Below are 60,948 nucleotides of genomic sequence, written 5' to 3'. Positions count from 1 at the left end.
GACCTTCTTTTAGGTTTCTGAAACTAAGAAAAACAACAACTAAATAAAGTATTTTAATGTACCAGAAGTAAAATACAACAAGCTGTATTTTTTGTCCAGATGTACTATTTCACCAAAATGTTTTTATTTTCTTATTATCAGGGGAGGAGGTTGGAATTATCTAAGGGAGAGACAGAGAAATAAGGGCCAGAGAATACTTATGGATTATTTGTCTATCAAATATTTATAAATGAACCTTTGCATATTTAAGCATGCTGAAGAAAGCTAAGTATTGGAATATTTTATAACTGGCATGGAATAGTAGTGAAGAAAGAATGTTGTGATTTCCTAAAATTTTAAGAGTTTTTAACCTTCCCTTTGCTTGTTTACATAAAATCCTTACATTCTGAAATAATATAAAAATTTATAAAATCCATCCTCCATCCAAGCCTAGCTCTCTAAAGGAGCCAGCCGAAAATTTTTTCCGTCCAGTGCTTCATTTCTGTCCAGTCTAAATTTATAGTATAATATTGTTTTGTTTGTAGTAATTATCAATTCCATACACATTTAATAATGAAAACAGTTTTCCTTACTTGGTCAATGGAAGATTGAGTAAAAATATTGTTCTTGCCATATTTGATCCTGTACATTACATAACTGACTTTTTGAACTTTAGTTACTGAGTCATGGCTTGAGTTTGACTGTGTTTTTAATGAGGTGGTAAAGTCACTCCATTTACCTTATTTGAAGCTCAGTTTTCTTAGTATAATTCAGCTTAAATATAAGCAGGACAGCCTGAAAAGCTAATGTGAAATTCAGAATTGGGATAAATATCCTAATATCTCTATGAAAAATTCATAGGCAGTATGGGATGAAGATGCTTTGCTTCTAAGAATACTTATTCTTGGGCTTTTAGAGGGTTTCCTTTTTATCCCCCCAGGGTGGGGCATTGTGGCTGGAGAAGTGCAATTACAGAGATGTGGATAAGGATGGAGAGAGGAGGTTTTGGAATATCCCACAAAGTCAATGTGACTCTTACACAGAGTGTTTAGTAGATGATGCATCATAATCAGGAAGTGTCTTAATATCTCCTACTCTGTGCCCACCTGCTAGAAATGGTGGTAGACCTTTAAGACAACATACCATTGTTATAAACTCAAAAGGACCAGCAATGTAATATAAATTCATTAATGTAGACCTTGTTACCTAATAATTTGTGATATGTTGGATACAAACTGGATATGTTTATCTTTATACTGCCAAGGGTGGACAGAGGAGGGGGGAAGACTTACTAAGTAAAAGAAATAAATGAGCTTACTCAGAATTATTGATAAACATTTTCAAAACATATCACATATGTAGAATCTACTAAGTTATGAATTAATTCTTTTGGGTTAGATAAAGCCATTCTGGTAGTGCCGCTTTTTAGCAGCACCATATGTTAGCCAGGCTTTTTAATACTGTAATATACCTGAGGGGGACCCTGAATTTATTCCAAATATACCATAACTCATGCTCTTTATTATTCAGTTGGCTTTGTCCCTAGTTATCTAGTTCTTGCAATTGTTTTTGGTAAAATAGACTTTAGAGTTTTAAATGTTAAATACCCAAGGGGTTAAGTAATAATCAACAAGCAGAAGAGCTCAGAAGAACCCTGGTGGGGTCATATATCTACCCCTGGTTTCCATGACTAGAGTGACTGACCAGGTTAAGCTCCATTTCACCTGTGCTGCTTCTTTCTTGTTCAAATAATACCAGATACTTAAAAAGTGTATCCAAGAATTTCAGGTGTGATTTTCCAAGAGCATACTTTGGTGTCTTAGTCTTTGCTCTTCTCTAAGCGTGCTATTTATTTTTAGTCTTATGTTGATTAATTACAAAATAAAGTTATGAATTCAGGACGTACTAGCATAAAACCATATTTAACAAAAAAATATAAACCTACTTTTGAGACACACCAATTGGGAAAAATGTCAAAATAGTATTAAAATGATCCTTTCATGCTTGTTGAAAAGAAAATTCAGATATGGATTTGCTTTAGTAGACCAGTCATTTATTAGGGTATTAAGTAGTATCATGTAAAATAGTATTTACTTTTGTTATTCTTGCTTTAAGTAGCAGTACTCTGTATTAAAAGCACTGACAACAGGCCAACTATTAAACATTAAATCCCCATCCTAAGCTCTGTGGATATGTACTTTAAACATTATGCATAACTACTTTTTTAAAGAAACGCACACCTGTGCTGTGTCTGAAAACAAACTACCTGTGGTTACTATAGCATAACATGGAAGAAGTTAGAAATAAGCCTACCGTGTCTGCCATAGGACTTTGAGATGTTTGGTTAACGCAGCTGGTGCTTCTCCATAACCAAACCTTGGAATACAGTGGAGAAAGTCAATTGCAAGGTCCAACAATAGCATCACTTAGACAGGTTGTGCCAATTATACCTTGTTTCACAGGCTGGAAATGCCCAAGAAAGTCATTTGATACGGAAAAGCCTAACATTAAAACAACCAAATAAAATCCCACTTGAGTTTGATGTGATAAGTATATTACATTTGACTTCCAAATACACCTCTACTCTCAGCAGCAAGATTTCCCATCTCTTTGAACAGATTCAATACTTTTGTAGTTAGAATGAAGTAGAATGAATATTACATTAAAAATTAAGAATATTGGGGAGCTTTGTGAAGAAGACAGGTTAAATTCTATAGCTAGAATGCATTATATCTAAAATTGAAGGACTACAAATTTCATTAAACCTCTGTTATTAGGGAAATGAACTGTTGCAAAATGCCAAATGTACTACCCTGATTGTAAATGCTTAGATATATATGGCTCAAAAATAATACAGAAATTATATATAACTACAATATAATTACTATTATAAATATTAAAAGAAGGCTTAAGAAGATAGCAAGAGTTGAAAATAAAGTGGATAAATCCTTTAGATTTACTTATAAGCACTTCCAATGTTTCAGTCAGGGTGTCATTGAGTTAACATGCAATTTCATGCACCTAGAAAAATGGCAGAATTACTGAATGTAATACAGTGAGAAAAAAGGGCCAGTCAGATAGATGGACACATACCTATTCGTGACGAAAGGTTAAGTGGTGGCTATATGGGCATTTAGAATGGTCATTCATAAATCCTTGTCAGTCAGTGGCAGCAGCTAATCAAACAACAAAGCAGATTTACTGAAAATGAGAATTTGGCCTGGTGCATTTTAACATCCATAAAGTCTCCCAAAGCTGAAGTAAAAATGAAGGGAGCTTTGGTACCCACGGCAGAAAAATTCCTTTTAGAATAGGGCAACCATCTTTTTATTGTAGTGAAAGAAAGTCTCATGCGTCAAGGTGTAGAGACTTTAAAGTGTCCCTCAGTGAATAAATCAGCAGTGTATTTAGAATGCAGCCCAGAAAAATAAAACCTCAGTTTTATTCGTATATGGAAGATTTTTCCTATATAAATGGCAAGTAATTGCAAGAAAGAGAATTAGAAAGAAAGAAAAGACTGTGAAAAAGAACTTGTCAGGTACTGGCCCTTCAATATTACAGAAAGAACTTTGTGACGTCATTACCACCTATTCATCCACAAATTAGGATGCATTAGCATTATCTCAGCTCCTTCCCCAGCAAACTAACACAAAGAAAAACTAAACATGCTTAAGCTACAGCACTACAAATACTTCTCTATTGGCTCTCATTTCTATAGGGAGAAATGGACTTCAGTTAGTCATTATGAATTATGGTATGTTATATAGTATTGCCTCTTTGAAGATTCTTTTAACCTGTGGAAAGTAGAAAGAAAACCTATACATGTTGACTTTATACATTACTGCATTGACACAGCATTTTTAACCACTAGGAATAATGCATCTTAAGATTCATCTGCCTTGTATTATTAAACTTTCTTGGTACATTGATATCCAATAGTTGCAGGACTTAGGCTGGCTAAGAACTTTACACTGATTCTCTCTCAAAGCCAAAAGATGTCCCCCACTACAGATGAATCCTGGTCCATGGTGCTTTCCCTCAGTGGTTGGTTTTATTGTGAGTCCAGCTCTCCTCTCTAATAGGTCCCATGTCTCTTGGAGAGCCCCGGCTCCAACACCCCACATCCCACCCACCCAACCCTGTCTTATATTTCCATACCCATTTGCACATTCTGGATCTAGATTCTCCTATTTTTAGAAGAGTCATACAAATGGCGTCATCACAGCAGAGGAATGGCGCAGTCCTTGGATAGCAGCATAGGGCCCCTGCTGAAAGTAGTGATGATACCGGGGCATGTGGAATGAGGGGAATGTTGGGCCACTCCCTTGCATGGAGCTGGCAATGGCCGATGGGGTTAGAGGCATCCCAAGTCGGCTATATGGTGGCAGAGAGCCCTGTATAGGGTGAGGAATGGGTGTCGCTATGGATGCTGTGCTGGTGCCAAGAGCAGTCAGGGACTGTGGGTGCTGAAATCCAGGAAAACTGGATGAAGATGATACCCAGGAACTGAGAGACAAATTATCAGATGTTGTAAAGGCTGATCCTGAAAGGAAAAAAAAAGTCTCATTAGACTGGAAACTCTACTCCAGTGTGCAAATCAAGAATTACATTACCTGAACAAATACAGCATGCTAACACATATATATGGAATCTTAAAAAAAAAAAAGGTTCTGGAGAACCTAGGGACAGGACAGGAATAAAGACGCAGACGTAGAGAATGGACTTGAGGACACGGGGAGGGGGAAGGGTAAGCTGGGACGAAGTGAGAGAGTGGCATGGACATATATACACTACCAAATGTAAAATAGACAGCTAGTAGGAAGTAGCCGCATAGCACAGGGAGATCAGCTCATGCTTTGTGACCACCTAGAGAGGTGGGATAGGGAGGGTGGGAGGGAGACACAAGAGGGAGGAGATATGGGGATATATGTATATGTAAAGCTGATTCACTTTGTTATACAGCAGAAACTAACACAACATTGTAAAGCAATTATACTCCAATAAAGATGTTTAAAAAAAAAAGAATTACATTATCTGTAAGGGTCAATTTTATTTTTAAAATTATGTAATAGATCTATAATTTAAAAGAGAGACAGGTCAATCATGAGGCATATCTAGCTTTCCACACAAGAATATATCATTTATACCATATATGGAAAAGAGAATTTACTGACTTAATGGATGGCCTGCATACTCCCTGAGAGTGGCCAAAACACTAGCAACCTGCCTGAAGGTAATGACCTGATTCCCTTTAAAGGACTTCCAAATAGCTGATATCCATCCTAACCTCTGTAGTATCCCTATAAGTAAGGCTGGACAGACAAGCCTCAACAAAGCTACCTGGTTTCCAAAGCCACTATGAAAACCCACAAGACTTTTTCTTTTTTTTTCTTTAGCTTCTGTAACTCTTTTCTTTTGGAAATAATGAGAACATTTACTATGTTGATTACATTTAAGACAGATACACAAAATCCAAACACATTTTAATATGCCAGCTCTACTCAGCATAGCTGAGTTATGTGGAAACAAAAGCACTGTCAAAAATAAAGCATAAATACTTAGAAATTACTCTGAAAAGAAATGCATGATACTTATTTGAAATTTTTCACACGACTCTATTGAAATAGAGATGTAAGGAAAGATTTTAATAATTGGAGACACATGCCATATTTTTGGATGAAAAATAAAAATTTTTTAAAAGTCATTTATTCCCAAATTAATTTATTGGTTGAGTGTAAAGCCAATGAAATGCCAATGTTTTTTCCCTCTTCAACTCGATTCTCAAAATTATCGGGACAAATAATGACAGAATTTAAAAATTTTTTAAATTATAACAAGGATAGATTTTCCCTACCAGATATAAAAATACGTTATCATGTTACAAAAACAAAATAATGCATTTATGAAAATAGCATAGTACTGAGCAAGATGAGAAGCCACATCAATAGAAAAGAACAAATTGTCACAATATAAAATAAAATATATATGTATACTGTATCATATATTTAGTATATAATAATATACTAAGTAATAATGGTAATATACATCATTACAAACTATCAGGAATGACAGCTTAGCGTCCATAATATTTTATTAGATATTTGACAAGTTGCAAGAGTAAGTTTTTCTTATATCACAGTATCCAGAAGTTTAAACAAAATTTGACACTGAATTTTCCAGTTGTATAATTACTAGTAGCTCATCTGGACTTAGCTATGAGGCATCATATGTTCTGACTGCTTATGCTATTCCATATCATGGACATAAAAATATGACAGAGGACTCTCCCCATGTGAACATCCCTGTGCCTGGGCACCCCCCTCTGGTTTCTTTTCTCTGGCCTCCCAGATGCAGAGGGCTCCTCTATGAACATCTGCAGCAAAGGAACTTTATAGTATTCCCCTACTCTCACCACCTGGGCCACCGTCTCTACGCAGTGTGTTCACTAGGAGAATCTTCTTTTTAAAAGTGTTTTCCATTCTAGTCATTGATCCTAATAAGATATTCCTGATATAAGTAAAACAGATATATTCCCTGATTTTCAGACTGTCAAACTGAGGTTGAGAAAGACTAAGGGGCCACCCCCAAAGTCCAAATAGCTCTTTGGTAGTAGATCACAGACAAATAACTCCTGGGCCCTGACTCAGAGGCTCAATGTCCTTTTACTGGAAAACAAACTACAGGAAGGCTTTAGGCAGCATAATCACTTAAGATGCAAAGACAAAATAATGATCAGCCTCAGGCTGTCCCTTCCTGAAGAGGCTTCTGAAATACTCTGGGACAGTCTCTTCCCTGAGGGCTAGGAGTCTCATCACCTCCCTGTCCAGCAGTTGCATAGCCCAGAAGCAGTCTTACCTCGATTTTGTGTTGTCTGAACCTCATCCCCCAGCACATCCTCTTCTCCTCCATAGGTACGGATGGGTGAGCGGGCATAGGAATGCTTTTGAATCAGGCTCTCCACACTTTCCCTAGATTAGAGAGTGACACATCCTGAGTAAACTAAAAAGCTAAGTACTCAGAGAAGAAGAGGAGTCTTAAAGATGATTTACCAGTCAGTAAAACCATTTTATCAGCCAAAAGACCACCACTTCAGTAAAGAATCCGCCTTCCAATGCAGGGGCTGCAGTTTCTATCCCTGGTCGGGGAACTAACTAAGATCCCACATTCCGCAGGGCAACTAAGCCCACATGCCACAACTACTGAGCTCACTCACGCGTCTCAACTAGAGAGCCCGCGTGCCGCAAACTACAGAGCCCATGCGCCACAACTAGAGAAGAGAAAACCCACAGGCCACACGTTTCTAATATTCTAGAAAACTAGAGAGAAGCCCGAGCACTATAACGAAGAGCCCGCACATCGCAATTAAGACCCGACACAGCCCAATAAATAAATTAATTAATTTAAAAAATATTTTAAAAAAATACCACCACTTCAGGGAAAGATAACATTCAAAACATGTACGTTTATTTCATTGTAGATGCCTCAGAAACATGACCTCAGGCATATAAATACAAGAAACCTAACTGGACAGGATAAGGACAATTCCCTGAAATTCTACAAAATTAGGGTCAAAGGTGAACAAGGAGCTATAAAACCTGACCATAGGAATATGGAATTTAATGATGTGAAAAAATGACTGGTGAATTTACTACAAACAGCTGCAATCCTGTGACTTCATTAGCTAATGAATACAAAACAAATACTCACCTGATAAGGAACTGCACTGATTGAACATCTGATAAAATACTGGCCCAAAGTTCAGAATATCATTAGTCATAAAAAAGACTCAATGTTCACTAATAAACCTAGTAAGTGCATAGAGTATATGACAATATGGGTAGTATGGATAATGGCCACTTTGAGATTCTTGTTGCTTTAAGACTGAAAATTATGGAAAACCTATGAAGGACACATAAAGGGCCACTAGGGAATTTAAGCCCTCAAATAAATTGGTGCATTGTCTTTGTAGATGGTCTTTCTCTTGCAATATAGTCTAAAAACTAAAGAGTGTTGTTAACTTTAAAAACAAAAATTATTTTGGTATTTGCCAGTTCAGCCTGCTGCCATTAAGAGAGAAAAACACCGGATAAGAGGTTTTTTAAAAAAATTAATTAATTTTTTTGGCTGCATTGGGTCTTTGTTGCTGTGCACAGGCTTTCTCTGGTTGCGGTGAACAGGGGCTACTCTTTGTTGTGGTACATGGGCTTCTCATTGCGGCGGCTTCTCTTGTTGCGGAGCACAGGCTGTAGGCACACAGGCTTCAGTAGTTGTTGCATGTGGCCTTCAGTAGTTGTGGTACGTGGGCTCAGTAGTTGTGGCTCGCCGGCTCTAGAGCGCAGGCTCAGTAGTTGTGGCGCACAGGCTTAGTTGCTCCACGGCATGGGATCTTCCCAGACCAGGGCTTGAACCCGTGTCCCCTGCATTGGCAGGTGGATTCTTAACCACTGTGCCACCTGGGAAGCCCCCAGCTAGAGTTTAGCCAAATGATTTCTTTGCCAAAAATGGAAGTTGGTAACAGATTAGCTTATACAGTATACATCTCCAAGAATAGCTGTGGCCTAAAGACCAACACCAAATTAACCACCAAAGGACGAAAAAAGGATTTTTAAAAAGTGTGTTGAATAAAGGACAAACCGAACACCAAATTTCATCTTGAGAGGATAAGGAAAGCAAATAAAATGTCATAATAACTTTTCAAAATGTAATACTTGTTAACATTTCACAGAGATATACAGACTTTACCTGTGAAAAAATACTAATAGTGAATTTGGTGTTCTAGAAAGCTTGTATACTCATACAGATTAAAGCATTGTGTCATATAGCATGCAAATGAAGACTTAAAGGTATGCCTAAAAGAAAAATTAATTCTAACAACTATTCAAGTTATATCTTTACTCCTAAAAGGTTTTAAAATAAGCATACAGTACCACCTCATGTAGCCAAAATCACTGGGATCAGGCAAAATCCAGATCCAGTGGATTAACATGTAGGTGTTTAAAAAAATGAGGCCATTCCATATTTATTGATATGGAATGATCACCAAGACATATTAAGTGAAAAAAGTTAAGTACAGAACAGTGTATAAAGTTTGCTACCATTTGTGAATTTAAAACAAGAAATATGTATGTTTGTATATGCACAGTATTTCCAGAATGTTCCAATTTCCAGAACAGGAAGCTGCGTAGAATAGGTTGTCTCTGTAGTGTGGAACTAGGGACCTACTGGAGCAATGATTCCCAAATTTGTCCCAAATACACTTGAGTTACCTAAAACTCTTAAAAAACAACAACTATATTGAGGTAAAATTAATATACAGTAAGTGGCATATATTTAAATTGTACAGTTTGATTGATTTGGGCTTACGTGACCAGTGACACCACCACCACAAGTGAGATAATAAATGTATGTAACACCTCCAGAAGTTTCCTCGTGCCCATCATGCTCCCTGGTCTCCACCCCAACATACTTTTCCAAGGAAAACACTAGTATGATTTCTGTTCCTACACATTAGTTTGTGTCTTCTAAAATTTTATAAAAACGAAATCATACCTTATGTGTATCTTTTTATCTGGCTCAATTACTTTGAGATTCACATATTAATAGTTCATTCTTTCTTATTCTGAGTAGCATTCTATTGTATGGACATACTATAGTCTACCTGTTTATCTGCTGATGGACATGTGCGTTGTTTCTAGTTTTTAACTGTTACACATGACGCTGCTGCATATATTAATATGTATTTTTAAATATACATGATTTCTGTTCTTTTGGGAAAATGCCTAGGAGTGGAATGGCTGGATCGTATGGTCGGTATATGTGTAATTTTTTAAGAAACTGCCAACCTATTTTCCAAAGCAGTTGTATCATTTATTTTAGTATTCCCACTCAGCAGTGTATGAGAGTTCCATTCCTCCACATTCTCACCAACACTTGGTGTGATCAGTCTTTTTAATTGTAGCTATTCTAATACACAGGTACTAGTATGTCATCATAGTTTTAATTTGTTTCCATAATGACTAAGATGTTGCTCATCTTTTTATGTGCTTATTTGCTTCTATGTATCAACTGTGGTAAAACTGTTCAAATATTTTGTTCATTTTAAAAATTAGGTTGTTTCCTTATTATTGAGTTTTGAGATTTCAATATATATTTGGGATGCTTGTCCTTATAGGATGTATGACTTGCAAATATTTTCTCCCAGGCTGTGGCTTGTCTTTTCATCTTTAACAGTGTCTTTTAAACAGCAGAAGTTTTTAATTTTTATAAAGTCCAATTTATTGTTTGCAATTTTATGGATGCTTTTGCTATACTATCCGAGAATCTTTGCCTAAACCAAGACCATAAAAGTTTCTCTTGGGCTTCCCTGGTGGCGCAGTGGTTGGGAGTCTGCCTGCCGATGCAGGGGACATGGGTTCGTGCCCTGGTCTGGGAAGATCCCACATGCCACGGAGCGACTAGGCCCGTGAGCCATGGCCACTGAGCCTGCGCGTCCGGAGCCTGTGCTCCGCAACGGGAGAAGCCACAACAGTGAGAGGCCCGCGTACCACAAAAAAAAAAAAAAATGTTTCTCTTAATTTTTTTTTCTAGAAGTTCTTATAGTTTTAGGTTTCACATAATGATATATAATTTGCCTTGAGCTAATTTTGTATAAGCATGAGGTATGGATGGATGTTCATTTTTTGCTTATTGATAGCCAACTATTCCAGCACTATTCGTTGAAGAGATGACCCCGTCTCCACTGAATTACCACTGCATCTTTGTCAAAAAAAACTTCTTCCTCTTTTTGCCTTCTTTTAGGTTATATTTTATAATTCCATTTCATCTCCTTTGTTGGTTTGTTTATTATTTATAACTTTTGGTTTTTTAGTGCTTGATTTAGTGTTCACAGTAAATATCTTTAACACGTCACAATCTGCTTGGCAAGTGATAGTTACCACTTTAAGTATAAGACTCACAATAACATTACTTTTATTTCTCTCTTCTAACCTTTGTACCGTTCTTGTCAGACATTTTACTTTTACAGAAACGCCACACTACACTGTTATTTTTTTGTCTAAACAGTGAATTATGTTTTAAAAGATTTGAATAATATGAAAAAAATCGATCTACTTATTCTTGTAGTTACCATTCCCACTGTCCTTCATTCCTTTGCGTAGATCTAGGTTGACATCTGATATAATTCTCCTTCTACCTGAAGGACTTCCTTTAACGTATCTGTAGTGCAATTTTGTGTGTCTGAAAAAAGTCTTCATTTTGCTTTTTTTTTTTTTTCTTTTTTGTAATACATGGGCCACTCACTGTTGTGGCCTCTCCCGTTGCGGAGCACAGGCTCCGGATGCGCAGGCTCAGCGGCCATGGCTTACAGGCCCAGCCGCTCTGCGGCATGTGGGATCTTCCCGGACTGGGGCACGAACCTGTGTCCCCTGCATCGGCAGGCGGACTCTCAACCACTGTGCCACCAGGGAAGCCCGCTTTTTTTTTTTTTTTTTTAACATTTTTGCTGGGTATAAATTTCTAGGTGAGCAGACTTTTTTCTTTCTGCACTTTTAGAAATGTTGCTCCACTGTCTCCTCATTTACTTTGTTTCTGACAAGAAATCTGCTGTCATCCTTGTCTTATCTACTATGTCTTTAATTCCCTGGTTGCTTTCAATATTTTCTACACTGGTTTTGAGCAATTTGATTATGATGTGCCTTGGTGTTATTTCTTAATGCTTCTTGAACTTCAGTTTGTTGGCCCTCTTTGGATTGTGTGTTTTTAGCTGTCATTAAATTTGGAAAATTTTTGAACATTATTTCTTCAAATATAGTTCTTCCTTCATCTCCCCATCCACCTTTTAGGGGCTCCAGTTCTCCAGTTACACATATATTAGACTATATTATATTATATATATTAGACTATATTATATTAGACTATATTATATTATTATTAGACTATATTAGTTTCCCCACAACTCACTGATACTCTTTATTTTTTAAAATTTAAAAAAATTTCTCTTTGCTCTCTGTTTTATTTTGGATAGTTTCTATTGCTGTGTCTTAAAGTTCTCTAATTATTTCATCTGCAACATCTAATCTGCCATTAGTCCCATCCAGTGTATCTTTCATTTTATACATTATAGTTTTCATCTTTAGAATTTTGACAAGGTCCTAATGTATAGCACAGGGAACTAGATTCAATATCCTGTGATAAACCATAATAGAATTTTGATTTGGATCACTTGGGCCTCTTCCGTGTCTCTACTTAATTTTTGGCTATTTGGAATACAGTTATAATAACTGTTTTAATGTCTTTGTCTGCTAATTGTAATATTTGTGTCAGTTCTGGGTTATTTTCAATTGGTTAATTTATGGGTTATATTTTTCTACTTTGCATTTCTGGTAATTTTTAATTGGATGTCAGATGTGAATTTTATCTTGGTGGTTGCTGGATATTTCTGTATTCTTATAAATATTCTTGAGCTTTGTTCTAGGATATAGTTAAGCTACTTGGAAATAAGTGATCGTTTGGGGTCTTGCTTTCAAGATACGTTAGGTAGGACTGGAATACTGTTTAGTCTAGGACTAATTTTGTTCTCACTATTAAAGCAAAACCCATCTGAGTATTCTATCAAATGCCCTGCAAATTGCAAGATTTTCCAGTCCATCTAGTTAGAACAGGCGTTATTTTTATCACTGTATGGACACTAGGTACTGTTGCCTCCAGTCTTATCAGGTGCTCCCTTCCCCGCAACCTCTGGTAGTTTCCTCACACATGTGCTAGTCAGCTCCCAGCTGAACACTCAAGAGGGACCCCCCTGTAGGACTTTGGCGTTCTCTTCTCCTGTGGTCTGTCCTGTGGATTCTCACTGTTTGCTCTCATTGAACTCTCAGCTCTGAGTGCTCAACTCAGGGAGTCTGCCAGGCTCAGCCTATATTCTCTCTCCCTGTGCCATGGCCTACTCTCTCAGACTATAAGCTGGGTCCATCATAGGGCTCACCTCATTTGTTTCCCATCTTTCAGGGATTACTGTCTTTTTTTGCCTTGTGTCCAGTATCATTTAAAAAAGCATTGTTTCATATATTTTGTGTGTTTCTTAGTTATTTAAGGCAAGAGGTTATATTTGGTCCTTGTTGCTTTACCTTTACCTGAAGCAAAGTCTGTCCTGAGGCTCTTCTAAAAATTCCAAAACCAGGTCATACCCACAGATCAAGTAAATCGCAATCTATGGGGTGGGACACAGGCTTCAGTAATTGTAAAGCTCCCCAGGTGGTTCTAGTGGAGGAGAAGGTGTGTGATGGATACTTTTCTCCATATATGCCTCTGTACCATTTGAACTTTGGACATGTTTATTCAAAATTAATTACAAATCATAAACTATCATAAGAAATGGTAACCTACCAATGGACAAAAGAGAAGAACTGCTGGTCTAACGCTGATACTTGGGGAACTTATAATGAATCGATAAAACTTGTCATTATCATGCTGATTTTTATATCAATATAGTAAATGCATTGGAGGCAATGTGGTATATTGGAAATTTCATGGGCTTTAAAGTCACTCATCAAATGGATGAATGGATAGATGAGTATATGGACCACCTAAAACCATTTTCACATTCTAGTTTTGTTACTTCCTTAACCTCTCTTCATCTGTAAATTGGGAAGTCATTCATTCATCCCCCCCAAAATTATTTAGCACCTTTTATGAACAAGGCACTATTCTAGGAATTATGGAGACAGCAGTAAGCAAAACGTAAAAATCCCTGCCTAATGGGAGAGAGGGCTGGGGGAGAAGGAGAAGATGATAAGAAAAATATGTAGAAAAATGTGTAGCATATTAGATGATGATGATAGTGCTATGGAAAAATAAAAGTAAAGCAAATAATAGTGATAAGAACTATAACTATGAGAATTAAATGAGGTAAGGCATTTGAATTGCTCAAAAGTGGCACATAGGAGGTACGCAGTAAATATTAGTGCCCTATAAAAGTATATCTAAAGCAGGTAAAAATTCTATTCTTTTAGATTATATTTTTTTCCAGTTTATTTCACCCATATGAATAATCCTAATTCAGAATAACGTGATCCAAACAGGAGGATTTTTCTCAGTGATTGAATGTAAAAGTCAGCAGAAAACTTGAAAAGTATGTTATTTGCATTTCTATTATAAAATTATACCTATCATAAAATATAACATTAAGCTTTAATGAGTCCATATCACCTGTTTAAAACTGTAACCTATTTTTAAAGATCCCGTGAACTTGTTGAATCCCTTGAGTTGGACTTGTTGACATGAAAATATTTTATCATTTACTAAGAGGCACCAGTAAATGAAGAAATGAACAGAAAGGGTAACTTGGCATAACATGGACCCTAACTAATCAATTTGCTAACTGCCATATATTTTAAGTTTTATATGCCCACACTCTGGTAATGTTGGACCCCTGTAGCCTTAACAGCTGAGTCACTTACTCAAGGACTTAATTCACTGTAATATTAGAGCATGACTGTCTTTTTGGGTAACTTGGGTCATTAAGAAAAACGTCAATTGAGATGAGTAACCTTTAATAAAATGACAACTATTACATACATTCAAGCTGATGTCCTTTTAGTCTAAGCCATGTGTCATACTGTTAATATTTAAAATGAACTTAGAAAAGAATTAGGTGGTTATTTTCACATGAGGAAAGAACTTGTTTCAGATACCCTAGAAAATATTTTCTCTTTGTAAAGTCATAAAGGAGTGACCATCAATGAGCTGAAATTATGGATGGTATATTTCTAAGGTGTATTCTGTTGCCCATCCTAGGCACATAGACTGCTCTATCCAAGCATTTGAGTTCAAAAGCAGAGTGTAGTATCTGCCGCTCTAAAAATGCCCTTATATAAAATCATTTAAACATTTTTCACATATACACAAGAAAAATTGTTTAAATAACACAATGAATCACTGCCTTGTGAAATATTTTGCTTTTCTATACAAAGTACATTATATTTATTTTGTCCTTGGAAGATCACTGGTATCATTACTTATTCTTGTCTCTAAGAGGGAGAAAAAAGGGATTTATTGAAGTGATTTATTTTTGTCAGGCCTGGAAGGGAACTGAAAGCAATGGCAGTTCTTATATAAAGGATGGCATAATTAAATTATTGCCTTTTAAGTGATTGAAAACAGTGGTGCAAATCAGGGCCGTCTCTTCGAAGATGTTACGAAGAATAGACAGCTCATGTTGTTTACTTTATGTCTAATCCCTGTTTCCAGCAGAATGAAAAGTGCAAAGAATTTATTTAGCCTGGAAGACTACTGTGAGGATTTCTGGAATACTGTGCTCTGAAAAATAAGGGATAACTCACCTAATGGGTTAAGTGACTTATGTATTACAAGCTAGGACAGTACCTTGTAATGCTCAGTTCTGTTACATCCCAAAGTAAGAGACAATAGTTACTTTGGATTTTAATAGATAAGTAAAATGGGTACCATTATTGAAGGTTGGCCTTTCTAATATCTAACACTAAATTATTTTTCTAGGCAAAAAGCATACATTATTAGGTATCTTTAAGAGATCTCTTCTGACTAATGTGTAACCATCAATTCCAAGACTAATATACATGTAAGAGACACAATCATAGCCAGAAGGTGGGCAAAATACAGGGTAGCTGCAATGATTATGTTGATTCTGCAAAAATGTTCAGAACTATTGGAAGTCATCTGAACTATCTGTTGAAACTCTAGATAAGCAAAACCAACATACTCTATCAGTATTGAACTGATTACCCTTCCTCTATCTCTGAAACTAGAGTACAAATTTCTTAATGATCAAAAAGCAAAACCTTCCCTTTTCCTTCACATTCTCCTTTGCACCATTGCTTCACCCAATATATTCCTCTTTAAATGCACTTACTAGATGGATGGCAATCATGTGTTTGCATGACCACCGTTACCACTACACTGTTGGCCTTTGAACGAGGGAGAGAACAATGCTTTCTTTATCTAGGCAGTGGTTCTCAAACTTTAGTGTATTATAGACTGAGTGTTTGTGTCCCCCAAATTCATGTTGAAATCTTAATCTCCAATGTAATGATTTTAGGATGTGAGGCCTTTGGTAGACCGTTAGGTTTTAAGTGTGGAGCCCTCATAAATGGGATTAGTACCCTTATAAGAGAAAGGAGAGCTTGCTTTAGCTTTCTGTTCTTCAGCCATGTGAGGACACAGTGAGAAGACAGCTATCTGTGAACCACAGGCAGGTCCTCACCAAAAACTGAATCTGCCAGCACCTTGATCTTAGACTCACCAGCTTCCAAAACTGTGAGAAATAAATGTCTGTTGTTTAAGCTACTCACAGTCTATGGCATTTTTGTTATAGCAGCCCAACAGACTAAGACAGTGTTCATCAGAATTACCTGGAGGGCTGGTCAAAACGCAGATTTTTGGACCCCACCCTAGAGTTTCTAATTTAGTAAGTCTGAAGTATGGCTCAAGAATATTATTTCTAGCGTGTTTCCAGGTAACGCTGATGCTACTGACCTGGAGGCCACACTCGGAGAACCGCTGCCCTAGTGTAGTGGTTACTGGAACCTGCTTAGCTCGAATCCTAGCCCTGCCACTTGCCAGTTGTGTGCCTTTGGTCAAATTACTTCACTACTCTTTGTCTTAGTTTTCTCATCTGCAAAATGAGGGATATTAATATGACCTAGCTTTTAGGGTTATTATTAAGATTTAATGAGTTAAATACATATAGAGAGTTTATGTTTGTACTTGGCATATAATAAGTGCTCAATAAATGTTTATAGGTAACAAAATTAAATCACTGTTATTATTGAGTATCAAAATCATGTGTTCCTAAAGCTGGTTACATAATCATAATCATTTTAGATGAAATTGAGACTTCCAGTCGCTATAACTTGCTATGCTTCATTTAAACCATCCTACAATATACATGTCAGAGAGAAAATTAAATAAAAAGTAAATATTATTTCAATTTACATTCTAACTTTCTCTCTTTCTAAATACAGACCCGGTAAAAAGCTGCATTCAGGGAGAAAATGACAGATCCATTAAAATCAAATCTAATTTACAGGAAACAAAATATTTAAAGTTGTCCGTGCTCATGAGTTTGCTCATGTTTACATCATATTTTACTAGTAGGCCTTTGTAAACAACTCCTTGTCACAATATTTTTCTAAAGATTTATGCAGATAATGTTATAAATTACTGGAAGACAATATATCAATATTTGTTGCTTCCACAAAGTACTTAATAAATGAAAGCTTTAGATAATACAATTGGAGTTGTATTATAAATCATTAATTTTAATTTGAGAACAGAAATATATTATGCAATACATTTTGGAAAAACAAAATAATCTTTTTAAAAGCTTTTAGATTTTAGCTTATTTTTATTTATGTGACTTAATCCTACTAATTTTTCTTTTCAATAGTAATACACATTTCTGGTTTTATATCATTATTAGCAACTTAAATAAGTAAACTGTACCACTGTGGAAAAAAAAAAAAAAACTAGTTTCTTAAGTCTAACTGTTGTGACTAGAACAAAGGTCTCATGCAAAGTACAGATTATTCAGCCTCTAAAAATAAACTTTAGTAAATTGTGAGGCAGGGAACAAATATCGTTTAGACACAGATAGAAAGAAAGACACAAGCAAGAAAAAAAGGAGGACAACTTATGACCATAAGTCAGTTGTGAATAACTCTGCTGCTCTATCAAACCCGCTGATTTGTTTGAGACTGTTTTGTAATATAAATGTTTCCTCTTAGAAGCTGTGAATAAATGAGTAACGTTTTAAATGCAGGAACATAGCTTGCTAGTTAAAAGAATTTTGTGGTAACTACTTATATAATTTGAAAAGAAAAATTTAGTTCTGTTGAAAGTCATCCCTTCCTTTCTGTGGTTGTTGTTACCAGACTATTTTAATTTATTAAATTAATAGATTGTATTTAAAAGCAGACTTTAATCTGGTTACCAAACAAAATAACTTCCACTTTATGCATACAGTCTCTTATACTAACTCTGCCTTCATTGGAGATGATAAAAAGATGTTTCTTTACTAAGAAGCTGTGCGATCAGATTCCTTATCTGTGTCTGGGCTTTGCTTTCTCCTATAAAATGAGGGTGTGGTAGGGAAATGGTGGGCTGGATTAGATGATCTCTAAGATCCATTATGGCTCTAACAATTTATGAGTCTATAGATATATAAACAGAAGTAAAAATTAAAAAGAGTCATTTTGAAAAAGTCCAGTACTAGTTGCAAAGAACCCTGAGTTCTAACCCCAAATCTTCTACTAACTAATTGTGTGATCTGGCAGATTACTCTCTGGGCCCTACTTGCCTCATTGGTATAATGACAAAACTGGTTGGCTCCCCAAATCACTCCAGCCTTAAAATAAATGAAGCAGAGACCATTGTTACTAGCTTTTGCCATTTGCTTTCTTTAGTATTTTTACTTTCGAATAGCCTGCCTCTCACTGGTGGTGGCTGCCTTTAACATCCAGGGTTTTTTGTTTGTTTTTTTTTTAGCTGACTTCATTGAAATTATGTTTCACTTTTACTTTATTACAGACACTGCATAATCTACTTTATAAGAGTCTCCGGAATACTCAAGTATAGTTGTATTTATGAAAGATTAAGGGAATTAGCAAACTAAGTTATGAGCCATAACCATTTCACTATTCACTAGGCTGTAGTTTAATCCATTTATTTTCTCAGGCAATACAATGCTCCCCCATATATATATATATATATATATATATATATATATATATATATATATATTCTGCTTTGCATAAATCAGTTATACTGGTTTTCTTCTAAAGATAGAATATAAGGAGGGATATGTGAACTTATGTTGTCGGCTATTTGGGTAACAACTATTAGGTTGGACTAATCAGTTCATGACACGCATGACTTCTTCAGGAGCCCTGAATGTCAGAATTTTCTTTTTCCCAAAGCTAGCCAGAATGCTTAGAAGAAAGCCCAGATACCAGCAGCAGGTATCCTAAATAGGGGAAGGTGAAGATGAGGAGGAGAGATGAACTAAGTACACAAAAGTATACTGCAGAAAGTCTTATTCTGGACCACATTTTAAGGAAAAAAGTGACTAATATGTTCAGAATTCAAAGGTAGAGGAGGATTTTTTAAAGAAATGGCTCTACTATAGGACATCTGGAGAGAGCACTGAGCAGGACTTCCATTCAGCTTCCCACTGAGTCCACCAAAATGATGCAAGTGCCAGCTGTCTGGATGGGACCCATGATGTAGAGAAGGAAAATCCACATAATCCTTACATTTCATTTCACCATGATTTTCCACTTCTCTGCCTCTAAGGTCATCAGCAGAGCTTCTGACAATTTAAAATTTATTCCGTTGGCAAGCTCACTAGAAGTTAGTGTAGGGAGGGTCTTGGATTGTACTCCAAGGACTCCTCATTCTAAGAAAGCATGAGGTACAAGAGGAACAAATGCATAATGTTTCAGAAGACTGATGCCACCTTTCTGTCCCTTCACATCATCTATGAGTGAAAGAAATAAGAAGGCAACATGTCCAGATAATCCTCTGGGAACTGGGCATCCCCTTCTGCCCTTTGATCAAGGACAATAAGAACAAAGGAAAAAGAATGAAATCTTTTGATCATTCCAGAAAAAAGGCTGTCACTTACATGGGAAAGAATATTAGATTGTCATCAGAGTTTGACAGCCATAGTTTATTCCAGGAGACACTGAAGTAACAACATATCTAAAATATGGCAGGAAAGAAAATGTGATGGAAGGATTGTGTATACCAAGTCCAACTGACTTTCACAAATGGAGGCCACAGACTTTCATGTTCATGCAAAAGACAAGGAATTTTGGTCCCACTATAGCCTTTCTTGAGGAACCAAGTAGAAAATGAACTTCAGACAACCAAAACATGGGAGAGATACTGACATAAGATGCATCAGGGACATTAAATATATATTTACTTATAGAACTAAGACTAAACCATGGTTATAAGAAAGGATACAGTATTCTCCGACAAGGTAGATGAGATACAGTTCTCAAAAATGGGGGGGAGAATGGGGAAAGAACATGGTAAGTAGAATAAAGTTGTTGATTATATATGTTTATTAACTGGGATTAAAAGGATGTTACTTCAAATCAGATGCTGAAAAAGAGGGAAAGTAGGGGGGAAGAAAAAAGAAGTTACTAGTTAATTTCAATATTGCTTCTAGGAGGGGACTTAAAAGAAAATTAGAGGGAGAGTAGGAGTTCTTAACAGATATTAGTGTAAAGGAAAACAGAACAAGAGTATGAATCTTGCTAGTTACCAAAAAAAAGTATTAAAAAAAAGGTTGCTAATAAAATAGACCACATAGTAAAAGATTATTTATATAAAATACTTGTATATCTATTTAAATATAACAAAACAATATGCCACAACTGAGCCCAAACATATTACTATATACATTACATGTATATTATATACTTACATAGTACAGATATATATATGTAATAAAATACTAATGTACATTGTTACATAAAAAACAAGGTGAAAATGTATAGAGTGTTAAAATTTAAGAAAAAGAAACATATATAAACATGTATCTGCTTATATTAAAAAACATAATATATTATATTAAAAAACAAGGATAAACAATGCTTTTTCTTTTTTTTTAATGGTTACCGATAGGAGAGGGAAGAAATAGGATGGAGGAGATGTAGAATTTTGACTGTCTTTGAATAAGTCATGTTCTGTAGATTTGTCTTGAAACCATGTAAATCATGTATTAAATAACCATATAAGAAAATTATACTTTTTTAAATTCCCAAAAATAAAAAATACAATAAAACAAATGAACCTAAATGTGTATCATTAGGTTAGTGGTATGAACAAAAAACAAAACAAAACTTAAAAAAAAACACAACACTGTAGTATCAACAGAATCTACACTAAGGACAAAAAGAACCACAAAGATTTTTAACTATTTTTAGTTGGCACATTGGTGGAGATATGCTGACATACATATTCTGAGATTGCTGTGCTTCTCTATGCTGTGAGATAAAGCAAAAAAGGAGCAATGACAGAATATTCTGTCATTCCTGGTGTTACTGAGAACTAGAGGCTCAGCATGAGAGAAAAGAAGTACAGATAAAAGGTCAGAGAGGTTAAGTAAAAACTTTATCATCCTGAATTGAAATAGAAAGTATCAGTATGAACTTAAGTAGGATTTTACCTTTAAAGTACATGTGGGTGTGCACACACATATCCTTCAAACTGAGGACAGAGACTATCTCTGGGGAGGGGGATTCTGAGAAGTGGAGGCTCACATTTGACTTATTTAAAGTTTGAGTACTGGATTCTTACACATTTTAAATATCATATTTTTCCATTTTAAAATGCAAATTTGGGAAATACTAGTAAAAGTGTTTTAATTCTTTAACAATAAACTGGATGATGTTTTTGGAGTCTTTCTAACACCAGCTTTCCCAAATACCTTTTATACTGTTCTCTAAAGGCCCTGAAAGTTTTCTCTGAAAGAGGAAAAAAAATTACAACCTAGTTTTCAGTTATTCATTATAATTGAGGCACAAGATTAGACGATGGATAAAAATAACATAGATAATTGAAATTTACAGAGAATCTTAAGTATGCATCTCTGAAGTTATTACTCTGTCATCCTACTCTGTCATCTTCTGGCTTGAACTACAGGTGCTAAAATGACCCTAAGGCATGTCTCAAAAACTACCATTGTAAAGATAGGGAGGATAAGGTGTTGGCAGAGATCAGATCTCACCAGCTTTGTCAATTAGCATCACCATACGGGCCTCAAAATGAAATTCTGAGTTTCTTCATTTTAAATACCATCCTAAGGAGGTAAAATTTCTGGGTAGAAGTTTTCCTTGCTGCCAACATTTCCACAGCCCCTTCAAGCTCTAAGCCTGTGATCAGCAAACTTACTCTGTAAAGGCCTGGTAGAAAATAGTTTAAGCTTTGCAGGCCTTAGGATCTCTGTCAGATATACTCAGCTCTGTCACTGTAGCATGAAAGCAGCCACATACAATACATAAATTGAAAAATGTGACTGTCCTGCAATAAGACTTTATAGACAATATATTTTAATTTTATATTATTTTTGCATGTCACAAAATGTTATTTTTATAACTTTTTCAACCATTTAAAATGTAAAGACCATTCTTAGCTTGTGGGCTATACCAAACAGGTGGCAGACAGCAGGGTTTGCCAACCCCTGCTCCACGCTATTTGCCTGATTAGAGATGGGCCCCACTCACCCCACACTGCTCTTTATGAAAACATTACTGCCTCAGAAATTCCAGAAGCCAGCTTAGAGCTGTGTTAGAACCAACACTGCTTGCTTTCTAGCACCAGAAGTCATTATTTAAGACCTAGGAATTATCCATAAACTGAACCTCTTTAGCAAACCTGCCAAAATACTTGCTGCTCCATGGCTTGATGCAGGTAAAACTATAAATTTCCAGAATAGCAGATTTGCAACTTTGTTTCCTGAAGTTTTCTTCTTCATCTAAACTAATAGTGTTTGAGCTCTGAGCAAGAAGGCCTGATTCCCTCTGGGCTTGTGTCCAAATTTCATGTGTTTGAAAGTTTTGTTCAATCCCAGGGAGTTTTAAACATATTTTATAGAGACTCTGAGTGTGAAGGGAGAGTGCCAACTGCATACTTTGACATTTTAGCCACAGGAAAGGAGTGAGGGAAGCATCAAACAGCGTGCGGTTCATCGCTGTACAGGGAGGAAAGCTACTTGGGGGAATGGGGAAGAAATGAAAAGCTCTCTGTCAGAGCTTCACCTAAACCCCACCTTGGAGCAGCGGAGATTAATGATAATGGCAGATCTTTGAGCAGTTGATGAGAAGCAGATTCTTACATGGCTGGAGGCCATGAGGAAGGGATCCCACAGCAGCACCCTCTCAGCTAGCACACTGTGGTCTTGGTACATTGAAGGGTGCGGGGCTAATGACCACCACCGGCTCTGGAGGAGGGCCATGAGGTTGCTTTGCTGGGCATGGTGAGGGAACAGCTGATTTCCAGCTGCTGAGGCAGACAAGGTAATATAATCAATGCAAAGGTAAAACTCCCTTTTCCAAGGCTATCTCCACCTACCTGCAACAACTTCCTAACCCAAATAGAATAATTTTATTTCCAAATTGGCACACTCACAGTAAGTTTAAATTATTACCCCTTCTTCAGTCTGCACCTGCAAGATTAAACAAAGAGCCACATGATTTTATTCACAATTAATCTCAGCTCCTAACGCTAAACAGACATCCCATTCTATACACGAGCTAGAGAAAGATAATTGGAATTACAAAACACTCAGCAATTCAAAAGAAGAAAACTAATTTTTAAAAATGGAACAAGTGATCTCTTTTGAAACAGACTTGTTCCAAGAAACAAATGTTTTAAGTCTCTAATTTGTAGTTTCAAGTTTTTAGTGAGATTTAAGAAGACCCTATACTAATAAAGCAGGGACTAGCAGGAATGAAAAGGAAACAATCTGAAAATGTAAAAGTATACTTGAAAGTGACAAAATAATAATTACCACATTTTAAAAGAACACAATAAGGACAGCAAACAGAATACCGGATGCTGTAGAAAACAGAATCAACGAATTAGAAGACATATAGGAAATTCTTCCAATATCAGAGTAAACAGTTAAAGAAATAAAAATTATTAAACAAAAGATGAAAGAAGTAGGGAATAGATTCAGGAGTTGTAACATTTATATAATAGGAATTTTAGTAGGTCTGAATAGAGCAGAACAATTAGAAGCAAAAAGAATAAGGAAGAGGAGGAAAAAAAAAGAACAAGAAAATTTTCCTGAGATAAGTAACGACTTGAGTTTTCAATTGGAAGGGCTCAGTTACATTGTAAATACGAATGAAAAAAATTTACAACTGAACAAATACTGGTACAATTTCTGAATTTCAAAGGAAACTTTCTAAAAGCATTTTTATCAGATAGGAAGAAAAGGTAATTTTCCAACGAAGGAAAGAGAGTGAATTTAGCATCAGCTTTTACCCTATCTACAGTATTTAAAAACTAGATGACAAAGGAAGGTTGAAAGAGTTCTGAGGAGAAAGACAGTGACGCTAGTCAGGTTATAATAATGGCAACAGATCCTCTCAGATATGTATGAACTGATAAAGAGGGTCACCCATATATCCTTCCTCAACCAATTACTCAACATTTTTCAACAACTGAGAATAAAGTCAGAACACAATTCCAGTAATCAGAGTATAACAGAAGAAATGAGCGTTAAACAATGAAATGAGTGTGACTAGAATTAAATTTAAATGATTGTGGTTGATGTATTTGTGATCCTTACATTAACATTAAGAAAAAGAATTGAAAAAGAAGATAAAGAAGATGCATGAATAAACTGGATTTTAAATCCCAGTTTTTTAAATCAATGCTATAGGTTGAGGGAGGGGCAGTACAAGGAAAAAATCACATACTAAATATCTCCTATTTTACAAGAAAAGAAAATGTATAGTTTCATTCCTAACAATAACAGAGAAATATCAATTTTACAATTATGTCTTTCAGAATTTAAAAGCATAATTATATTAAAAAGAAATATAATGAACATTAGAGAAAGGACTTTGGTTTCAAACTAACCTGGTATAAGGCTCAGCTGTCACAAATTACCGTATGTGAATTTGAATAAAGTATTAATCTCTTTAAGCTTCATCTTAATAGGGATGATAGTCATTCTTTATTAGAGAATTATTTTGAAGTGTAGCTGAAATAAAATGTGTCAACTGCATAGCTCACTGGCTGACATGTGGTGGCTGTGGAATGTTAACTGTAATTAAAGCGGGGTGGGGTGGGGGGTGGTGCTGGGACTTGATAAATTTAACAAAAGACAGGAAGAGAAAATAAGGGGTAAAACAAATAGTTGAATTAAACAGAGAGCAGAAACAGGTAGAAAGAAACAATACCAAATATATCAGTGGTCATGATACTTGGAGATAGATTAAATTTTTCAACTAAAACACAAAGACCTTCAGACAAAGTTTTAAAAATACAGATACTCTGTATGACATCTTTAAAGACACATCATTATTTACTCAACAAATATTTGAGTGTTTACTCTATCCCAGGCACTATTCTAGGCTCTGGGGATATAGTAGGAAGCAATAGACAAGGCATTGGACCAGATATTGGGGGCTGCATAACCTAGGCAGAGGGTAAGTAAGTATAAAGGCCCTAACTGGGGCTAAGATGGGTCTGGGCATGTTCAAAGGAAAGTGAGCAAGACAAAGGTAGGTAAGTTCAGAGAGGTAACTGGGAGGGCTGGAATCAGATTCTATGGGACCTTTCAGGCCTTGTCTGGACTTTGGATTTTACTGTGAATGGGAAGATGAGTCACTCTGAGCAAGAGTGATGTGATCTGACTTCCTTTCTTGATAAGATCATTCTGATTGGTGAACTGAAAATGGACTTAAGAACAGTAAGAGTGGGAGTAGAAAGATCAATTAGGAAATTAATGTAATAATTCAGGAAAGAGATGATATTGTCCTAGATAAGAGTGGTAGCAGTGAGAATGGTAAGAAGTAGTTGGACTCCTCTGGATATAGTTAGAATGATTAGTTGCCTGCATGTGGAAAGAGAAAGAGGGGTCAGCAAGGGTGACACCCAGTCTTTTGGCTGGAGCAACGAGAGGGATGCAGCTGAGAAGGGAACTGTAAGAGGAGAGCAGGTGTAGAAGAGTGTAGTTGGGCATCCTGTTGTAGATGTGAGGTACCCTTAGCAGAGATGGAAAAGTAAAAGAAATAGCCAGCCAGAGCTTCGACTCTAGAGAGGCCAGAACCAGAGATGTAAATTTGATAGTAGTCAGCATATAATGGCATTTAAAGGCATGAAACTGGTGATATCACCTAGGAAGGGGATGCGAACTGAGAAGAGAAGAGGTCCAAGGACTAAGGCCTGGAACACATTACTGTTTACAGATGGAGGACAAGGGGAAGAACCAACAAGGGGATGGAGAAAGAATGGCCAATGGAGTAGAATAAAAACCAGAGATTGTGAGAGATCTTGGAAGCAAAGAGGAAAAAGGGAGAGAATAAACAACAGTGTCAAACCCTGGTAATAGGTGAAGTAAGATAGGACTGAGAATTGACCATTGTGGTTAGCAATGGAGAGTTCACTGGTGACCGGGACAGAGGTGGACTGGTGGGGTAGTGTGGGTGAAACTCTAAATGACAGGGTAGAAGAGACAAAGGGAAGAGAGGAACTGAGAAGAGAATACACACAACTCTTTTTAAGGAGCTTTACTATAAGAAGGAGTCGAAAACTGGGAAAATCAGTAACTCAAGAGACACATGGCATCAAGAGAAGGTTGTTTTTTACTTAATGAAAGAAATGTCAAGATATTTGTTTGATTATGCAAGAGAAAGAGGGGTCTACTGCTGTAGGGACAAAGATTTTTAAAAATTGGAAGGCAAATAAAAGCAAAAAATGTTAAGATATACCAATATAAGATGAGACAAAGTAGAACTCAAGACAGGCATTAAATGGGATAGAAGTAAATGATCATTTGACTGATAAATTATGGAACAAACTAAGAAAGGAGTTAAAGAAGTATTCCTCAAAAGAATAGTGCACCCAGATGAATTTATGGGCAAGACTGTAAAGTATCACTTCTTTGGATTTAAACGGATCAAACAATAAAAAGAAGGAAGATATTTCAGTTTATTCAAACCAACTAGCAGAAACCTGATACCAAAGACTGACAGAGAAGTAAAGAAGAAACAAAGTATATCTCTGTTATGAAGACTGATACAAAGAGTCTTAAATAAAATATGAGTAAGTTAAATCCAGCAATATATTACAAGAAAAACATAAAATCCAGATAGGATGTATTCCAGAAATACAAGGATGGCTCAACATAGTATGACTAGAATTAATCATATTGTTATTTAAAAGTAAAAAAATAATTTAAATTGTCTCAGTGGATGTTAAAAGAGCATTTAATATAAATTCAGTTAACATTCAGGATAGCAAAATATTCTTAATTTAGGCATACCTCAATATGATAAAGCATATCAATCTGAAACCAACAGCCAGTGAAAACCATATATAATGATAAAACATGAGGTGTTACTAAATAAGTCAAGGACAAGAGAAAAATGCTAACTATCATCACTTTTTAATAGTATTCCGGAAATTTTAGTCAGTGTAATAAAACAAGAAAGACATTGTTAAAGGCGTAAATCCTAGAAACAAAATGATAAAATGATCATTTTTGCAAATGATATAGAAATCTAAGTGGATAACTCAAGAGAATAAAAGGAAAAATTGTTAAAACTAATTTTTTTAAGTTCAATAAAATGGCAGGATGCCAAAGACATATAGGAATCAATAGCTTTTTACAGACTAGACCGATTTCTAATTAAAAATTCTAGTACATTCTAGACAAAAGAAAGGTAACGTGAACCACGTATGTAATTTTTAATAGTCTAGTCACATTTTGAAAAAGCAAGTGAAATTAATTTTAGTATTTTATTTAACCCAGTATGTCTCCAAAATATTATTTCAACATGTAATCAATATCCTAAAACTATTGTTGAGATACTTTCAGTCTTTTATTTCATACTAAACCCTAAAAATCAGTGTTTGGGTTTTTTTGTTGCTTGTTTTTTTGTTTTTGTTTTGTTTTTTGGTGCCTATGGTATTTCTTAATATGGAATAGCCACATTTCAGGTCCTCACTAGCCATCTGTGGCCAGTGGCTATTGAACTGGACAATGTAGCTTTGTGCCTAAGAAACTGTGTAGGACTTATAAACTTGAAAATACCAAAACTTCTAAAGAACATAAGAAGAGGTTTCAGTAAAAAGACAAACATATGACATACTCCTAGAAGTCTCAATACTGTAAAGATATCATTTTTCTCCCCCAAATTATTATATAAATTCAACACAAGCCCAGTCAAAATTCCAATGACGTTTTTTGGGAAGACTGGACAAAATTCCAGAGACTGGAAGCATAAATGTCAAAGAATGTCAAGAAAATTTGAAAATGACAAGTAAAAAAAGATCTGGAGTTTGTCATATCAGATATCTATACCTATCATCAAATATTTATATATTATACCAATTTACCAAAATTATAACAATACAATACTGGCAGATCAATAAAGAGACTAAAAACAACTATAGGTAAGAATTTAGTATATGATAAAGGGGAAATTTTTTAAAAGTGGGAAGGAATATATTAGTAAATATATAGTTTTGGGGCCACTTATAAAAAATATACAATAACATCTATTTTATATTTTATACAAAATCAATACTGCATGAGTTAAGTATTTAAATAAAAACCTAGAAAGCAATAAAATGATAGAAAATCTGTAGTTGAATATTTACCTATTTATGTTTTTTTGGACTAGAGAATCTTTTTAAGATAGAAATCATAAAGAGAACAATACATTTGGTGATGAAATATTCTGTTTATCAAAAACATAAGTAAAAAGCTAATTTCAAACGGATAAAATAATTCCAATATATATTAACAATAAAAATATTAATACATAAGAACAGCTTTTATAGATGAATAAGAGAAAAGATGAACAATCCAAAAGAAGAAAACAATGGGCGAAGGACATAAATAGGTCAATTTACAAAAGAGAAATGCAGAGTTTCACCTATCAAATTGGCAAAGATAACAAGATGATGATCATATTTCACAAACGTGCAAAGAAATGGACACTCTTGATCATGACATGGACAATCTTTCTTGAAGGAAACTTGGCAGTATATATGAAAAGCCTTTAAAACATGCATATCTTTCCATTTATATGAGGTACCTAAACTAGGCAAATTCATTGAGACAGAAAGTAGAATAGACTTTACCAGGGGCTGTGGAGAGGAGGAGTAGAGAGTTACTGTTTAATGGGTACAGATTTATTTGTTTGGGATGTTGGAAACATTCTGGAAATGGATATGGTGATGGTTGTATAACATTGTGAGTGTACTTAATGCCACTGAATTATACACTTAAAAATGCATATTTTACCACAATTTTAAAAAATTCCATTGCATGACTATAAAAATTTATTAAACCATTCTCCTATTGTTGAACATTCAGGTTTTCCCCAAAATTTAACAATTAAAAATAACATTATGGTTAAAATAATGTGTATCCTTTTACACAGCATTTTTATTTGTTAGTATTTATCCTATAGTAATAATGAGTAACATGTGTAAAGATATACATTTTACTTCCTGGCACTGTTTGTCATAACAAAGAGTGGGAAACCTAAGTAACTAACATTATAGGATTGGTCAAATTATTGTACACAATGGAAAATTAGACAGCCATTAAAAAGTATACTACAGACATATACCTATTGATATTAAGGGAAAATGATTAAAAATAGTGTGTGTGGTAAACTTCAAAGGAAGTTAATGTTCATATGTGCATAGGAAAGTATCTGGAAGAATATATAAGTTTTGTCAGTGGTTATCTCTGAGTGAATGGGATTTTGTTACTTTTTTTATGCTCTTTTTCTTGCTTGTCAGTATTTTTCTGCAATAAGCATGAACTCCAATTGTAAAAAACAAAGCAAACAAGCAAACAAAAAAACTTAACAGAAGAAACTTAATTTTGAACATTTAAATATCTTCATAGTCATTTCTGCTTTCTCCGAAGTAATACCATGCCTTCACTTACTATACAAAGTGCCCCTTCCCTCCCCACAAAAGAAAAACCAACTGATAGAGTGTCTGTAAGTTATTTATTATATGGCACCAGCAGATAATTCTTTCCCTGAACTAAATAACTATAAATTAGATTATATTAAGAAATCCCTTTGAGCTTTTGATTTGCTTCTTGGCTGTCCATTGTAGGTATATGTGCAAAGCATCTAATGAAAACACTTTCTACTTTTGGTAATGAGTTGCCTTTTATAAATGAGGGAGATGCTGTCCCTGGAGAAGGCTGCACATGAAGTATGTAAGACATTCAGGTATCTGAATGGAACCTCATAAAATGAGAGCAAGAAAACCAGAATGCCCTTTAGAGTATCCTCAAAGTTTGTGCAGATGTAGAAAGAATAATACTGTGAGTTTAGAGGTATAAGGCAAACAGATCCAATCCTAAAGGCATTTTTGTTTGGGTGTCCCACACAGTAGCTGTAAATCTAGAACAGGAAACTTGAAATCATTAAGGTCACATATTTATAACATCATATTCAATTAGGTTAGAAAAGTGCAATTTCTGTCATCATGTCCTAAAAAGATGTGTTTTTCTCTCAGATCTCTTATTAAAAAAAGCTCTCTATATTGTTACAAATAGGGCTGTTTTCAGTCAGTTACAAGGAGCAATTCAATTACTAGATGGTTTAGTGCAGTAACTGACTCCAGACTAATTTAATTTCTTTAGGTCTCCAAAGATCAATTGATCTGACTTGTCCCATCCCCAAAGGCTGCTTAGAAAAAATTCAGACTGAAACACCTGGAAATGAAATCCAAAACCTTGGCCAATTTCACACTACTTAGGTCATCTTGCAAACTTGCAGCTAGTTACATAAGATGCTCTCTTGGCCCTCAGACCATTGAAAGCTTCTTAGCTTCATGTACATGTGAGTGTTCCCCACATCAGGATGTTTATTAAATAAGTGGAAAATGTGGCTGCGTGTGTTATCAAATCCGTCTCTCTAAAGGGTAGTGAGTCTGGGTACTTGTCTCTCATGAGCACAAGTGCAACAAAAGGGGCTATTTTTACTCTAGGAGTAGTTTATTAAGACTATTAAAAGTAGCTTAGATGGGGTAAAACTATGCTCATCTAATAAAATATAATTATTTTACATTTTGAGATTTAGAAGTGCTTTCATAAATGTCATCTTACATGGTTCTCATAATAAACCTTTGAAGTAAGCAGGGTTATTTTCTCCATTTTTCTAGATGAGGAAACAGACTCAGGGGTTAGGTGACTTCTCTAGGATCACTCAGGCAGGAAAAGGCAGAGCTGGGGCTCTAACCCATGACTTTGTCTCTATATACCATGCTCATCCACTGATTTGAGACAGAAGATATGATGCCCACTGTAAAAACACATCACTTACTTCCCGACTGAGCCACTGTTTTCATTCTTGCCTGACCCCTGACTAGAACGGAGAAAAAGTTCACATATTAAAATCCCATTTGCATAAACCCAGTCTGAATCAGTACCTCTGGCACTCCAGAAATAGGAGATAAAAAAGGCCACACCTAAATGCAAGTAGCCTTTGTAAATGGACTCCTTTGTCACCCACGCTGCTGATACCACTTTCTCACTGACTTGGGTCTTATGACCTATTTGCACGCCTATGTCCCACCTAATTGGAGAGTTATCTCCTTGCTATCTCTCTGCATTTTGCAATGGATTTTTCAACAAGCTCAAGTTTCCTTCCCTGATCTCTCAATACCCCACAGTCACTTGTCAAGCACTCCAACTAATTAATCTTTTCTACTCAGATGCCACAGTTCTACCCAACTTTCAGTCTCTCCTGCTGGATACTTTGTCTCCTCACTGAGCTTCTATATCTGTTCCCACAAGTCAAAACCACACGCCTATGCGCTGCCATTTGGGAAGGATGAGGGAAGGATAAGACAGATGTTGCTAAAACACGTAATCATCCTTTAATTTGAGTTTCCAGGACAGGTCAGAGAGAAGTGCTGAGGTCAGATGTGACCATGTGGTAGGTAACAAAGAGTGTGGCAGAAACACGTAGCAGTCGGTAGGGAAATCACACAAAGATTTGGAGATAAAGCTAGGGTACCCCACCTGTCAAAAGATTCCAGGCCACGTAAAAGATCAGATACAGAAGATGAGTAAGAGCTGATGATCTAATGTGTGAAATGGTGACTATAGTTGATAACATTGTATTATATAATTCAAATTTGTAAAGAGAGTGGAACTTAAATGTGCTCACCAAAAACAAAACAGAATAAGTACAGAAAGTTACATAGTATGTTTAAGGGATACAAATAATCTTCTCCTTGAAAAAAACATTTTTTGACATTAATTTTGGGCGAACTATGCACCTCAATATAGTCATTACTCATCACGTAGACAGTCTCACACCGTGTGAACCATTTTAATTAAATAAAAAGTGGGGTAAATTACGGCACATGATTGTCACTTGCCTTCTTAAAGGTCCTGAGATCTGATAGCTTTCCTATTAAGTATAAGCAGTCTATGCTGTAGGTAAAATATACCCCTTGATTTAAATGGCCTCTCCTTGTTTCAAAATTCCAAACTACCTTTATAGTCTTTATGTTAACAAATATATCCACTTCAGAAGGGAAAGGCTATTAAGAATCTATTTCTCTGTGGATTGCCACTCAAGACATGAAGCTTAATATCATGTAGAGGACTGTGTCTTTGATAACAAAGAAGCCCCGTTGAAAAAATGTCCTGTCCAAAGAAACCACTTCACTCAGAAATTGAGTGTAGAATAGATCCAGCTGCTGCAGCTGTCAAAGCTTAAGCAGTTGCATATCTACAGGGTTTATAACTGGAAGGGAAGGTGGGGCAGAGAACTGGAGACTATACTGAGTATTGGAGACTCTATACAGTGAGGTTATGGCTCTTTGGTGTTGAAAGGAGTGTGCTCTTACAAACTAGTGCTTCTCTTTATCTTATCTAGGCAAAAAAGTAAACAGAAAATTCTCATTACCTCTCAATGTCAGTGAGCCTGGAGGAGTCCCGGAATCCTTTGGCAAAAGGATTACTATCTATTTTCAGCTTGGTTATCTGGAAAGGGAAGAAAGTGTAACAAAACTGTATCATTTCCATGGTCAAGGAAATAAAATCAGAAATAAAAAGTTTGTTCATTTTCCATCATGGCACCCCAAGAATATCTTAATGTCTCTCAGTATTGTGATAGAGGTTAAAATTGCTAAGGAAGTTCACAAGAGGCCTAAATTGGGTGGAATGGTCAGAGAAGGCCTCAGAGAGAAGGAAGTAGTTGAGGACAGACTGGTCCTAAAACAGGCTGGAAGTCAATGGATAGAGACAGTTTGAAATGGGGGCCTTTTACAAACAGTGTGGCTGCCGTGTGAAGTATTTAATAAGAGAGTAGTGAAAGGCTAGAGCTCGACTGGGGAATAGGGAAGCTGTCTAGAAGGCCAGCATTGGTGAGTAATGGGGAATAAAAACAAGAACGTTACCTCATGCTGACTTGGCAGCCTCATTTGTTAATACCATGGGTACCGATATATACCATAATGGATACCACAATAGTAACTTCATGTTCAATACTATATGAAATACCTGACATAAATACATGATATAAAGCTTTCAGCATATAAATTTACCCCTGTTCCCCTTTCCATCTGACTAAATAAGAATCAAATTAGTGGGTCTCTTATTATCCTCCCATATAATGTTACTTACAGACTGTATGCTTATATGGAAAAAAAAATTTCCTAATAAGAATCATAGTCTGAAGTATTAAGTGTCTATGTTGTGCTAGTCATAATTTTCGCAATATTAATGCAGAAAGATCCATTAAAATATATGCACTGCACCTTCACGGAAAAATGTTAGGTTACAAAGAAAATAAATAAATAAAACATTGATTAAAAGATGTTCTACTTGCAAAATTTCTGAGTGTTAAGAGCTAAAAGGAATGGAGGAGAATTATTGGAATTAGAACGACAGACACCTTTAAAGAGAGTCATAGCTCATTTGTGTCAAAATGAGAACCCACATTCATCTTTGGAAAGAGAGACACACACAGAATAGTCTTAACCTGGAAAAAAAGTTATAGATTGAGGGCGGCATGCCTTCCTCTTTCAAAGTAAGGAATAAACACAATCAAAAATATATCTATTTTGAGATATATAATAGTTTGAAATACTATTTTGCCAATAAGCAACTTTCCCTTTGATCAGAGTGTATCTACTTTTCATTTTAAACTATTAACATCTAAAGAATTGTTTTTTTCATTACAAAAGACAGTCTTTTTTTTTTACTTTTCAAGTTTTCTTAATGTGAGCTAACCAATGTACAAGCTGCAAAAAGCTATTTACCTCACTTAAAATAGAACTTCCCACACTATCCTTACCAGAGAGACTGAACTTCTCTATCATTAACACTGGCAAGTTGTAAGATTGATTCTTTGATATTAGTTTTTAAGGACACTTGACAGTGCCTCAGAAATGCTCATTATTGTCCCATGCACATTCACTCTACAGTAGCCAAAAATAAAATTGCTAATTTCCTTTTCAGCTTAGTTAATGGACAATGGTAAACAGTGAAGGAAATAAGCTAGATAAGTAAGAAACCTGTTCTTAATGGACAGCAACAGGTCTTTGTGTGCATAGAAAGAAATATACAGGAACCACTGAGGTTGCCCCTAAAGTGTGGCCATCAAGAGTTTGTAGAGAACATTCTCTCACACTCAGCCACCCCTTTAATTAAGGGCATGGATTTCTAAAGGGTGAAAGCCATTCTTCTAGCCATTCTTTCAGACTAGGATTTAGTATTAAAGGTCAGTTTTCAGGGCAAAGATAAAAAGTTTTATTTGTTTGAAATAAATTACAAACATTTTCTAAAGCCCAAGCAGTCAATATATTCTAGAATTGTAAAACACCAACAAGATTTTTAAATCCTCAAAAATGGGATTTCTTTATCTTTTTCTACTGAATAATTATAAATGAAAATACTTTAGATTTCTAAAGTGCTTTATAGTTCATGAAAACACTTTCACAATAATTTATCAACAGAAATGAGATCACATGGTCCCTAAAATTCCATGGAGCAGGCAGAGGCATACATAGAACTGGAAGTGGTTTAAGTGCCACTAAAGAAGCTGGCACCACGTCCCCTGCAGTGTTAGGTGATGTTAAGTGTGAACCAAACCCAGATAAAAGCTTCAAACTGAAACTGTAAGATACAGCAATAAAGTTAAGTCTTCAAGTTCAATTCTTACAAGCTCATTTATAAAAAGTGAATGGATTTGCCAATGGATAAAATTTTCTGGAGACAAAGGCAAATAATATCTGATGGAGAAATTTTGAACGAAGTCCTTTTGCAGCCATCCCTCTAAAATATGAACCATATCAGGAATTCCCTGGTGGTCCAGTGGTTAGGACTTGGCGCTTTCACTGCCGGGTCCCGGGTTCAATCCCTGGTCGGGAAACTAACATCCTGCAAGCCACGCAGTGCAGCCAAAAAAAATTTTTTTTAATAAATATAACAAAAAAATGTGAACCATATCAAGCTTTGTTTGAGTCTTTATAAACTAAAAGAATAGAAAATATTATCTATCTGTTATAACAGTTAAAGAACCACCTTTGATCCACTTTGTCCCTGAAAAGGATTTTGAGAATTGTATTTGTTGTTATTTATATTTCCAGGAGGTAGACTGTTGGCTCAGAATGTAATGATTGTGGAGTTGTCGTAGAAAATAAATATTCTCAGTGTGTGTGTGTTAGTTGCTCAATTGATGTGTCACCATATCTAGTATTACTGCCATAACTTTGAATGAGGAAGTGAATCAAATTCAACACAAGTTTTCAGATTTCTTTGGAATTTTCTTTCATTTATTAGAACTTTCTCTTTCCAGTATCTTTTTGGTCCTTCTTTCATCATCCCCAAGAGTATCAATGGTAACTTTTTTACTTTACATTTGATATAATTTCAAACTGAAGGGAAGTTTCAAGAATAGTACAAGATGTACTCATACAGCTAGATTTACCAGTTGGTTCAGCAGTGATTTAACTTTAGTGTGTTAATTACAAAAGGAGCTCAAGAGAGTAACCAGGTATTTACTTTCTCTATGGACTATTTTATCTAATTCCAGGGAAAAAAAATTGCTTTTGGAAGTTAGAGAAAAAAAGCTGAATGGATCTCTTACTACTAAAATTGTACGGGGGCCCTGAACTAACCACTACAGTCTTGAACAGGCTTTATGGAGTACTGATTAGCAGTACAGGGACTGTGGGTAGACTTCTTAATGAGCCCACCGTGCTCACTGTGATATCACAGACTCTGAATCTACTGGGGCACCAACAATAAGCACCCCAGAAATGTCTTTTGAACTTTGCTTCCAGGACAAGCAGTCAGAAATATGATTTCATATGTTTACCAGTTATAGACTAGGTGAAATTCTTGAGTCTACATAAAAAGCATTTTGTTTTCTATTTTAAGATAAAGTAATTTTTAAATAGCAAAGTTTTAACATTCTAGTTAATCATGCACTTTTAAAAGGTCAGGCACAGATTTTATTCCATGGATATTTAAATAAAAACCAGTAGTTAATAGAAAGAAATTCATTTCTGCAGATATAGTTTTATATCCCTTTATGAAATGTGGGAGAACGAAAAAGTTACGTATTTGAGAACCAATGAGAGAAAGACCTGAGTTATATACAGTGATGTCAGTTGGACATCATTTTCCTAATATAGAATACCTGCAGCTTGTAAAGCTGTTGAACAGCATCACCCATGTCAAAGGTAAAGCTAAAAGAAAGATCCAAAAATAGTCAGCTACCAAAAACGTATGTAGAGAACCCATGTGAAACTACAAGTATGTCTTTATGATTCAACAACAAATTTTAAAAGCAGCAATATTTTTCATTTTATGAGGAAGAAGAATTAACAAGGACAGCAGTATGTGCTTAAGAAATCCTGTTTCAAGTGTATGTACATATATGCAAATCACTGACTAATTGTGGTCAAAATACACCTGTTTTTTCATGTATTATCTTAATAATATGGAACATAATACACTTCCTAACCAAAAAAATTCATTCTTTCAACATCTCCTTTATAGATAAATATATGTATAAATGGAGGGCAGATTTTGACACTGCCATCTGCACCAAAGAGAAAGGGACTTTTTCTAGTAGTTATTATTCCATGTGATATTACTGGACTGAATATAGCTGGGGTTCCCAGCCACAAGGTGAAATTGGCCCTCAGAGACCGTTTCTCCAATTATCAGGAAAAGATCTGTCCAAAGGCATTTAAAAATGAAACCTGACCTACACTTCAACTTTACAGCAATGGCTTGCCTGCTCAAAAACAATGTATGACCTTTAAATCTTATATTATAAAATAGTTTTTTGAAAGTATAATGTATTTAGCTTTAATCTAATAATGTAAAGAAATACAATCATTTCCTCACAAAAACCAGAGGAAAAAATAGGAAAAAGGTCCCCTTTTCATTACTTACAAATAAAACTACCAGACACAATAAATGAGAAGCTTTTTCACGAATTCTAATGGAAAATTTGATTTGGCTTTTAATATATATGTAAATAATGTCCTATCCAAAGTTTAAGAGATATAAAGGTGGTCCTAAGTATGAACTTTTAAATCTTCTTTCTCTCTTTTCTCCCTGTTCTTTGTGCATGAAAATACTCTAATATTTATACTGTACTTAGTACATATTTGTTTATTTCCTATATATTTATTTTATGTTTATTATGGGTAAATCAGTAGACAAGCATGGTATAGCAGTGAAAAGGCAGTAAATGTGAGGAGGCCTAGAAAGAATCAAGGATAACTTCAGAAAACTGTATAAGACTAATGAAAATACTAACCCCCAAAATGATTTATTCACCCCACATGAATTTCGATTGGTCTTATGAGGTCTATAAACCATTTGCAAAAATGGCTCATTAGTATACCAAATCAAATTTTTGACTATTAATTGAATTTCAAATATATATGTGAGTAGATTTCACTTCACCACTGTGGCTGCCATCTTCTTTGCCTGTAAACTGGGACTAAGAAACAGACCATCTTAGGGAACAACTGTAAGGATCAAATGAGATGCTGTGCATAAACATGCCTTTGGAAATTGTAAGGCACTCTATAAATAAAGCACATGGTGACTGTTGGACTGTCTCTGGAATGTCCAAAGAGGATTTGCCACCATTTGGATTTTTAAATGTTAGTGGCAACTTTTCAATGAAATAAATGAATGCACAAATGTTATACTATTTATCTTTAAGTAAAAGCACACACACATGCACACACACATACACACACACATACAGCATTGTGCTAGGGATTATGGCTTTAAAGGTGGGTGCACAGAAATAAACTCAGACATGGCAGGATCTATTGAGAAAAGCAGTACTGAATTTAATCACTTATTGTGGGTTATTTAGCAATGAAATGATATATACTAATCATATTAATCGTTACACTTAATGATGCAGTGAAAGGTAGCTAGGCGCTGGTAGGTGGATTTTGAGCCTATTTATAATCTTAATTAGAAATAAACATTTTCAAGAGGAGCAACTAGTTTTGGGATATGTGTTTATTAGAATCTTAGCCTATTTTAATTTAGCAGTATTTTCACATTCAGTTTCCCAACCTTGACACTGTCAGTGGTCATTTTCTTTGGTAGCAATCCAGCAGGATGCTACCAAAAAGGAGGAGTTAATACCCAGAAGATGGTTCTTTCACTTACCAGATTTGTGACCTTGGGCAAGTGTATTAACCACTCTGAACCTCAGTTTCTTCATCCACAAAATGAGGCTTATGGGGCCTTATTCAGGGGATTAGTGTCAGAATTAAGTGAGATATTGATTAAAAATATAGAGAGATTCTTCTAAATTAAAATAAATCCAAACCATGAACCTTAGGTGGATACTAGTTCAAAGGCGGGGGTTGGGGGGGAAGGCTATAAAGACATTTGTAGGTCCATCCCGAAATTTTTAATATGAACTCAATTTTAGATGTTGTAAAGATACTGTGGTTACAAAGTAATCTTATTGTCAGTCTAAACTTGTAGAAGTACTTACAGGTAAAGTATCATGATGCATGCATCTTAGTTTCAAATGGTTGCGAGAAGGGGGAAAGTATGTACATGTACAGAGATTGAGAAATGGGGCAGGGGAGGTAAAGCAAATTGGAAAAATGTTAATTGTTGAATCTGGGTGGAGAGTATACGTGGTTCATTTTACCATCTGTTTAACTTTGGGATATTTGAAAATTTTCTAGATAAATGTTGAGCGGAAACAAAAGAATTCAGTGAGGTAATGTCACTAAAGCATACGGCTCCTATTAGAAACAGCTAATGCCAGTGGATATTTTGACTGTCAATATAGGTTGATTACCATCTTGTTACACTGGCTGCTGTCAGTGTGAAGAGCTCCCTGCACACAGCAGGTAAGCAGTGAGCACTTGCTGAAAAGAAAAGAAAAGAAATTAACATAAAGAACTGAAACCCTCTAAAAAGGATGTCTTGAATCCATCAGGGTCACATTCATTGAGGGTCCATTCATTGAGAGGAGGTGAGGTTCCCCTTTCTTGGGGACACCAAGCACCAAAAGAGGTTAGGCTTTTAAACCTAACTACCTGGATTCATATCTGTGATGGGAGCAGCAGGGTCACATTGGATAAGTTATTTAACTCCATGCCTCCATTCTTTGAACTGTAAAATGCAACATAAAAATACTGTTGTTCCTATCTCATAATATCATTGTGAGGATTAAATAAGACTGCACTTTAAATGGTGCCTTGCGCACCCAAATATTAGCTGTTATTATAATTATGTAGATAATAACCTCCTATTCCGTGTTCCATGATATGAGAGGTCCTGCCAATATTTATTCAGGATTGCTTCTTCATCAGTTAAACCAAATCTAAGGTGTTACACTTAGAACTTTCCTTAATTTTGTTCTGCCCATAATTTTCACTAAACAATCCCAAGTTACCTATTCTTGCTTTGGCTCCCTTTACAGATAATTCTGATAAAAGCAATGAACTTTCCATATGACAAGTTTTTATTTCATTCTCAAACATCAGCAGGTTTTCTTGTATTAGTATAAATCTGATGTTTTATAATATAAAAGCTACTAATTCAGTTAGTGTAAATTGAATTAAATGTTTCAGGAATCTTTTTAGATCCTGTGATACCTGTATTACATGTGTCCTCAAATAAATTAAAAATGGGATTGTTGATGTCAGTGTTCCAGATTCTAAGAGAAATAGCATTATGTTTTAGGGCTTTGTGGGCTTCACTCTATACCCAAATTTTTAGCTTGGGCATTCTCTGAAAGTTGCCACTGCTGTGTTGTTATCTTAAGGATAATTAAAAAGTTATAGTACTTTGCTTTTACTTAAAGATAAATAGTATAACATTTGTGCATTCATTTATTTCATTGAAAAGTTGCCACTAACATTTAAAAATCCAAATGGTGGCAAATCCTCTTTGGACATTCCAGAGACAGTCCAACAGTCACCACGTGCTTTATTTACAGAGTGCCTTACAATTTCCAAAGGCATGTTTATGCACAGCATCTCATTTGATCCTTAACAGTTGTTCCCTAAGATGGTCTGTTTCTTAGTCCCAGTTTACAGGCAAAGAAGATGGCAGCCACAGTGGTGAAGTGAAATCTACTCAAAGTCATATGGAAATTATAGGTGCTTATGCCTTACAGACACATACCCACTCTGGCCATTTTTCTACATCCCTTCTCTGACTTCCTGTTTCCTCATCTGTGTAGGGCTACCTGGGCTTTCAGTTTCATCTTCTTGCTTTTCCTGAGAGACTCAACACCATTTTTGCTTGGTTGACCATCCCACTCTGGACTCTGAGCCATCTATCAGGCAGCACCTAACAGTATTCACTCAGAACCCAAAATATAACATCAAGACATGAGGAGAGCAAGAGTCCTGGATACCTATAACCAGTCAAATAAAAGCAAGACACAAAACCCAGAGTAAACTGACAATGTGAGTTCCTTTTACTAAAGTACAGTGTATCAAAAGGAATTCTACTTCTGATCCATTCAGACTGTGGAAAAGTTACTTGTCCTCTCTTAGCTTCAGATTCCTCACTAAAGAATGTTACTGTTACCCCTGGCCTTCAAGATTATGCTGACCATGAAAGAATACATGGGGAAGTATCTAACAGGATTCAGTCCTTAGCAACACTTTGATAAATATTTACAGTAGAGTTGGACTAAGCCTTATGGATGAAGAAATGCATAAATTTTAAATATGATTTACAACAGAGAATAGAAAATATATAACTCAATATTACAAATTAGATATCTTGATGTTAATTAAATACACAACTGCTTACATACTACAGTCTATTATCTAAAGAGGCATTTAAGATCATTCTACTAGAATTATCTTACCCTGAATTACAGCTGAATAAATCTCACAAAATATCTAATGTATCAGTAGTTTGGATAGCTGGCTAGCACACTACGTGTGCTAATTTAGCAGAAAAACTGAACTTCTAAATTTTATGAAGCAATGAGTGTATGGTAACACATGTCATGAGGCTCTACCAGAAAGAGAAGGAAGCAGGTAATGTTCTTGAGAAAATTTGAGAAGGCAGATTGGGTCAGGTTTGGGTGGGACATGTGAGCAGTGAACAGCCTGACCAGGAGTATAAAGGTTCTAAGAAAGATGGTGTAATACAGACCTTCATAACCTTGAGCCATGGATACTCAACATATTTGGAAGTCCTGGGGCTGATTCTCCATAGCTTTCTCCAAAGTGAATTTCTGTTTTGAGTACTGGGATAGCCCTTCTCTCCAAGAAGATAACTCTCCTAAAGCCTTATCTTATTCGGGAAATAAATTGTGAAGGGTATACTCACCAGTTGATTCTGGTAGGCAGTGACCGCCGTAAAAACTGTTTCTGGAAAGATGAATGTTCTGAATTCTTCAGACTTCAGATTAAGTAATGAGGCTGTGTGGTCTTTCTTCTTAATGATGTGCACCCGTGGCTGGTACTTATGCATTGAGTTCAAAATTATCTGCAGCAAAGAGTGGGAAGTACAGTACTGGATTTTAAGTACTTATAGTGCTAATAAACAGGCCAAATTACAATGAGGCAAAGAAAGAACCATAAAATCTACTGTGTCAAATGCAGTTTTAAGATTAAGATCTACCCTTTCCATTCTTCACGCAAATAATTTTCACATGATACTGCAGAGTATTGTGAATCACCTTTTACCAAACCAACTGTAAATAATACAGGTTGTTTCAAGTGTCCTTTCTAAAATGATAGAGGAAAAAGTCATCTGGAGGATGTTTATTTTTTAAAAAATGCTTTTTGTTTTTTAGTCTGGTTAGACCAAAGGCAGTATGTCTCTAAATTTTCTAAAGTAAGAAATTACATATTTGAGGAGGCTAGATTGTTATTTGGGGCAGTGGGGGGTGAGGAGTGGGTGGCAGATGGGACGGAGGGAATAAAACAATTTTAAAAGGCAGTCTGGTATAAGGTAGACCTTGGTTGGAATACTGAATCTGCTACTTTCTAGCTCTTTAATCTTGGGCCAAGTGATCTCACCTCTCTTACCTCATTTTCTTAAATGCAAGAACAGTATTAACTTCACAGGGGTTGTGGTGAGGATCAGACGCTGTAACCCTTGTAAATCACATAGCAAATAGGAAGTGCTTAGTAAACTGTATTATTATTGTCGTCATCATTTCTGACAACTTCATTGATTACTGACTTCCAGTTACAAACTAAGTAAGAATGTTAGTGATGAATGTCTTCCATTCCATAGCTACTAAAAGTTGTCTGGTACTTAGAGATCAGAAATATACCCTGTTAACAGGCAGTATTTTTCATGTATCATTTAAATAAAATACAATAATTTACCATTATGAAATTTGAGCAACAAAACTTACTTTCAGATGTTAAAGATTTTCCACATCTCCCCCTGCCCCGCAACCCAGACAGCTACCTAAATCTACAAAATTGGGTATGTCTTTCCTGGGATAACAGGGCTTACAATGTATGCCCTTCACCCCAAGGGCCTAGCAGAGAGCTTGGCTCTCAGGGGAGGTGTCTGATACATGCTGTGGCAGGACGAGGGTCAATGGCATGCAGTGTTGTTGCTCTCTTGTTCTTTGGCTAACTTGGGTGTGGTGGGTGAGTGTTAACACTGGTTGACTTTAGCAGAGTTAAATACTAGTCACTGTGAGATAACCGATACAGAATCAATCTCTTTCCATGTTGAGATACAAGCCAACAAAGTTACAGGGCATTAACTGGCATTGAATTTTTGAACATGCCATCTTTTTATGATCCCAGACCTGAATAGGAATTACTGAAACAAATGAGACGTTCAAATGAATCAAAAGAAACTTAAAAAAAAGTTATTTCTTTGTGTAATGCATTTATTCCAAGGAGTTCAGGATACCTATGCTCAGTCATAAAACTGGAATAAACTTGAAGTGACAGAAGTAAACATTTGCCTCCTAATCGTGATATAAGAAAAACCTGACCATTCATTATATGTTCTACTAAGAAGATAGAGTTTTCAAATCATACACACAAACACACACACACTCTCACACACACACAATGGAAAAAAACCTAAGCTTTAAATAAGGTCCCCTCTTCCTTATACCACTCCCACATTAATTTCCTTTAGGAAAGGGTGTTGGACAGACTCAGACCGCAGACTGAGTCTCAGATCCCAGGGCTCCTTGAACCTCTGCTCAAGCTTTCATGGGGCTAAGAAACACTGATAAAAATGTAGACGTTGTTTCATCGAAGAAATAAATTCCTGGAAATAAGAAATTTTCCTGGAATGCATCTACAAAGGGGGCTTCTTTAGGACTGATTCAAAGAACTTGGCTAAACACCACAGGATCTAAAAATATTTCCTGGTACTTTTCAGAATACACTATTTCTGGTAACAAAGAGTTATATTAAATAATAAAATTTTAAAGCTAAAATGGATATTAGCAACCATGTAAGACTTAAACAATTTGTAAAGGTCTAATCTTAGCATAATCAGACTAGAACCCAGAGCTCCTGAAATATAGCTTAGTGCTATTCCCATCCATGAAGCTGATGCTAAAATTTAGGAAAACATATCAGTTCTGGACAACTGATCTCAAAATGAATTCTCAGGTCTTTCTGGAAAAACTCAAACAGTTCTTATGAAAGTTTCACATTGGAGAATACTAGAACCATAAAAAAATTTCATTTATCTCTGCAAAGATTTCAGTGGAGCCCAAGAAATTTTAATATGAATGACATTAAGAATGATCATGGGCCTACAGAAAATGTCTCTCAGATACTTCATAAATTTTAACCTGAAAAAAAAAATCTGTCAATGAAAACATCTGAAAGAAAGGACAATTCTGCCAACATCCTTGAAGGTAAAAAAAGTCAGTTATCTTTTCCAATACATCAAGTAACAGAAGCCTGTTAACCTATTTCCAACATCCCAACAGTGCCACCAGCAGAGTTGTTAGTTAACCTGGTTACTCTGACTTGGTCGAGATAAACAAGATCTCCTGTGGGCATATGGATGGTGGCAGTGCCTGAAGTGATTTACTTGGTTCCAGGTTCAATCAACCATTTGAAACCATGTCTAGAGCTCTCTCTTAACTATGTGTAACCATCTTTTTTGAGAAAAGTTTTGAAACTCTTTTTCTGAATTGCATAAATCCAGTAAAAAACTAAAACCTTAAGTAACAGGAGCCTTAATAAAGGGGATAAGAGAGAGAATAATTATATCAGAATATCTAAGCCAAGGAAAGCAACTATGAAAATCCCAATGTGCTTTCTGGCAAACGAGGCAAAAAAAGAAACAGTATTCTCCTCATCAAAAAGAAGCATGCATGTCTGTCTGAAGTTTTCTTAGCATAAAATCTAAAACAGATTTTTTAAAATGTGAATCTTTATTTAAGAGCATGAAATAACAGCATAGATAGTTCCTTAAAAAGCAGTCTTAGCAAATATGGAAAAGCCTGTGTCAATGGCTATTTGTTCTATTAACTGTTGATAAGAGCTAAGAATTCCAATTTCTCTTTTCTTCAACATTTTAATGAACTCCTTACTGATGTAAAATCAAATTGTTTTGTTTTTAACTGCAAGACTTCATTGTGTTTTAATATTCATAAGGCTCTCTACAGAGGGGATATATAATGAGCTAACAGCACTTTCCCAAATTTATTTGTACATAAAATCCTTTTGCCCCATTGCATCGCACAAGAATGTATTCTATACAACACACTTTGGGAAACCCCCATAGGAGGTCTCAGCCCCATTCCCTTTATGCTGTGTTATCTGATATACCACTGATAGAAATTAGATGTTTAATCCAAGAATGGGCTGTAGTAACCTCCAAAATGCACATTCCCTTTGTTTAGTTGGTGCAGGTGTTAAAGCAGTTGCAGAAGTAGGAATCCATGGTGCCAGAGGTCCCTGACCCTCTTGCATAGAAATGGCATACAGCATCTCTGTAAATGACCTCTTGACAATAGCAGTCAAGGTTCCCTGTAGAACATATTAATGTTCTCATAGAATGACTCAGAGCTGGAGGGTGGGAGGGGGAAAGGGAGAGAGGAAGAGACATCAAGGGAGGAAGCTTTATGTGGTTTCTGCATTCCATCCCAGGGAATCCGCATAGTCCAAGCACTGTACTCACATGGCCATGTTGATCCAGTTCATTGTTGGTGAGTTTCACCTTTTCAAAAGACACCATCTGTTTAAGTAGCTGCTCACCAGTAAAAGGAGAGTCTGGATGTACATACAGCCTAAGAAAATTATGAGAGAATTTTATTGAGACTAAAAAAAAAAAATGTTTGGGTTATAAAATATTCTGATTCTAAAGGAACACAAAAATCTCATATAAAGTGAATTTTATTTGCCTCGTATAATCTCAAATTTAGTAATACAGCAATACCAAAATAATGCTGAAACATCTAAATGTGTTTCTTTGTGTACCAATGATTTAAAAGGGGTAATACTAATGGTAGTATATATATGTCAATCCTAATCTCCCAATTTGTCCCACAGGAAGCTCAGCTCAGTGCTCTGAGACGACCTAGATGGGTGGGATGGGGGCAGGTGGGAGGGAGGTCCAAGAGGGAGGGGATATATGTATACATATAGCTGATGCCCTTCACTGTACAGCAGAAGGTAACACAACATTATAAAGCAATTATAGTCCAATTATAAATAAATAAATAAAATGTACTTAATACATTTGCTGTTATTTGCGGAACAAGCCATTTTTTTAAAGGTGGGTTTTTCCCATCAACCTAATCAACTACTAGTCTGCTTCTGTCAAATATAAAATCCTATTGTTGTAGATATTTTCAAAAGAAAGACTAGGTTATAACTAATTGCAAAATGAATTCCTAGTATAAGCACTGCTAAAAAGCAATGAAGACAAAGAATTTAAAAGAGGAAACAATTCTAGAGAATCTATTCATTTAAACTTGAAGGTGATTCAATTTAAAGTTCATGCTCTTTATAAACAAGACAGAATAGTTTTAATACAGTGACCTGGGGAACTTTTAATAGTCCACAGATCACATAGTCTGTTTGCTTCTCCCGGTACTTTAAATATTACTACTTTCATCATCACCTAGTTAAGTGCTCACTAAGGAGAGTGAAAACAAGTTGGGTAAGCTTCAAATTATTCAATGTATTTATCTAACAGCCTAAGCAAAAAAAAAAAAAAGGCTTTGATGGGAAAAAATATACTTATCAAGGATTTATCGTTTATTGATCAGCTGCTATGTTCAAGGCAATCTTTTACTCACTGACAGTTAAATGCAGGTCATTTGTTTTGCCTGCAAGCTTCACACTAAGTACAACTCTTTGTAAATCAATCCTAGTATCCACTCAACATAAGCGTTTCTGAAGTCAGGTATGTCATAGAACTAATGATAGAGGAAGGAAATATCCTTGATTTAATGGGATAAATTCCTTTATCCATGCAATGGGTTATTTATATCTATATTTTGTGTAGAATATTTATAACTATCATTAAACAAATATTATGGTTGGGGCAAAGACAAGGAAAAATTAAAAACATATTCATGTAAAGAACAAGAAGTCTATGCCGTGGTTTGTCACACAGAGGACTAAGAATAGAAGAATTGGGTGCACGTGCTGCAACTCACAAAGCCCACAAGAAGCAAAGCACAAAACAGGCTGACAGCACTAAAGATTCTTACCAGACCCATACAAGAACTTAGGTGTTTGTCTGCCTGTTTGTTTGATTTTTTTTTTAAGGAGTGCTCAAAATTGCCTTTCAATTGAAGTATTCTTTGATGACACAACCATAATAGCTTTTCAAGTGTCACTCCTCCAAGGCTATAACTTTATAGGCGCAGTTGTTTTACTAATCAGCACCATATCCTACCCACTCCTCCAGAAAGGTTCAAAAATATTTAAAGTCCTAGAAGTTGATGAGATGGTCCCTCTTTAAGTATCAGTTCACCACATATGATAACATTAATAAAGATTAATTTATTTAAATATCGACTACTTTTTTAAAAAAAGGAAATGTCCTATATGAAAATATAACATTACTTAGGTCATATATAATGTCTTTTCCATTACTATGATCAAATGATATTGTCAAGCATCATTTCTTCTGATAAGGAACAGCTGACTGATAAACTTCAGTCTAAAATAAAGTGCTTCAAAGAACTAGAACTGCAAGGAATTTCTACCATCAGTTCAAAAATGATCACCTCCCAAGTTCTTCACCTTTCCCATATGGAGCTAGAAAATATAGCACTATGTCTTTTAATAATAATAAAGAACAGTTGCTTATATGATCTAGAATATTTCTGTCCTATAATGCACAAAACATTTCAATCTGATATCAATATAAGTAAGCTGAACTAGTATGAATGAAAAAGCATACAGGAAGCCCCGCTTCTCTCAAGTCCTCTGGGACTTAAAATTCCAGCAATAGCTTAAACATGCTTCAGTTAAGATAGTGTATTGGTACATGCTTTCCTTTTCCAGCCAGAACAGATTAGTAACATAAACAAGGCATGTCATATTTCCAACTGGCCTGCACCAGTTCCCCATACCTTCAGATAGGAGGAAAATGTATGCTAAATAAGAGTGATTAACTTCTTAAAGGAAAGACTTAGAGAAAAAAAAGAAAAGGGGTTTGCTTGTAAAAATGGTTAGGAATCTGCTAAAATACTTCTCTCATTCTCTCTTCTTTCTTCCTCTCTCTCCCCCCTTTAAAAAAATTGTAAATTTTGGAAAGAAGCTCTAGAGTAATGTGAACTGGCTAGTTAATAGTAAATAGTAGAGAACACTAATTATATTCATTTAAATATCTATTGTAAATTTGTAAATCTTGCTCCTTTTTTTAAAAAAAAATCAGTGACATTTAAAAAAAAAATTTTAGTCCTAAAAATTATTTAATATGTTATTTAATATATCAATTTGGAAGGGCTGGGAAGATCTCCTTCCTAGTCTCTTGTGGGAATGGAAAACTTGGAGAGGCTTCTTTTAATCTCTTCTCTAGTGTATTTAATATACTGTAAGTTCAATAATATGATCAAACACTAAGAAAGCTTAATATTCCATTTGAACTGTATGTGTAAACTGTGTTGGTTCTGTGCCTTGACTTAGACTCCAGACTAGATACTAACAAAGAACCATACTTTGAACTATAACTTCAGAGTTCCTAAACCTGTACATTTAAATAAATTCTTAGCTCTGATATGAACTTCCAATCAATTATAAAAATTACTTAGTCATAAAACAACTTTAAAGCTGTAAGGCTTGGTTTTAGAACCCTAAATGTAAAGTCAGCTAAGATTCATTGTTTGTATTAAAGTATGCAGTTAGAGTCCTGTTCTTAAACTGTTAGTATTCACGTAAGTAAGAACTTGCTGGGTTTTTTCCCCCAGAATGCTCATTTGGGCAGTAGCAATAAAGGTTTGCATGTAATTTTTAAAACGGAGTTCTCCTCGAAAAACATTACCATTGAATAGCACAAAAACGAACATGTTTTGTTTGGGTCATTACCTAATATATTGAGTAATTTCTCAGTAAAAGAATATTTTTTTAACATCTTTATTGGAGTATAATTGCTTTACAATGGTATGTTAGTTTCTGCTTTATAACAGTGAATCAGATATATATATATATATATATATATATATATACACACACACACACATATATCCCCATATCTCCTCCCTCTTGCGTCTCCCTCCTACTCTCCCTATCCCACCCCTTTAGGTGGTCACAAAGCACCGAACTGATCTCCCTGTGCTATGTGGCTGCTTCCCACTAGCTATCTATTTTACATTTGGTAGTGTTTATAAGTCCATGCCACTCTCTCACTTCGTTCCAGCTTACTCTTCCCCCTCCCCGTGTCCTCAAGTCCATTCTCTACATCTGAGTCTTTATTCCTGTCCTGCCCCTAGGTTCTTCAGAACCTTTTTTTTTTTTTTAGATTCCACATATATGTGTTAGCATACAGTATACAATGGAATATTACTCAGCCATAAAATGAAATGAAATTGAGTTATTTGTAGTGAGGTGGATGGACCTTAATATTCATACAGAGTGAAGTAAGTCAGAAGGAGAAAAACAAATTCAGTAGAAGAATATTAACTTGATGTCGAATTACATTTATCCACTAATTATAATGAGGGAAAAAAAGAGTTTGTTTTTCTTACTTAAAAATCTCTGAGCCTTTTACTGGTCAAAAACAACCACATTTTACCAATATGGTATTTACTATGAAGTTATAACCACGTTATAACAAATATTTACTGTAAGGAACTACTACTTTACTAAAATACACACTTCTGAAAAGGATTTTAGGGCAGCCACTTCATCAGTAGTTTTATTCTGTTTGGTGTTAGCCAAATAGAAATGATGGATGCCGTATGAAATGGGGCCAGATTTCTAAGAAATATTCCAATTGAAATTTAAGAAAAACTTTGAAATGAATTATGATGAAAGATAAAATTAAAGGCAGTGTTCTGCATACAAACTCTTGCCTTTCTCAGAGACGAACCCATATTTTGTGTAGTTAATCCTGGAGTGTCTGGGCTTGGAAAGCTCTCTTACCAGAACTCACAGCTTTAAAAACAGACCTGCTTAAAATTCAAACAACCAGGGCAGGAGACAGTCTGCCAGCAAGGTTAATACACATTTTGCTTGGCTGGAAAATCTGGAGGCACAAACCTGGCTGGCAGCGGAGGGTCTGCCTTGCCAGCCACCAGCCAGGAGGACCGGTGGTAGGCATAGCGGTACCTCTTGTTGTCCACAGGGACGATGTCCATCAGGACTATGTACTTGGCCTCAGAATCCACGCCGGAAAAGGACACACGAATGGTAGGAAACATCCTCCTGACACAGTGAGACAAAGAGAATCACCCGAATTAGAGAGGGAGGAAAAGGGTCCGCCTTCCCTCCCTACCCAGCCCCCAAATTCTTTGTGTTTCCTGTAAAGCCATTCAGAGATGTGAATACGGAGACTGACCTTCTCCCGAGCCTAGATAATCTTAAGTGTCATCTCTGTAGGAGTCCTCATTAATACCCAAAGGTCTGCAATTAGGGAAAATCCTGTGCTAAATCATCAAGCCCATTAGGCTCCCAGACCAAAGTCTCCAGAGCAGACAGAGTCCTATAACCTCCTTGCCTTCCAGGGAGAAAACTCACTCTTGCCTCAGTAGAAAGCCAGAGCAGGGTTCTCAAGTTGGGTTTCGTTTCGGGAGACTCTGGGCGGTGTGTCCCAGAGTCCTGAGAGCTGGAGCAGTCAGGCGCCAAGGGGCCACCGACCCCCGGAGCCTTAGCCCCAGTCCCAGGAGCAGCCTGCACCTGGGACTTCCTGCCTGCCCTGAGTCAGCCCACTGCGGCGCCAAGGGGCCCCCTGCACCAGAGCTCCTTCCTACCGGGAGTGTGGTCGTTTCAAATTTCATTCTTCCTCCCAGGTTTTCATTTTAGTTTTTAATGGGAGCCTCTGCAAATTGAGGCTGATAAAAGGGAAGCCGCCTGCCTCCCTCACAGCACCCAGCAGCCCGCCCTGTACCCCGGCATGAGCTGAATTCCTGCTTTCCTCCAGATGCCGACCCTGCACCCAGAAGCCATCCCAGGCTGCAGGGGGCCAGAGATCCCAGTCCCATGCCCTTAGGGCAGGGGTGGGGCTTCCCACTGCCAGATCCCAAGAAAGCAAATGCCTGGACATCTGTCTCAGCAGCTCTTTCCAAAAGCAAGTCTGCCGAAAGAAACCCTCCTTGAGCGAAGCTTCCTCTTGGAGCTCAGGACCAGTAGAGTTTCACCCAGTTCCTGGAAACTCCCTCTGCCACCCAGGGCACTATTCCCTTCTCCCCACTCCTCACTCGACAAGCCCCCCTACAACCTGCCAGACTTGGTGATGATCATCTCCGTGCCCAGCTCGTGGAATTTGTCCCAGAGCTCCTTGGTCTCCAGGCTGCAGGCAATTTTGGCCATTTCCTCGCTGGGGATGATGGGGGTGGTGGGGATCAGCGGCTCAGTGCACAGAGAGGAGGAAGATGGGCTGCTGTTGCCCGCGACGCTGCCACCAAACTCCCCGTGAGCGTCTAGGCTGGTCAGCTCGCCCAGGGGCTGAGCGCAGGACGACTTCTCGACAAATTGTTCTGCAGGCAAAGAGAATTGAGAATGACAGCTAATTCTGTCAAGCAAAGATACAGAAAGGAGAACAGCACAATTTCAAGGTTCCTGGATTTAACTTTGGAAAAGTTACGCACAGAATCTCCAGAAGGACAGCAATAACTCATCACTATACAAATTAAGCCTGAAATTCCTGTGAAGTGACATGGCTCCTGCTTGCTTACGGAACCAAATGAGTGAGTTTTAGAACCATGGTTTGTTACCACCATTACTGAAACCCACTTTGGAGAATAGAAATGCGAGGAGTGGATAAAGAGAAAGGCATGATCATAAAGAATTAAAAGCAAGTAGTCCTGTTGTTATCCCTCCCATGTTCTAGACTTCACAGCTTGTGGGCTCTAGTGCCAGTTCTTCCTCATTGACAAAGAGGACACTTTTCTGCAGGGAGATCAAGGGAGTGAAGAAATCAGCACCATCCTCATTTTGAGAGGAACTTCCCTTCCCTCCTGGAGTCACCTCCCCATAAGAAAAAGTGAAAAAGGGGTGTTGGGGGGGTTAAAAAATTGTCACTTCACTTCTCTGCCTGGCTCCCAGTTTCCTAGGCTTTCAGATGTTACATTAGGGCATTTTTATAATTTCCCTCCCAGCCTGAGATCTTATGAAAGACTAGCATATTTATTGCTTGTTAAATCACAGGAGTACAATCTCTGGGCCAATTTTTTGGACCGGGCTTGAAACAACTACTTGAGGGATGATATGTGTATTTCTCTCTCTCTCAAGAACGTTTTGGAAGTGCGCAAAAGAACGCCAAACCCAGAAGAGCAGAGTATTGAAGTAGGAAGAACAGTTTGCCATCTACCATCAAGCTGAAACACCACTGCCTACGAACCAAACACTCTCCCCCACAGATGATAAGGGCCTGGGACTACACCAGTCACTTTGATGGAATACAGGGGGAGCTCTGTAATTGTCCCAATTATCTTGCATCCTTTAAAAAAGAAACTACTTGAATCCGCAATGTGAAACTGAACTTCAAACAACTCTAAGTGCCCTCAAGGAATTGAAACAAGTTTTATATATATATATATATATATATATATATATATATATGCACACACATACATATACACACACACATATAATGTTTTATTTCTCACATTTCTCTTTTGACTTGGGGCAGGCAAGCAGGAAGTAGAGAATTTTTACCTTCTTTTCTCTTAGAATAATAATCCAACTCATGGAAGCATTTTAAATTAAGAATAACCAAATTATCCTTCTGTTTTCAAACTCAAAGAGAACCATGCCATGGCAAAATCATATTTTTTACTAATGTTTTCAGAAACACATTCACATAACATCTTTATAGGGAATTAACAAGTAGCCTTAGAAATTTTCTGACAATTGAAAAACGCAAATGCTGTAAGCTCCAGACTAACCAGTGGGTCAGGGTTGGGAAGTGGAGGAAGAAGAAAATGATACAGAAATGCTCTAACACAATGTTATATGTCAATTATATCTCAATCTAAAAAAAAAATTAATGATCTAGTCGTCTGAGGTGGTTCTTCTGAGTAGATTTAACGTGTTTAAATGAGCAGTAATGAGACACTTGTGACTTCCACCCTACAGTTTCTTCAGCATCTCGCTAGTGTTTCATTCTCTCTTAACAGGTATTTCACGTGCCCGAGTCCTTGGCTTACAGCTGCTAATTGTGCTCTGTTGAACTGGCCCCTGAAAGGGACTAGAATGCCTTCTGACAATTGAAAAACGGTTCTGGTTCTTTTTGGAGCCGGTCTCAAAAGCCCCAGGGGAGGGAGGATGCTCACTTTACAGACTGGGGTGAGGGTGGAGGTACCGTGAGCTGTGAATGGTTTTATAGTTTAGAATTCAGAGGAGGGTGGGTTTTTTCTCAGGAAAGTAGAGAAGGAAAGCAATGTTGTAATGACAGTGGAGCTGAAGCTGGCATGTTTCCCAGTCTACTGTCTGTACTTCTGTCAGGAATTTTAACCTGAAATCCTCTTTTCCTGCTAGCTACCAAATTATAATGGGGGCATTTATAAAGAATTCAGAGGCCCCCTAAATAGGAGCGGATAATGTTGGGAAGTGCCACAAACGTAACTTTGAAATTGGTGTGAATTTTTTTCTAAACAGTTGGAGTTTGTCTGATTGGTTGTTTCCATTTCTTTGGCAGGTTTAGATTTACACAGGAGGATAGGTGGGAAGAACCAGGGAAATGGAGTGAAAACCTTGGAGGAGACTTTTTGACATGTTTTCTGGAGATCTTCCGGTTTCCTTTTCCTTGGTTCTAAGTTGCTGCAGGGATTTTAGTTCTCTCTTCTCTCTCTGCCCAGGCCCCTTATTTTTCATCTCTAACATTTCATCTTTTATATTATTATCGTTGTTTCAAGGTGTGAGATGTTAAAATGTTGAGAAGGACAGGGAGAAGGAAGAAAAAAATTGACTAGAGTTTAAAAGGTTTTAAAAATATTACCCTAAGTTCGCTATTTGATGCTTTCCACAGTTTTAGGGCTACCAGATGATCAGGGTGTGGAATAATTATTACCCAGGGACCCAAGAGGTGATGATGAGAACACTTCTTTCTCCCTCAGTTGTAAACCCTCAGTTGTAAAGGGACTTAAAACACTTATCTCCAGCAGTTCCTTTCCCACACAATTCACTCGTGGTAAGGGGAATATAGTCCCTTTTTTCCCTTTACTCTGAGAGTAGTGTCTTCTATAAATGGTAAAGGTTGTTAAATAAACAGTATAGCTAAAAGTTGAGGAATCTGGGAAATGGTAACTGGCTAATGTTTTTGCCAACCTCCACTGAAAATGACGGCAGTTATGAAATGATGTCTTACAGATAAGTCTAGAGCTTCTGTGAAGAAAATGGTTCATGCGGGGACAACTGGCTTATTCTACAGCACTTGACAGCTGACTTTGTGTAGTCTATTCAAGTCGGGGGAAAAACAAAATTAAACTAGTTTCTTGTGAAGTCAGAGTCTCCTTGGTTTCAAATGCACAAGCAGGTGTTACACGCATCGTAAATCCTGTTGAGTCATTAAAAGGGGTTTTATTATTATTTATCCCCTAAATGTTTTTATCCCAACAAAGTTACACACACCGGATGTCCGACTTGACATAAGGATTCTAGAAAAATAGGTAGGGAAAGCGACTAGCGATATACGTACGAGATAGGAAACCGGTTGCATTTAACAGACTGTGAAGTCCCCAAAGAATTCGGGCCTAAGAGAAAAAAAAAATCTCCCACCCGCAACGTATAGTCTGTGGCCTGAGGGTCAGAGCTGCCGCGAGCCGCGAAAGGTGGCCACCCTCGAGAGCCTCCTGAAGCTAGGGAACGGAGGGACAGACAAATGTGCAGCACTCCCATGCCTGCGCACCCCGACGGTCTAGCACGCGACTTACCCAGTGGTTTGATAGTGTTCTCCGTAGCTTCCTTCTCTTTGGAGCCGCCGCTCGACATCAGCGCGGCGATGGAGAAGGCGTTGGCCCTGGAGGAAAGCTGGGGCTTGGGCGACGCCGTGAACTCCATGGCCCCTAGTGCGCGGTCCTGGCCAGGGACCTGGCCTGCTGAACTGCCGTCCAGCTTCCCCAAGAGAGACAGAGACTGAAACACAGCGGAAAGTTTCCAAGTGCAATCACAGGGGAGTCGGGGACTCTAGATGAGTCAGCCCCAACCTCCCGAGAGCTCCACACCGGCCTGTCCTTTCCCCCACCGCAAGAGCCTCGAGCCGCAGAGACTTCAAACTAGCCGGAGAGGACCAACCACGGTCTCAGCTAGGTGTGCAAGCACCGGGACGCTCCGTAGGACCACAGGCTGTGCCTCCGGAAGCTGGAGACAAGCATCAGCTGCGCAAAGCCCAGGGGTCCTGCAGCACCCGCTCCACGTCTTTCCTCCCTCCCCACTCTGGGGACAGTCGGAGCGGCCGAGCGCAGCTAAAATGGGGTGGTTGCCTGGGAGCGGGAGCGTAGCCGTGCGAGCGCGGAGGGGCGCGGAGGACACTGCGCCCGGGCGTTCGCCGCCCTCCGCCTTAATTTGCTGGCAGCTGCGATCCCCGCGGCCCGCAGCCAGTCAGCGCCGCCACACGTCACCGCTTCCTGATTCCGCCGCCGGGGGCGGGGCCGCGGGGTCGGGTGGGGAGGGCGCGCCCGGGGCGCGGCGTCCGCGTGGCCTCGCTCAGCAGACCGCTGGAGCATGGTACCCGTTCGGGGAATGGGGTGACACCACCAGGTTGGCGCAGCGGCCGCGGACACAGCCCGCCTGGTCTCGCAGTCCTGGAGTGAGAAGGAGGTGATCGCTGTCGGGAGGGGGCATTTTGGTCGCGTCCTAAGACCTGGGATCTCAGGAACGTAGACCAGAGGAAGCCTCGGGGAGTTTTTCCTCCTTCCATTCTTTTTCTTACTGGTGCTCAAAGTTGCAAAAGAAAGTTAGAAAGCGCTAAGTAAGGCAGAAACCGACGCCGTAGAGCTGGCGCCATTCGCCGGGCAGCACCCAGGGCTGGATACCTACACTCGTTGGGCTCCAAAATCTGGCTGCTAGACAGTGGGGCTGGAGAGATGTAGCCCTGCAAAAGATAAGCTAAGTGAGGGCTGTGAGCATTTGACAAAGGATGATCTCAGAACCACGGCTTCTTCTGCACACCGGTGCGCCTCTCATGCAGGGTTCCGGTTCTCGAGAGGGACTCTCGAAAATTGGGCCTTGATCGAGGGGCAGACGCCGTGCCGGGGGCGGGGGGCGCGGCACCCTGCTGGGACCACGCGACGCGCAGTTGGAGAGTGCGAGCCTCACAGCTCCCGGGCTTGGGGGACACGGAACCTTCAGCCTTCACAAACTCAGTTACGACCTGGACTTCCCACGGCCTGTGGGGGTCGTCTTGCTGGCCTTGTTCAGCTTGAATAACTTAAATTCTCCGAATTCGCAGGGTAATCCGTTTCACTCGGAGCCGTGTAAACTTAGGCTGACATACACACTCAAGCTGTACATGTAAATATTTGCGCTCCTTTCCAGTCAGTCGGTTTGGCGATTAGGAGCCTCTTGGTGGGTCTTGAAAGGAAAAAAAAAAAAAAGAAAGAAAGAAAGGAAAGCAGCTCCCATTTCCCACCAATGTTTTTCTCTCTCGACGGCACACACATTCCCCACCCCCTGAAATAAACTTATGGGGGAAAAAACCTGCAAGTCAAAAGTTGAAATCGTCCATGAAAGTAACATGATGACAGCTGGGGGACTCGTGATTTAAGCCTGTCTTGTCACCGTGTATCAATAGTTTCTAACAATGTACTGCATGAGAGTGACTAAGGAACATTCTGATATTAGTCTCAATGTACAGAGAGTGTATGTAAGTTAGGGGAAAATTTGTAAAACTATAGACTTTTGTGCTGGAAGGGATTTTCGCCGTCTTCCAGCCCAGGTCCATTTGCTTTAGAGTGAGAAACCGGGTCTGGCTGGCAGGGTGGTGCATCTCCCCTAAAATCGGCCCAGCCAGCTAGAGGCGCAGACCTGCACTCCAGGCGAAGATTTTGATCACACCCGGGCCCTGCAGCTGTGCCTGGGCTATTCACGGGAGATCCACAGTAGAGTAACGCCGGCTGAGAATGCTTTCAGATTAAACTTTGGTAAGAATAGAGGCTAAACCACTGCATGCGCCTACAGATTCTTTTCTGTTCTTGAGTCTTTGGTCCTTTGCTGTTTTTGGACAGCCCAGACCCTTGGGTTAATAAAGCTTCCACCCCAACACACACCCTATCTCAGTCAATGCAACAGTGACATTTCCCTTGTTTGAACGTAAGGCGCAAGCTTGTCCCTGTCCCTTCTCACTGTTTGGCCAGGAAGGGAGATTTCTGTCATGAGGTTTTGGGGGGGGGGGGCACGAGGTGGGTGGTTGTTTGTTTTGGGTGAGTGATGTCATAGTCTAGAACTTTATGCTTCAACTGGGCATCGAAGATCTTATTTGCTGGTTTCAGTTTTCATATGAGGAAACTTCACATCTTAATTATCTTAACGGTTCAGGCTGGAATTTGAATAATTTCATGACAGGGACATTTTTAGAAAAATTGGCGGAGCAAGGGGAAAAATGATTTGCCCCCGATCAGTTTCCACTTTTCCAATTGCCCACGCAGCCTTAGCCCAATTCTGGGTCTCTGGTGGGCAGCGAACTTTGACTGTTCATCCTACTGCAGGCAAAATAGGAAGCTAAGCTAGCGCGCGCGCGGGGGCAGGCGGCACACCACAGGAATTGAAAGGACTACTTTAAACAAATTCGGGCTCTACAGGTGAGCCGTTTGGGGATCCCTAAGAAGTGATGCATCTCGTTGGTGTTGAAACCGCGGCAATAAAATGTATACTACAACATAATTATCAGGGGCACACTGTCCCTTCTCTTAGATTTATTGCCTCTGCAAATCAATACCGTGCTGTAAAAACGGGGAACCAGTGCTTGGCAGAGAGGTGCCGTCACAGGGTGATTCAAAGCCCACCCGAAGAGGAGATCGCCCAGTTCTGAGGTCCCTTCAAAACCCAGGTGTTAGCGCGGGTTAACAAGTAAAGCCACCGAGGGGGTTGGAACAAAGCAATCACATTAACACTTCCCTGCAGGCCCTTCTCAGGCTGACTTTAGGAGGGCGGGGGCGACTCTTGGACACCGGAAAGTGCCTTGCACTTGGAGAAGGCTTTGAATCTTGACTTTAGCCCACTTTAGCCCTCCCTGAGACTTGGTACAGGTTACCTAAATTTCTCAAAGCCTTAGTTTCATCATCTACATTAAAATAGACCAATAATTTATTCCTACCTAGAATATCGCTCTGTGGATTAAACGAGTTAAGGTGCGTAAAAAGCCTAAACAGTCACCCCAATATAAGTAAACCATGAGTACAGCATTTTATTATATTTAGTTTTTGAGCTGCAATTTCGCGATCTCAGAGATCTTTCCTTCGCGTGCTCACGTACAGGTAGCTGTGTAGACAGTTTTGGAGTGTACTGATTGGGGTCACATTGTGGTAGTGGACCATTATTTACATCTTGCTAAACTTTGGAGCCTAGGAATTAAAATTTGGGGTTATATGTCTGAGTCTGGTTATACGGAGTTTGATTATATGGAGGACTGGGAGATGTCTCTTTATACACACTACCGTTTCAAATTGTCATTTGTAGTCTCCGGAACTCAAAAGTTGGTCGACCCCAGAACTGTGCAGGAAGAAACGGTTTCACGATTTTGGCCAATAGCCCCTCGCTTAATGGACGTTAACACTAACGCAGAACCCTCCGCTGACAGCGGTAGGGACCCTCCACCCGCGTGGGACGACTGCGCCCGGAGCGGCAGGACCCGGTGCCACATCAAGAGCACAGCCCGGTACCCGAGGGCGAGAAAGGAGACCCGCTTCTCAACGCAAGGGCAGCTCTACTCCCGAGATCTCGTCCCCATCCTGTTTTCCGCTCTTTTTGGTAAACTCCTTAAAAGCAAAAGAAATGGGCTTCGGTGCCTTTGGATTCCTAAATTCGGTTTACCGAACAAGAAAGACACCCGAAGCAGCGTAGGGAGCGCGGCCGCAACCCCTGGAAGCCGGTGCTACACGTCCCGGGGGCGCGCCGTGAACAGCGCGCATCCCTGGGCTGGGTAGGGAGCGCGCGGCGCAGCTTCCGATTTCACTGTGCGGCGAGGGGAGTGGTCTGAGCCTTTCCTCGGAGGAACCCGGACCAAGGCTCAAATGCACATCCTGACGGAATTAAGATTTTTTGAACCGAAGTGGTCCCCGAGAAGCGCTCCCTCCAGCCCCGGCCGCAAGAACGGGCCCGGAACGTCCGGAGCTCAGGTCCACCTCGGAGGCCCCAGGGCCGGGCGACTCGAGGCGCCCTCGCCCAATTCCGGTTCTAAGGGCGAAGCATAGATCAGCTCCTCGAGGGGCGCGGCCAGAGTGTCATCCAGCGGGTGTGTGTGTGTGTGTGTGTGTGTTTGTGAGCGCGTGCGCGCCCAAGCGGCTCGGGACTTGACACTGGCGCCCGGCTGTGGAACCCAGGAAAGGGACGTCCTGTGGGCCTAAGGCAGTTTGCGCCCATCTCCAGGGCCTACGCCCTCAGATAGTGAAGGGAAAAATCTTTCCGGGCGAGAGCCCCCGGCACTGCGACGTTGCCGGCCGGGCCTCAAGCTCGAGGAGGTCGGCGTCTGTGGGTGCGCGCCACCGCCCGGCTACGGGAACTTGGACGCCCGGGGCTTTCCCCGGTTCCCGTCGCGTGGAGCCACCGGGCCTACGGGCAGAGATCAGGCGCGGGGCCTCAGAGCTCCTCACAGGCTGATCCCTTAGGGTCGCGACCCTCCCGCTCCTTCTCTCGACCACTCGCATGCAGGTTTGTTCCGCAGGAGCTCTAGACTGCAGGGACCGACCCTAGGCGCCCCAGGTCTCCTCCTGACCAGGGCAGAACTTGTACATTAGAATTGGGTGCAAAACTCGCAGCGTGACCCCAAGAACAGCAAAGAAATCTCTTCTGACCCTGTGGGCGACGAATCCAGACCTGCTCTCTCCCACCCCTCCTCCACCCTCCTTCCTCCTCCACCTTCTTTCCTCCTCCTCCATACGGGCTCCCGCCCTCCTTTTCCAATCCTACTCTTGGGACGTCGTCGCCTCCCCTGTCTCAACCGCCTGGCTGCTGACCGATCCTGTGTTTAACACTTAGCTATTTCGTACATCATGAATTTTTGCATGAACTTTGATCTTTTAAATTACTGCATTGAAATATCATTTATTTATTAGTTTTTTTTTGGCACCCCCTTAAATTTTAGGCTCTCATCCTAGTCTTGGCTGGGTCAGGAAGGTTACGAATTTGATCGAAATTATAGTGATAATAATCAGTAGAGCGATGATTTCCACCCAAATCTCTAGCTTTGAAAGCATCGCCCCTGCCATTATCGTGCACACTGAACTGTTTAAGCAGGAACCCCCACTAGGAGGAGGAAGGAGGACAGAGGATGGTCCCCTGCATCAGGATGAAGGTCATCTTGGCCGGGTGCCCTGGCCCACCGGTGGGGAGGCGTGGGGCCTGTGTGGATAGGGCACACCACAGCCAGACAGGCGTCCCAGGCATCCTTCCTGAGCTGTGATTTCTTAGGTGTTTAAAAACAAACTGAAAACTAAATGAGGCAATTTCTGTAGAAGAGCAACCACAGCTGTCTTGTCAGCGCCCCTCCTCTCGCAAAGTAGTGTCAGTTTTGCAGATGTCACCTAATTAAACTTATAGCGATTACCACATTTTGGAAGGTGATCCAGCCTTCCAACAACCAACTGCACCCTGTCCCCTGGGTGATTGCTGGAGCATGTCCTGCCTTCGATTTTCAGGAGCTAGAGCCAGCTGTTTGGTGACAACTTGTCTGGGTCCTTATCAAGAGGTTTGGGAGATCAAGGCGGGGAAGACCCAGGCAGGAAGTAGTCCTACAAGGTATCTGCTGCCAGCCCCCATTGCAAGTCTCCCCAGAAGCAATTTGATTGAAGCTCATTTTATTCCCTTACCCACGGAGGGCAAAATACACCCAGTAAGGGCTTGGGTGCCTATTCCCAAATGTCAGCATGTTCCAGACGACTTGAAGCATGTATTATGTAAGGGAACAAAGATGTATGCATCCAGTAAAATATAAAGAATGCA

The 60,948-nt window shown here is 38.2% G+C and overlaps 1 protein-coding gene across 1 annotated transcript; it reads right to left on the bottom strand.

Moving 5' to 3' along the window:
- Positions 1 to 4,181: 4,181 nt before the first annotated feature.
- Positions 4,182 to 54,876, bottom strand: TBX20 (T-box transcription factor 20). The gene is made up of 8 exons (XM_030856973.2): positions 54,726 to 54,876; positions 51,071 to 51,329; positions 49,894 to 50,058; positions 45,356 to 45,464; positions 41,558 to 41,716; positions 32,655 to 32,731; positions 6,835 to 6,947; positions 4,182 to 4,522 (listed from the first exon to the last, which is right to left on the bottom strand). Exons 1-8 carry the CDS (start codon positions 54,850 to 54,852, stop codon positions 4,182 to 4,184), a joined length of 1,350 nt encoding a protein of 449 aa, XP_030712833.1. The 5' UTR covers positions 54,853 to 54,876.
- Between the last annotated feature and the right edge of the window lie 6,072 nt (positions 54,877 to 60,948).

The sequence above is a fragment of the Globicephala melas genome, chromosome 9 (assembly GCF_963455315.2).
Source record: "Globicephala melas chromosome 9, mGloMel1.2, whole genome shotgun sequence".
In the NCBI taxonomy this organism is placed as follows: Eukaryota; Metazoa; Chordata; class Mammalia; order Artiodactyla; family Delphinidae; genus Globicephala; species Globicephala melas.
The sequence above is the reverse complement of the archived record's forward strand: the minus strand, read 5'-3'. Positions and strand labels throughout refer to the sequence as shown.

Excerpts from the sequence above, each read along its gene's own strand:
- TBX20 (XM_030856973.2), bottom strand. The coding sequence starts at position 54,852 with ATGGAGTTCACGGCGTCGCCCAAGCCCCAGCTTTCCTCCAGGGCCAAC. Across the intron at positions 45,465-49,893 it reads GACCCTCCGCTGCCAGCCAG|GCTGTATGTACATCCAGACT; the intron begins GTTTGTGCCTCC and ends TAATTTTCTTAG. Across the intron at positions 41,717-45,355 it reads AACTGGATCAACATGGCCAT|ATAATTTTGAACTCAATGCA; the intron begins GTGAGTACAGTG and ends TCTTTGCTGCAG.